The 72,089-nt window shown below is 36.8% G+C and overlaps 2 protein-coding genes across 4 annotated transcripts in view; one reads left to right on the top strand and one right to left on the bottom strand.

Annotated features, from left to right (window-relative positions):
• The first annotated feature begins 6,570 nt into the window (after positions 1-6,570).
• On the top strand, positions 6,571-30,458 carry rspo1 (R-spondin 1). The gene is made up of 6 exons (XM_008431094.3): positions 6,571-6,977; positions 11,640-12,325; positions 16,826-17,020; positions 20,915-21,058; positions 22,271-22,495; positions 28,902-30,458. The coding sequence occupies exons 2-6, from the start codon at positions 12,229-12,231 to the stop codon at positions 29,060-29,062; spliced, it is 822 nt and encodes a 273-aa protein (XP_008429316.1). The 5' UTR covers positions 6,571-6,977; positions 11,640-12,228; the 3' UTR covers positions 29,063-30,458.
• A 13,998-nt stretch (positions 30,459-44,456) lies between these two features.
• Positions 44,457-72,089, bottom strand: part of fhl3a (four and a half LIM domains 3a) — a 33,343-nt gene continuing 5,710 nt past the window's right edge. For 2 of the 3 annotated variants that reach the window (XM_008431091.2, XM_008431092.3), the window contains exons 2-6: positions 52,116-52,288; positions 50,634-50,814; positions 47,956-48,125; positions 47,651-47,837; positions 44,457-47,214 (exon numbers count right to left, since the gene is read on the bottom strand). In XM_008431091.2, coding sequence (XP_008429313.1) covers positions 47,063-47,214; positions 47,651-47,837; positions 47,956-48,125; positions 50,634-50,814; positions 52,116-52,271 — 846 coding nt within the window. In that variant the 5' untranslated portion in view covers positions 52,272-52,288 and the 3' untranslated portion in view covers positions 44,457-47,062. The remainder of the gene's footprint in view (positions 47,215-47,650; positions 47,838-47,955; positions 48,126-50,633; positions 50,815-52,115; positions 52,289-72,089) is intronic. The other variant, XM_008431093.3, reaches the window with a different exon arrangement.

Genomic DNA, 72,089 nt, shown 5'->3' on the forward strand with positions numbered 1-72,089 from the left:
CTTCATTGTGCTACTGGTTCACTAATAGCTTCTAACTAACCTGTAAGGTCATCACAGTACAGCTATGTGTGCTTAGAAATGACCCACAAGTAGATTATTAATTGCAAAACTTCCAATGGTGACTGGTTGCTTTGGATTTTAGGGGTAAAACATTGAATGGTTCTGAATTCATATACAAGTCACACTTTTCACAATTTTATTAGTATATAAAAACTAATCTAATTAGTTTTGGAAAGTACAAATGGTTACTCTATCTTGTTTATTTTTTTAACCTCCTATCAGTTATTAGTTTACATTTAAAGACTGAAGTAAATCAGTTTTAGCCATGTTAACATATTGTAACTGATTAAAAAAAAGAATACTACATTTGATTTCTTTCAATTTCTGGAAACTGTTGACATCCTTTCAGAGCAGCCACATGGCTTTCGTGCTCAAACGTAAGGTGATTCTCTCCTCGTCGTTTAGGGTTGCTCATTTGAGGACCAATATGGCAAACACATGTTGGCAGCGGATAACTCTCCTGGCACACTGTTTCAAGTATGATCAATCATTATTTTCAAGCAGTGGGAAGGCTTTCAAAGAAAAAGCTTCCCATAACATCTGAGGTATACATCTATCTTCTGTCCACTTGACAAGATGGCTTTTATTTAGATATTCTCAATCATAATGTTGATGTTAAAGAAAGGGTTAGAGTTATTGTCTTGACTTGATAAATAGCTGCGTGCACAATGTTTACATCTGCTCAGATGACTATAAATGTATTGCAGGTTCAAAAATGAAAACGACCCTTTATCCAGTAAACATACCTTTGTTACAGATGTAACATTACCGTTAGGACTGAGGTTAGAAATGCGAAACATTGTTAAAGCCATGGCTGTGAAGATACACAAAAAGTGAACTTCAGAAATGTTAAATGCAGATATTTATATGGTTTAGAAATATGACTGAGACAGTAATAATTTTAAAGATGTATTGTATAAACACTTTGTCTCTAAAGGAATGATGAAGGCTCCAATATTCCAAATCCAAAAATAGTCAAAGGACATTCATTAATTTCATCTATCACTTTCCCATAAACGCTAAAGCAATCTTGGATAAATACTAGATTGGATGGAAGGAATTGCTGGCATCTGCTGCAAAATGTTTCCGTCTCTGTTCTCTTAAAACCATCAACTAAAGAATCTGTTCCTGAGTATTTCTATTTTAAAATGGTGCATAATGAGTATCTACATCTTTAGATGTGCAATAAAAAAAATTTAACTACCGTACATGACTTTGCATGCATGTAATCCTCAAGATATATCATCACATGTTTCTACCACGCAAGGCATGATTAATTTACAGATGTGCCCTAAATGAGAATATATACTGAAACTGCTTTATAGAGGCACATTATTTAAACGTCTCTCAGCACAAATGGTTGGAATATTATGTCTGCAATTTGCTGGAATAAAATGTTCAAAAATAGAATTGCAAATAAGTAAGAGCCATCAGTTATTTACAACAAAGAAAATGCTCAAAGGACTTTAAAATAAATGTAGTTTTTCTTTGAATAGCATAATTTCTATCTTATCTCCACTGGATCTGAAGGTGAAACTGTTTGCTTTAGTGAGATGAGATTGAGAGTGAGGCTTTCTGCGTCAAACACTCAGGTTGATCAGGTGTTACGCAGGAAATGAAAATATGGAAAACGAACGAATGAATGTACTGTTAGTCTGCTTTTCTTCCAAAGACTCCGTACAATTTGTTAGGTAGCATGGCATCGTCACTGGGTCTTTCAGAGAAAAATAATCCAAAGCCAACATGAAACTTTCTCACTAGGCTGAAAATCAACTTTTGCCATCTTACTGTACTAAATCCAAATAAAACATTTGGGGTGAGTTGAAGAGATGAGAGCATAAGAGAGGACACAGGACTTTGGGCGATCTAGGGAGATTGTACGAAGAAGAGTGTTTAAAGATCAAGCTCTGTCTGTGCTGAAACTGAAAAGTTGTAGGAGACAAAAGGGGAATGCACAAAACCAGGGGTACCAGCAATTGCACAGCAACTTTTATTGCTAAAACCAAATATTTCTTCACATCAAAGGGACAAGCCAACAATGACAGTCACAGTTGCAGCAGAGAACTGACTCAGAGGGAACTTTAATCCAAGAAAGGCTGAGTAAAAAAAAAAAAAAAAGCACAAGCCGCAAAGATGACGTAAGCAACAAAAGCTGAGGCTACCACCTCAATGATGGCCAAGTATGAGAAGTGTGCAGGTCCTTTTCAGCTGTGACTTAATGAACTGATGAGGAGAAATAGGTGAAAAGAAGGCAGAAGGAGCAGCCCTGCCAATATACAGTTTAGCAGCACAGAGGGGGAGGCGAATATACACAATGAGGGAGACAGCAATCCCAGGATTATGACATCTTTCTGCTGTTTAACTTAAGTGGACCAAAGTGAATTACAGCTTAGCCAAACAAACAGGATCACAAAATAAATCAAATTAGAAAGAGATCACGATGCATAAACTGCAGTTAGTTCACTATGCTACTCTAATTTAAACCACAAAAAAAAGATGACTCTCAAGCAGACATTTTAAAATCTTGGGTAAAACTATTTCAAAGAATTAGAACAATTGCTGAAAAGGGTTCAGTTACTTTATGGTTTAATTCAGATTTTGGAAACCTTAAGACAATCTACATGGGTATACTTTGTGAAATTTGTGTTTGGATGTTTATAAAAGAATGTAATATTTTTTCAAAGAAAATGTATACAAGCTTGGAATGGATAAAAATTTTAACACCAAGAAAAAGACAAGCAGCAGCTTTATGAAAAGTTTGGAAATGATGCAATGAGATTAAAATGGTTCAGGCGGAAGGTTATAAAAACATGTTTTTCTAGGTCTCTTCCAAGGAAGTTATTACTTTACCTTGGTAGAACATTTAGTTGTAAAAATTTGGATTTCAAAACTGCAGTAATGTGGTCATCAACTTAGTTCACAATAAAGTTTTATTTTCTTGAAAGGAAATCAATACCGAGAGGAAATAAGAATATGTTCACATATTTCCTTTGTGCTAAAGAAATGACCAGACAGGGGATGTCTGTCTGATTTTAAGATTTAGAAAAACAAAAGCAGCCATTGCACATGAGCAATTTGATTAAAACAGCCTGTCTTCTGATTGTCACTTCAGTTTTATATTATTATCCTCTTTGCACATTTTATTTGTGTCTGAGTTTAAACTATTTGAAACTAATTGATAAAGAATTATTGAGTACTATAGAGGAATCAGTAGTGGCTGGGGCACCAGTTATTGTTCTGTGAAGAACGTTTTGCATGAAAATGTTGATAGTTGATAGGTCAACATCAACACAGTCAAGCAGAGCTGAAACTTTCAGTTGCCCACATGGACAAACCAATTCCTTTCTGCAGAAAATTTAACTTCAAATCAATAGCAAAAGACTTCAAACAAAATTTAATGTCCTAGCAGAAGAATGATCCAAAATACATTGTTAGCTTCAAACTTAATTTGAAGCTAACAATAATCGTCAAGTATAGCCCTGACCTCAATATGTATGGCCATGATGACCGCCACAAAAAGTTTTCTTCACCTTACTAAGGGACATTTATTTCAACTTTAGTTAGAATTTTTTTATGTGGTAGCCTGCAAGTATATTTTTGATCCTGTGTAGATTAGAGAAAGGTTATGCTAAATTAAAATTTGTGCAACCCAAGTTAAATAAGAGCTTATGATATCCTTGCCCATGATGTAAGATCATCAAAATCTGAGCGGCAATCTAAATGTTCCATTGCGATGTTGGAAAGCATCTGTCTCTAAGGGTTCCATGATTAATTTAGTCAGATCTATCCAAGTCACTGTCAAATCACTTCATTGTTTAGTCTTATGAGAAAAAAAAGTTAACTTGTTATGTCTGCAATGACATCAGTGTTCACTAAACACCACGTTGTACACTCACCACTACTTCTTGCACAAGTTAAATGTTTACCGGCTGCATAATGTGAAAATTATCTAGAGTGAAAAAGCTCTGTCCTCCTCTTCTTTCATTGCATGCACAACAGTTGATTTTCACTGTTTGTAAAAAGCCTGCACAAGAAAGACTCTTGATGATCAGTGCAAATAAATTTATCCTGCACACCTGCTTCCTCTTGTTTAGTTGGTGTTTAGCGCATTGAAGCAAACAATTACAAATCATGATTCCCTAACTGACCTAGCTGTGGACTGAAAACTCAAAGAGACAAAGCAGTCCTGACACGCTTTCGTTGCTTCCACTATTCGCTCAAGATTTTTTCTTTTATCCTTTACATCTGCAGTGTGGTGCATCTCAGTTTTTCATTTACAAAACAAAACACCCTGATGTATGATGGTCCAAACACAGCCTTTCAACACAACCAGTAGAAACAAATTAGACTCTTTTCGGATCATATCCACCCAAAAATTAAGACTTCCCGGACCTCCGAATGTTTTGGAGTTTGACTTAGAAACAATCCCGTGTGAGATTTGCATCCTGCAAGCAAATTAAATCCAAATCCTTTTTTCTATCTCTCTCTCTTTTCAAAACTGTCTGGTGTGTATTGTAAACCACTCTATTCAATAAATATAATTGGTTTTAAAATAATATTCCTCTGGTTCATAATTTTTGGGACAATAAAACTATGTTTGTTTATATTTGATTGATGTAACCACCATCTTTCTAATATTTTCCAAAGTTCTCCCTGTTCTGTGGAGTCATAGTGTAGTGGTCATAAACCTATCATTAGTCATCATTTAAACCCCTTGGGTCTCTTGAAACTGGCTGCTTTGCAGTCTACCCAGAAGGTACATGATCTGTAACTACCCTTGGCTTTTAGACCGTGAGAAGAATTATGACCTTAATAAAGTTGACCTTGCAATATTTGCATGCATAAGCATTTTACAGCTGATACAAAATGACTGTCTGGCTCTGTTTTAGGGCTCCCCTGGACCATCTCTTGGCAGTCAGTGGATGTACTCATGACATAATGAGCAGTCGGGATGATTTAAAAAGGACTGCAGAATAAATGATAGCAGGATGTTTAAGGAGTGTTTATTGTCATTCACACTCAAAAATAAAGACAGTTGGAATGCTTCTTTCACCCCTACTGATTCCACAGAGGATTTGGCTACAGCACATTCTACGAATATCTGACACCAGAGTCAGAATGTATTTACTAGAGAAGTGTTTAAAGAAATGAATGGGTTTGTTTAAATTTGACCATTCACCCGTCTTCTCCTTACGTCATAAGAATCCAAGTGCATCACTAGACGTCATAGAGACAGGATTATGCTTGCTTTCAAGATCATGGCTCTGATTACCATTGCGTTAGTAGAAAAAACATAGATGGGGCACTCTAAGCTCGTTCTCACACTAAGCCTTTCAGCAGAATAAATATGTGTGTTTATCCAGTAGCCTATCTTGTTGAAATTCAGTTGATAAATGTCTCCTTCCTAAAAACGCAACATTAATGTGGTGAATTTCCAAGAAACGTTGCTTATAGACTCCTGTAGGAGAAAAAGGCAATGAAGAAAGTTCTGCTGTCTTCCATCAGTTTTTTTGTGCAAACTGTCTAAAGCTGTTTTTCTGACTTTTTTCTCTCATTTACGAGAAAGCCGATATTTTTCTTTCAGTTTTTTTTTCTTTTCTTTCCACTACAGTTACTCCTGGCCCAGTGATTCTTTGTTTAGCAGTGTCTCTTTCTTGGAGACATCATTGGTGTTCTTAATTATGTTTACTGCGTATATTTACCAATGGCTCCAATGCTTTTGTGTACTTTTTTTTTCTAATTACAGTCATTGAAAGTTTAATTGATGTTGTCAATAATCTGTACTGAGTGTATTTTCCTAACAATGTTCAATTGTTCCCCTAGGAAGTCTCCTCGCTTAGTTATTCTGTGTTTAGTAGTGTTTCTTTCCTTAATGAAGTTATTGACAGAGTTATTAAGTGACCTGTCTGTCGATTTTTCTTTTTCAAACACAGATAAAGCCATTTGGCAGAGCAATATAAAACATGATGTCTAAATTCTTGTTTTTTCTTTCCCATGTGAAAGTACTCCATGAGGCTTTTTCTTTTCTGTGCCTCCATCTTGTAATTTTTATCATATCAGTGTCTTTTAATGGCATGTGTCAAGAATGTCTGTTTTCAATGCAGCTGGAAAAATATGGAACAATCAAAATAATCATAAAAATAGTTGGCTCATGCGGACATCACGTTTATTTTTCACGATTTGTATTTTCTTAGACTGATGCACCTAATATAATGAACAATCTGGCAATTAAAAATAAATGAATGAGCATAAACTCCCTTGCAAATTGCTAGAGGCTCATAGCTTCCAGCTGTGCCAACGTGCAATAGTATTTCATTCCGTCATATGGTTTTGTTTTATTGTAGGTTTATGTCAGAGTTCACACGCACACACACACACAAACAAACACACAAACATAGTCCGAGATGACACTAAACGTGGGAACAGATATTTATTTGCTATTTAACAGCATGTCTATAAGCGCAGGTTCTTTATCCTCTCATTGTGAGAATGTAAGGGGCGGACCCTGCAGTGCCCTCTGGCAGGGACTGCAGTTTATATGTTAATACTACAGCTTTGGAACCACTCGCAGGAGTTGGACGCAGTTGGAGCCCCAAAGCGCGTTTAAAAAGCGCACCTCGCAGGAGAGTCCGAACAAAGCGGCGCGTCGCGACTGAGAGAAAGGAACAAAAGTCAGACTGACCTGTTACAGCGGACTTTGCGCGCCTGCGTAGCTTTTGTGCCTTTTAAAAAATTAATAATAACGTAGATTTCATATTTTATTGTCGTGTGCATCGAGCATTAATATAATTGTTTAAAAGTCAAGAGGAGAAAAAAAACTGCGAGTGAGTTTCCGGTAAATAAGGATCTGTTTGTGACTAAAGAAGTGAAGGATTTTAACTTAAAAGAGGGATCAGCTTCAGACACAACATACTCAGGTGAGTCTATGGCTTTTATGTTATTGGATATATTTAGCTCTAAACTTGAAAAGCAAAGTAACATAATTAACCGAATTATTATTATTATTATTATTATTATTATTATTATTATTATTATTATTATTATTATTATTAGTTTTGCGTTGTCAATTAACGATTTAGTTGGAAATATTTTTAATTGCAGAAGTAATAGGTTTGAGTTCCAGTGCGTCAATTTTTTTTAAATATTAGTTTTCTTTCCTGCCATAATTTAAACATATCTATAAATTGGTGTAGATTTGTTTTTGTTCTTTCAAGGTAAACCAAATTAACATTTATGTAGAGGTTTATGGATAAGAAATTTCAGAATTTTTAGCAAAACTACCAGTGTCCAGCAGGAGAGATGAAATCTGTGTTGTTGTTGTTGTTTTTTCAATCTATATTCAAAGAGCTTTCTAATGCACTTTACTGTAATCTGGCATGTTGTGCAAGCGTCTAGAGGGGAAAGCTGACCTGTGATGATCTGAGCTGTGCAGGATCAACCCGAAGGCTGCTGGAGCTCTGCACGCCTCAGGAGTTATGTGGGGGTTTGACTCAGAGAACATGGCAGGGATTCTTTCACTTGGCTGCCTGGTCTGATAAGTTATGCTAGTTGCTCCAAATTTGACCTCTCATGACAAGCGCAATTACGGCTTCTGCAGATACTCCTGGAGTAACACAATATGTAGCTGTCAACACTGCAAATGGTCTGGACTGCTTATAGTGATTTGGATATAAAAATAAAAATAATTAAATGCAATAAAGAATTATACAAAGGTGGTAGATTTTACAGGTTGCTTCGTCAAAAACAACCAATGTTTTTTTTTGTTGTTCTTTTCATGAGGTTTGTGAAAATCTTGCTGTGAAAAAAGTACTACTTCTGAGATAATCACCTCTCAGAAAAAAATATTTATCTTTTAAGGTAATTTTGAAGCTTTTATTTGAAATCTTAAAAAATATAACATTTTTTCTGTTTTGTTTCCTGTGATTTTTCCTTTTATACTATCGTGTTTCAGAAGTAATCTGACACACGTAGTATGGCTAGAAGATTTGTTCAGCACTCCGATATGACAGTAGGTTCAATTACAGACACAAAGTTCATCCACAGACATTTGCAACTCTGCGCTCAGAGTTGTGGCACCTTCTCTGGGTTCAATAAATTCCCAGAGTGGCAGCTCCCTTTCGGCATCTGAATAATTGATACATCAAACTTAGGGCTAACAAACGAGGCAATTTAATCTCCTGATTTTTTAATGAGCTGACTGGGCTGTGGGAGAGGTAAGACAACGTTTAATGGATGAAGGAGTGAAGGTGGAGAGAACTTTTAACAGCTTACAGAATACCACATTTTCCTGGGTGAAACAAATGTTTGTGATGAAACCCTAAAAGAAATAGTATTTTATAGTAAAGGATAAATATACTTTGGATCACTGTGCTCAGAAATGATTTTGGCCATTTGAGTGATATCAGAAGTATCAAAGTTCAGGATTATAAAATCATTTCTGGCCCATAGTTTGAGTGAGTGAGTTCTGGAAAATTTCACTCTGACTCATCCAAATGCTGAGTTTCCGGTTACTTGAATCACAATTTGCACAAGAATCAAAGTGGCGGCAATGAAAATTGTACATTGGTAATATTCTTGCTGGGAAAAAAAAATGTGTAAAAACAAACTTTAAATGTGAATATTTTTATTTTTGATGATGAACAATTATATTAATTGCCTACCTTTGCCTTCCACTGAAGAATGCATATGTTTATAGATACTTAAATCACACACACACATATATATATATATATATATATATATATATATATATATATATATATATATATATATATATATATATATATATATATATATATATATATATAACAGTAATGTGTATTCCCATGACATTTTTGGCCCTAGGAATGCTTGGAATTCAAAAAATATTTTTGATTTATACATGAGCTAGAAATGCAATATTGCCTGCTGGAATGTTTAGACGCACCAAATGGTATTGTCCTCAGCGTGATTCAGAGCCACAAGCAGCTCAGCGGCCAAATATGGTGATATTTTTCTTTATTGAGCTGCGAGGGAGGACCGCCCATTGCTCAGATACGAACATGTTCTGTGTGTCCTCTTCACACGGGAGCTGTAAATACAGGCGGCACATGACACTATCTTAAAAAAAGATCTCAGCACCAAATATGACAAAAGCCTTTCGAGGTTCTGAGGTTCGTGTTGCGCCTCCAAGAGATGACAGTGAATTTCCTGAAGATAAACATGCCTGGGTTATTGATCCGGGGCCAAATGCAGCTTAAGGTGTTGTGAGCGCAAAGCATTTGTGGGATTCGGTTTCCCTGTTGCATGATGGATTGTTTCATTTAGCCAGTCATCTTAAAGTTTATGAGTAAGAACCACTCCACTCTGAACGCAGTCTGGAGCCAAATTGCACATCTTTGTTGCATCTGTTTAGGATTTAGTGTCACTAGTTAACTGAGTCAGAAGAAAATGATATAAACCTTTTTTTTTCCTTTGCAAAAATGAGTCAAAACTATTTATATATTTTTAGGACTGAACATAAATATTGCCTCATTTGTGGCCATTTGCTAACATTTACATCACAGGAGATTGAAATAACTCTCATGTATCGGTATCAGAAAATATAAAGATGTACGCACAATACTTTGCAAGAGTGTTGTGTGCACCTTCTTCCGTGTGACTCAGACATGGTGTCTGGCTTATTTGAGGAGACTTATTTTATGGGTTCCTTTCAACATCAGCTCTTTGCTAACTACTTTTCCCAAAAAGCCAGATTTGTGGGGTGCACAACTAAAAGCTGTTTTCGCCATAGGCTGTCACATCTGAGTTCAGGATCCCTGCAGCTCTTCTGGAGTTACTGCAGGCCTTTTGTCTGAGATTCAGTCTGTCATTGTGCAGCTATGACTTTAGATGGATATTCCTATTTTGGGACATTTGCAGTTGCTATAATCTCCCGTCTTTCAGATGATGGATTGAACAGCATCAGGTGATGTGTTCAAATCTTGGGAGGTTGTCCTGACTTAAACTTCCCTTTAAGTTTGTTTCTGGCATGTTTGTTGTGTTCCGTGATCTTCTCAATGCTGTTTCTTTCCAGATTTTCTCTGACAAAACCCATTATGCCTCTACAGAACAACTGAATTTATATATTCATACCTAATTTATACTGAGATGAAATTTCAGAGGGGTGAACTTTGTTTATCAATTAGGCAACTTCTAAACGCAACTGATAACACTGATTTTTTTAGTGTAAAGAAGACTGAGTACAAATGCACAACACACTCTAGATTTTTTAATAAAAGATTTGGTGTTTGGTAAAACAATACTTCTCTTTCACTTAACAGTTATGCACTACTTTGGTATATTATGTCCATATGGAATACTTTTAAGTTTGTTGTTTTGATTGACAAAGATGTGGAAAACTGTATTTGTTGCCTCGCTTAGCCTTGCAAAAACAGTAATGGGGTTCAAAGCACTTTCGTGTTTTATAAGGAGGAAAGCTAAGGGATATTTTCTGGCCTGCAGCATTAACTTCTTGAGAGTTTCTATTAAAGAATTTAGGTAAGATTTACATCATCCAATAAGAAGTCAATAAATCTCTGAAAATAATTCAGTTTGTCATTTACAAGACCCCTTTGTTGTGGATTAAAAAGAAAAACATGTGCTAATGGGTGCACTTTAGCTGTTCTTTGCTAGCAGCTTTGAGGGTTTTCATATATATTCTTGCCATTGGCAAAAGTAATCCAAACTTATGAACATTTTTCATATTTTGTCATGTCAAACCTTTAATGCATTTAACTGGGATTTTATGTAACAGACCTAAGCAAAAATATTACTTAATAATGAAGTGGAAGGAACGGTGTACATGCTTTTTAAAGATTTTATAAATAAAAGTGTGAAAATTGTGGCATTTGTATTTAGCACTAGTTGTTTTTGACTATTTTTTTCATAAGCGCTTAAGGCTCAGATTATTTAAATTTGAACTTTAACTGGGCCATTCTATGCTCTAAGCTGTAGATTTAGTTTTACATATTCAGAAAATAAATTTCTCTAAAGTCTTTTACAACATCAAAAAGTTTTCTTCTAGGCATTTAGTCTGAACACCTTTCCCGTTTCCTCCAGGTTCCACTATGATGTGTTAGACTTTGGTTTATGTGACACAGGTTATTTTGAATTTAGGCCAAAAGTTTATATTTTGGTCCCAACTAGTCGGAACATCTTCTTCCATTTGTTTGTTGAATTCTCTCTGTGACTCTTTGCAAAACTGAAACAGTTTTCTGGGGAAAAAGAAATCTAAAATCAAAACCATACATAACTTTTTTTTTGCCCTACAAATTTAATCACTTTGACTTGATTCACCAAAAAATCTTATAAACATTTAACGAGCAAAAACAATTATACTTGATAAAGTTTGCTGTTGTGTGACAAAATGTGGAAAAAGCTCAAGGGGTATGATAACTTTGCAAGACATTGTGAAAATTCAATACATTTAGCAATCCCAGAAGATACAAAAAAAGTTTTCAAAAACGTTAAAATATGTCAGTATTCTTTCTGTGATTTGCTGTGTCTGCATTTTCCACATAAAATCCATTCTAATTTTTTATTTATTTTTTCTTCTCTAGTCCTTTTTTGCTCATTAGGCACCGGATCAAACGAAAGCGCAACCAGACATCAGAAGAAAAACCTGTATCCGTCTTTTGTCAGCTTGCACACCATTATTTGCCTCCATCTCCAAAGCAGCACGCATACTTAAACGACAGCAAATCTGGCTCCAGCAGGAGGCTTTAAGCTTTTTTAAAGCTCCTCATAAACTTCATGGGTTGACCCACAAGCACTCCACCACGCCTCCTCCTCATCCCCTGCTCTAACCCTTCTCACTTCCCGCCGCCTCCGTCTGTTTACGCCACCTCTGACATGATGACTTGTTTTGCCTCGTACTTGCCCGGACGTGTAATTGCAGCGTCACACTTTACATCTCCGACTTGTGGATATATCAGGCAGTAGAGTGAAAGATTCAGAGAGAGACCGGGGGAGGGAGAGGCAAACAGAAGGAGAGGAAGGAGAGCAGCACTGCTTGTTGAGAAGAGGGTCCATCAGTACCTGCAGCAGAGGGATCCACCTGCCCCAAAGAGGAAGGGGGAACCCCCCCCTTACCTGATCCATCTGGTTGCAAGGGGGGGGCCTTGCACAGCCTGGAAGGCAGCAGGGACTATGCAGCTGGGACTGGTGGCGCTGGCAATGATCATTCTCAGCTCCATGGGTCACAGTGACGTTCTCAAGCTCTCCAAGGCGAGAAGGCAGAGACGGGGTAAGTTGTAACGCTTTGGTTTGTTTTATTGGTTTCCGTCTCCTTCCACTGCACCAATGCTCCTTTTCATTTCTGTGGTCTGACTTACTGCGGTGGACATCTTATAAACATTTAACGAGCAAAGTAACGATAACATTTTGTTTATTTTCCCTCGACTCTTATTTGTTTTTCCAAGGCGGGTTATGTTGGGTTCAGAGTTTCCCCCGGAATGGATCATCTTTCTGGCTCTTTTAAGATTATGCCTCTCCCAGTTTATGTAAAACTTTTATGGGTATTAAAGTTGTTTATAGAAGGTTTTTTTGATGGATTCCCTCTCAAAGCCATTGCTCATTTTGTGTGTGGCTGTGTGGGCACATAACAGAGTGAGTACCTGACAGCTCTAAGCTCTCTCTTGGACCAGGCAGCCAGTATTATTGTAAGCATTTTTCTGACCTCACGCAACTACAAAGACGGGGCGCCCGGATCGACTTGCAGCATATCTCTCTGCGCTGGTGTTTCTGTCAGCTTTGAAATAATTCTTCCTTTACACACAAGGGGCTTTCAGTGGATGCCAAGCTCGCCCGACTCCTCAAAGCCAGAATACATATAATACCAAGACCGGCCCCAGCAACAGATGTGGTGCTAATATAAGCACACAAACTGGGAGGGAGAGTCAGAATTAATCTTGTGGCAATGTGATGAAAACAGAAGATATGGAGCAACTAATAATACTCAGGAGGTTCCCTCCAGAGTGGCGCAGCCAGCTCAAGGTTTCCCTCTCAAAATATTGGGAAATGTTTTCAATTTACACATCTTAAGATATCTTATCTTCAAAGTGACCAGATTCGGCTTCTGTCAATCTTGCCCTCTGGTATAAAAACAGCAGAAGAGAAATCTTCGTTTTAAAATTGTTTAGCCTTAGTTGAATTCAAGGATCAAACTAAAACAAACAGAATTTTATCACGAAAATCTCTTGAAAAAATGCTTAAAACATTCCATCTCACAGGTGAACTATGGTTGAAACCAGGTTTTTTCTTGGGGCATTGCATTTATTTTCCCTCACCGTCTAACATTTAATTGGGAAGAGAATGCTTTATAATCTTTAAATTCAAATTTTACCTTTTAAACTGTATGACTGAGTTTCATTCTTCAACAATCTTCTTGTAATAGTTTGCTGCAAGTTTGACTGAATCCTGTGGACATAACTGGCGTAACCAAGTTAGATTTGTAGGCCCCCTTGATCTAACATACAAACTTTCTTTATGAACTCTCTAAAAAATTCTTTGTTGTCTTTGAGTAAATTTGTAACTAAATTGATGGCATGATTTGTGTCACTTTTCATTTGACAGAGACAAATGCCTCAGGAATTGAGATGTTTCTTCAGTATTTCCTCATATTCCCCCTAGGGATGTGTGATATGGAATAAAATTTATGTACTGATTGTGATGGGTGGTGCTAATCATAAATGTCACAATATGTGTTTGGTGTAAAACTTATAAAATGGAAAAAAAAAAGCATATATTCCACTCAATTAGTGTATTTTCTTTTTCAATTGCAAGTTTTAAAATGTTAAAAGAAAATCTTTTATAGTCTCAAACCAAGCAATTCAGTTTTCCATGTTTTTATATTCAGGATGGCTGAGGAAGCCATTTTCTTTCAAATGTAATTTGGAAATGTTGACTGTGAACTGGTTGTGCTTCGGTGGAAGGATAATTCATCATTGCAATAAGTAGGCTACACAATTTCTTGGTTTTATCCAAACGCTGAGCACACCAGACTGATGCTCCTCGCTCTTCTTTTGCACTCATGTTTGTGACTCTGTATTGCAAGCACAAGACCATGCTGCTACAAACTAGAAAGCCCTCCACAGGAGAGAGGCTTTTAAGTTAAAATAGGTAATGTGATTAATGTGCATTACGTATTGTTAGCATGCTAGACCCATCCATCCATCCATCTATCCATTTTTTTTACACCCTTGTCCCTTAGTGGGGTCGGGAGGGTTGCTGGTGCCTATCTCCAGCTAACGATCTGGGCGAGAGGCAGGGTCACCCTGGACAGGTCGCCAGAGCATGCTGGACCTTTTAGATTAAATCAAGTTTAATTTAAACTCGAACCAGGTCCAGAAAAGTGATGTTTATGCACTTGCCTTTTAGCTAGCTCCTCCCTTGCTGCTTCTAACTTGCTCTGTTTTAAAACCAGCTGATTACATCATCAACAATTATTACTGCGGTTAGCTGGTAGAATACAAATCTCCATTATAGGCCAAACTTCTGTCATTTCTACCTTGTCCGGTATGCAATGCGCATTACTAATTCTCACAATGCAATCTATTTTGTGAGGCGAAAAGATGATGCTGCCATCCTCAGAGAGCCTCCCCATTATTCTCAAAAAGTCAAAAAATGTTGCTTTCAGGGTAGTGACTTCTTCCATGCTGAGTGGCCTTTCATAACATATGAGTACAGGACTACACACAAGGAGTGTCCTGTGTGTAGTCCTGTATCAGTTTTGTGGTGAATAATGACTCTTACTAATTCACCTCTATTGCATTTATTGTGGTGTCCGTAGACAAATTTTACAAAAAAACCATGATCGTCTCTCAGACGCAGACGCCTCCTCTTTCCTCAACTATCATGGTTGGACGTCCCCTTGATGTCTTTACTTGCATATAATTGTTTAGTCGAATTAATTTCACTCCTTCAGGCATCTGAAAGTTGTACCCTAAGAATGAACCAGACTTGAGGACGTATACAATTGTCTTCCTTGATATCTAGAACGGCTTATTTTCCATGAAGCCCCACCAGAAAGACAGTTGTTACCGATAACACAATTTGTAACAGAGACTAACTAGAACTTTTACTGCTCACTGATGCTTACCATTCTTCAGCCATGGAGAAATCTGTTCCTGGAAGTAACCTTTTAGCTGGTTTGGACTTCCCTCTTTATCTCTAGGGGGCAGCGCGGCAGATTGATTGCTGTACGAATGAACGTTGAGCTGATAGAGAACAGCACAGTAAATCAACTCAGATGACTGTTTTTTTTGTTTTTTTTTTACCCAAGACCACTGCTAGTAAAGGATATGCACTATAGCCACACATCCTAGAAATGATTTAGGTTACTGCTTCTGTGTACGTTGTCTTCTGTTTTTTGTTTTTTGTTGTTTTAGATTGAGGGATATGATTCATGATGAAGCATGGGATGAAGAAATTGTGTGTTTTGTCTTTAAATAGGGTTTGTTTTCTTGCAAGTTTGGGCGTATGTCAAATTAGTATGTTTACACTTGCTGTTTTTTTTTCTTCTCTAAACCATTTACCCATCAATCAGAAATGTTTGTTGACAAACTCTAGATTTTACTTAGTTGACTGGTAGTCACAATTTTGGTTCGCTTTCCACAGTAAACTCTTTTTGCGCTTGCCATCAATCCAGTCTTGAAATAAACAAATAGCAACTTAAACAAATACGCTTAGATATTTAGTCAATGTTTATTTAGATTCTGGACCCCTCTTCAAAGCTACAATCCTGACTTATCTGAGAAATCAGTCAAATTTACTTTAGATATAGTGTGTAGTGTCAGCCTGAGGCTACTAATCAGCATTTTTTTGAATATTCCCATTTGCATAGCTTTTATATTTTGTTTGCTTTGTTTTAAATTTTACATTTGTCTTAACATATTCCTTTAAAGGAGTTTACTTAAGTAATCCCCTTTAAAGCTGCAGCAAAACAACTGAGCTGCATGTGGGAACCTTGCAAGGAATCAAGGAAAATTTGGCAACAATATAAACTACCATGACCTTCCTATGCAACAATACTCAATTCTTCAGTTCTCTGTCTGGAATTTGTCCCATTGTGCTGGATTTCTCAAGATGCATTTCATCCTAGTCAATTAGTGAATAGAAGGAGGAGATGTGGATGATGATGTTGATTTTCTGTTCTGCTTTAGAACTGTAGTCTACTAATGGTTGTAGTTTGGCAATGACAGCGGAGGAAGTGAAAGAAGTCATTCGTTCACTCCAAATGTGTTGGCCACGCTTTCAAATGTTGAGCAATAAAAGCCGGAGCAAGAGGAATGTTTAAGGCATTTTATTGCCGACAAAAATGCCGTTCGGCTCGGCAATTTTCTCTTTGTAGCTGGGGATCTTTGTTTACAGCACAGAAAATTTCCGTCAAGCCTTCATAGCTTCCAGGTGCTGGTGCATCACAGTCATCATGTGCATCATGGCCAAATGTTAGTGATTGGATAAATTCAGATCCCGTTGTTTAAAATTTCAACAGAGTCCTCACCTCTTTTTTTTATTTTCCATCTTTTGATGTTTTTTGACCTACATAAACAGTGAAAAATATCCAACTTTAATCCTGTGGACCGTAATAATGCGGGCATTGTGATAACAATCGGGGAAGTCAAAAACAGAAACACAGAAGCTCCCTGGTTTCATCAACCCAATGTGGACAAATGCCATATTTTTTACTGTCTGTAAGCTCTTCATGCCCGTTCCTTCCTGTTTGTTTATTCTCATGTTTCCACAGTTAGCACTGAGGGACCACCATCCTGCCCCAAAGGCTGTGACCGATGCTCTGAGTACAATGGCTGCATTAAATGCAATCCAAAGCTCTTCATCTTCCTGGAGCGCAATGACATCCGTCAGATAGGAGTGTGCCTCCCCTCATGTCCTGTGGGATACTTTGGCATGCGGAATCCAGAAGGCAACAACCGATGCACACGTGAGTAATACTTTCAACACTAGAAAACATGGAAAAAAAAAACTCTCCCGAAAAGAGCCAGATGAACCTAAACAGGATATGAGTGGGCTTAGTAAATTTGTTGACATTCCTATACGGTCCTGCACAGTCATGAAGGTTTCAGCATGCTCATTTCTCGATAATTCTCAAATTAGACCTGTGGAAGACATGTGCTTACTATTGACTCATCATATCCTGCTTATGTGGGCATTTTAGTGGTTTATACAAGAATTCTGCCCAAGTTTTGGCTAAGTTGTGTCTCTTGTTGCATCTGCAGATGTCTTAATAAAAACTATGTTCATTTATTTTGAATAGCTTAGGCAGACATAGAAGGTAAATGCTTATTTCGATTTTCTATTTCTTTAATTTTATGTTGCCATTTTCGTTTATATTACGCAAACCACAAATAAGCACCACATAGACAAAGATATGTTCAACAAAAATAAAATACATTTTGTTCTTACTATAAAATGCAAGATGTAGCAGGCGTCTTTTCTCCATGATTACCATCTTTACTGTACATTGCAGCAAGATAAACCTGAACCCTCATCCAGTTTTAATTTTGGAAAGAAGCCCACGGCATAAAGTGCTTTTTTTCCACATTTTGATATTTTTTCCTTACTCTAAGTCCATCTGAAGTGTTTGTTGCTGAAAACATTAGTGATATGATTTAATAGAAAGTTTAGCAGACTCCACATGAGTGTGACAGACAGAAAGGGCTTTCCTCTGGCATGCCTCCCAAACAACCATTTGGGACGTAGATAGCTTATAAAGGCTGTTATATAGACGTACCGCCCCACTTTGCAGCACTTTGCTAACATTAAACTGTAAAGATGTTTTTTTTTTTTTTTATTTATTTTCAAACTCCTTAGCCCTCTCTGGGTGGGGTGACCTCATCCAACCTTGTTTGTCATAGTTCCAGTTTAACTATTGTTCTGACTGTAGTAATGTGCAATTTATTTTATTTTTTCTTCATTTTGAAAATTCAAAGATAAATATATTCTGTTCGTTAGGTTAGATCAACCTGAAGAAAAAAAATTTATAACGTTTCACGTATACTGTAATCACATAAACTTTATAGGAATCATAAAAAGACCAACACTTCTGGAAACACTTGCTGGTCATTTTCCCTTTGAGTAATAGTAGTTAAATTTAAAGTTGGATTTTCCTAACCTTTTTAGTGAGTTGTTATGTTGCTGCAATAAAGTAGTAATTTATATTAAGGCTGTTGTCCCTTTACGAGGAATGGAAAAAAAGTAATGTGCTTAAACTTACCAATTACTAATTGAAGTTAAAAGATTTAATCCAATAAAATAAGTGTAAGCACCTAGACTTTTCAAACATACTTTAAAATAGCCTAGAGGGTGCTGCAATTTTTCAGTATTAGTCACATTTGCAATGACAAATATTTGTGACTGAGGAAGATGTTCTGGTTTAACTGTGCTTACACAGTAAGCACAGTTAAACAATTGATTGTGAAATTGCTTTTATATTGCTGCTTTTCCAGTTGAAAATACTGGCATAAATACATATTACAGCTATAAATGTACAAAGCTGCAGGAATGTAAGGATTTAAATACTCCTCTGCTCATTTACAGGGTGGTTAAAAGGGCAGCTGCACTCTCACTATTTGATAACTTAATTATTTTTTTCTTCTCATGGCATTGGCTCCAGTGCTTTTAGGTGAAGAGTGCCAGGAGCTTTGTCTGATGTTTGTTTTCACAAATGTGTGGGTAGAAATAAGGATTGGACTAAAAATCCCAATGAAAAGACTTTTAAGAGTTTGTTTTGCAGTATTTGTCTGTTTTTCAGTTGGCTCTGATCTGCAGGGGTTTTGTCAGGCCAGGATGTTTGTTGTGTTCTCACTATAGCAATACTTTAAATAATATGCAGTCATATACAGTGGCTGGTTTGGATTATGAGTAAAACCAAAAGTGAAGCTGGTTTCCTAATTATGCATGTTAAATCATAAAAGAATGAGATAAATGCTACTTTGAGTTGCTTTTATGTCGGCAGATTTTGCCTCCATATGAATAATAGACTATACTTTACACATCAAGTTAGATTATATTTGATAAATAAGTTAATGTAATGTCATAATGGTTTGCAGACAAAACAAAACTCCATAAAACACATTTTTTGTTGTTGTTTTGTTTCAATTTTGTTGCTCATATGGTTAAATTTATCCTTTACATTCTTTTCAGAGGCACTTAGTGGTAAACTGGGGTTATTATCCAATCATCTGGCTTTTTACATGTCATCCTTAAATGTAACATTAGCAACATTAATCTTAAATTATCATGCTAAAAAGATTGTTTATGCCAAATTTAGCTGTCAAGGTTTGACAATAGTAATTGGAAGAAAAAAGGAAGAGCATTAAGATCTCACTGATGGATCATTTCTGGTTTTGGCATCACAGCAGCTGCAGAAAATGTAGCCTGTATTAAAAATACATTTTTATCACAGTTTTAGAAAGATTTTACCTAATGGAACTTTGTAAAGTACTTCATAATATCTTATTTTATTTTATTTTCATTTAATGTATCTGCTCACATTTATTTTAAGAGTAGCATTGATAAGTTAATAAATGATACAAAAGAGGATTTTTTTTCTATATTGGGATCTATCCTTCCCAATATGTTAAAGCTACAATGACCACCACAATGACCACCACACTGCCACCACCGTGTTTGGTTGTTGATATGATCTTCCTTGTCTGAAATACCATTAGTTGTAGCCAGATGTAGAGGGACACACACCCACGGAATATTTTATTAAATCATAAACACTGTATTACTTTTTGAAATCTTTTAACCAACTTCAACAAGTCAGACGGTAAGGCCTGAGTGTATGGAGGTGTACGGAAGAGGATTAGGGCCACTGGAAAAAAAAAAAATTAAACAGTTCTGACTTTAATCTCAGAATTCTGAGATTGAAGTCAGAATTTTAATCTCAGAATTCTGACTTCAATCTCAGAATTCTGACTTTAACCTCAGAATTCTGAGATTAAAGTCAGAATTCTGACTTTTTTTCTCAGAATTCTGAGACTAAAGTCAGAACTGTTTTATTTATTTTTTCCAGTGGCCCTAATCCTCTTCCGTAGAGGTGTCAAGTGAAATTGAATTTAAAAAAAAAAATTATTAAACCACAGTTCATTCATCATTTAAAAAATGACACAATTACAATTTACCATTAGATCTGACTGTGTTGGGTAAAGTACATGAAATTCACATAACATAATCACTCTTGTATTTACGTATGTGTGCTTGACAAAACATACATACACGCGTATGATGACCCAAAATGGATAAAAACAGAAGAAATCTGTAGATGATAAATACTTTGACACATATTTTCTGGAGTCTGGACAATGCTTCTTTTAACATACCGCTTTGGGATCATAAAGATATTTCCATTTTTAAAGACTAACTGAGAGGCCAGCAAGAGTGTTTTTAATAAAGCTACACAAGAGAGTGAAGTGTGTTAAGGGTCAGATTTGAGGTACTTGTGGTCACCCCTATGTTGGAACGGTTTTCAAGTCTGAGATATTGAGAAATCACCTGTTGTGAAATCTGCTATAACAGATTCTGGCAGCGTTTATTTAAACTAGTTAAAAAAAATAAAATTAAAAGAAATCAGCCCTCTGTTGGATGTGTTTTGAAAAGGCAACTCTAGCTACTCTGAAACAATAAAATCCTGTGCATTTTACGAGTACTAATAAAACTCTTTGAGAAACTAAAAATCAAGGTTTTTTTTTTTTTGTATTTTGTCTCAAAGTTTGAAATGTTTAGACGGAATATTTCATTTTCTGTGTTTGGAACTGAAAACATCCTGAAACTGATTGCTTTGAAATTCTCTTTCTTTGTATGTTTTCAGAGTGTAAAATTGACAATTGTGAAGCATGCTTCAGTCGCAACTTTTGCACAAAATGTAAGGAGGGCTTGTATTCACACAGTGGCCGATGTTATGTCAGCTGCCCTCCAGGCAAGCACACCGCCAATAACACCATGGATTGTGACGGTGAGTGAACATTTACATTTTTTGCGTAAAACTTACAAAACAACGTTGCCACTTCATCTTACTTATTTCTTCTTTAGCCATTGTTTGAGACAATATCGACACTCTAATTTCCTTTTTCCTGAAGCACTTACAGTTGAAAGACGTCAAATGCCAAACTTTTTTGGCATTGTAAAAGTATGTGTCAAATGTGAACCTTTTCACATTTGACACATTAAAACTACAAACATCAAAGTATTTTAATGAGATTTTTATGTAATTGTTAAATCATTTATATATATTTTTTTATTTTACAAAGAATTCTCTGAAAATTGTGTAATGCATTTCTATTCAGCCTACCTAAAATAAACACTCTGTAGAGCCACGTTCACTGCAGTTACACCTGCAGGCCTTCTGGGTACCTCTCTTCCAGCTTTGTACAACCAGAAACTGTAGTTTTGATTTTTCTTCTTTTCAAGTTTAGTCAGATTAGACGATAAGAGTCTGTGAATTGGAACTTTTAATACGTGCCACAGATTCTCAGGTACATTCTGGTTCTGAATAAATGTGTTGTAGTTCTTGCTGTATCTTCAACAAGAAGGCAAACCTCTGCCTCAACTGTTGTACAGCCTCTAACAGCTCTTCATTCAGGATTTCAGTAGAAACAGTTAAATTGTGATCTTTATGGCGAGAGTTGTGAACACTTATTGTGATTTTCTGGTTTTCAATATTCAGTAAGCCCTCAAAAACTTTTTCCACACACTCATAGTGGGGTATTTGTGTGTAGAATTTTGAGGAAAGAAAAAATGTCAAACACTGTGAATACTTTCTAGATGTCCTTAAAATACTTTGAAGTCTGTTCTTATAACTTGGCAAAATGTTAAAATGCCATGACATGAATACTTTTGCAAGGCACTGTATTGCTAAGTTAAACTGGCTCTGCTCCTATCCATAATTGTCACATGCAGAGTCTGCTTAAAGACAACACATTTTCAGTTTCTTAGCAACTACTCAAACCTGTTGCTCCCCTGCTATAAATCCATCCACAAATCACAAATTGTTTTCAGATGTGCAGACTCCCTAAGCTCATTATCCTAAGTCAAACCTACTGAGGTGTGAAAAGCACAGAAAACATGAAGCGAATGTGAGATGCTGAAGATTTGAACCCTTCACTCAGCTCCTAAGATTTTTGAACATATAAAAATATATATGTATATATACATATTTTTGTCCCAGGTCATCATGCTTCAGAGTGTGAACTAGGAGAGTGGAGCCAATGGAGTTCCTGCATGAAGAAGAACAAGACATGTGGATTTAAGAAGGGCTCACAAACCCGGGTTCGTTCACCCCTTCCCCAGATTCACAGTGTGGACACCTCCCCTGCTTATGTGCCCTCACAGACCTGTGCTCCAGAGACAGAAAGGAGGAAGTGTGTTGTGACCAAGACGCCTTGTCCTCGAGGTAAAAGACACAATTAAAAAAGCTGATTCACAAATGAGAGCTTTTTTTTCCCTCGAACATATGAGCAAATGAAAGTCAAAACGTTCCTTAATAAAGGCATCCAATGACTCATTACTCACTTTTTTAAAAGGTTAGCACATTCACAAGTGTGTTTTTGACTCGCAGCATGTTGGTTGGGCTTGGTTTGGCAGAAGACAAAGAAGGTTACAGAATCTCCTGAGCTTAGCACGTATAAACAATAAACTCAATCCACCAGTTGAGCAGATGAAGGGTGGACATTACGCACTGCTGAGCTGGACGGGGATCTGAAAAACTAGAGAAAGGGCTGTTTGTTTCTGAAGAACACTGAAGCGAGAGGCTTTCATGGCTGCACACAACCGCTTGCTCTCCAGCAGGTTAACAGTCATTCTCACAGTTTAGTGACCATTAATGTTTTATTAGTAACTCTACTCTTTGTTAACTGCTGAGGCCATCAAATAGCAACTTTGCATGTAAAGTTCAAGAAAAATGCAGTGTTTGTTTATATGAGAAACAGCTATCACACCTGGATTTAGGTTCAGACTTGACTAGGCTATTAATAAATTCCCGCTGAAAGACTTTGATGACACATAGTGTCTTATAAGTCTACTGAATATTTTCCTAAAGGTGGTCAAGATGTTTTTCTTTTTATTTCTTGAGAAAATGTGAGAAGATCTTTGTGTTCTTTTTGATCAGTAGTGGGTTTTGCCAAGGTTTTCAAATGTGTCCAGTGTTGTTCTTTCTGTTGGACTACAAACATTTAATGTGATTTTACGAGAAATAGTAGGCCAGTCATTCCTAGGATTCTCTACTACTCATGTCTCTCACATTAGTCTCAGAGCCAGAAAAAAGGCCCTGCAATTCTTATGGATTACTGATAAATGTCCTTGTTTCTCATTTGTTCTTACATTTCTTTAGATTAGGACATGAAGAGTTGCTTTTTGAGTGTTTAAGTCACTTCATGGTCTCACTGAGGTGATATTTAAGTTACATATTGATCGTATCAGTAGTCGGTCCACTGAATTTGAAAGCAGCTTTCGGAAAAATGTTATTCATAATTGATACATCATTTAACAAAGGGGAGAACCACTCTGTCACACAGGGCCCAGTTGGTTTTGAAAGCATTTTCCCCTCTAAAAAAAACAAAAACTTGAGCTCATTTGTGGAACAGTTTTTGCATTCCTCGGGCTTTCTCCTGTCAAAATGTTTTTTTAAAAATCTTTTTTGAAGATAAAAAAAAAAAAAAAGTGTGACACTTAAAGCAAAAACAGAAAAAGTCAAATACTTGTTTGCTGCACTTCAGTAGCTGCTGCACCTACTTATTTAATTTCATTGGATTAGATCTCTTCAATTGCAATAGGATTAACGTTAATTTGAAGTTATTAGCAAATCACCTTCTCTCTAAATGCCCCCATATGTCAGTTTCTTTTACATAATGCACCAATTTCACAAATGCTAGAACAGTAAAGTTAGTTACAAGGGCAAGCGGAACTTTAAATAGGGAGTATTTAAAGTCTTTATTGGACGGTGGCACGCTTAGGGGATTTCGGCCACAGCAGCAACGTTGGCTAACAACATTTGCACAGTGCTGGCAGCAGTACAGATGTTTCAACATGTAACAGATGGCCTGCCCCGATACACTGTATGTGAGTAAACATGGGGAGGGCTTGCATATTATGTTACCATTCTCTAAACTTGGAAAGTTCCTCTCGGGTTCTGGATCTAAACAACAGAACATGATCTGACAGTGTCCCGTACAGATCTGCTCGGATGAAGGATTGTAGTTGTTCATCGAAGAGCTGGCTATTCACTGACTTTTGACTACAAGGTATCAAGCACAAGAAGCAAATTCACTCTTGCCACATCTTCTAGGAAAAACTTTCGGCTTTGAGTTCAAAAGAATACTTAGTGGTGAAAAACTGCAAACTCTTCCTAAGCTTTATGCAAAGGTATTTTATAATTAAAAACATAAGAATGATAGAAGAGGTTTCACATGACGCATATAGAATCCTAGAAGCCTTACGGATTACGTAACAACCAACTGTTAAAGTTTAGAAGACTTTTTTTCCTCAGCCTCATCTTGCTAAACTTCTGCTAAAATGCACTGGAATGATTTTTATCGGCTGGATAATTCATGGGTGATGGCACTGTGACTCCAATGAACAAGTTCATGTGGGTAAAAGAGCGCAGCTGTGGATTCATCTGTGGGAGCTGGCTGGCAGGCGGGCTATATAAAACACAGGGGGCAGATCTTGTATAACATCAGTGATTTAGTGGCCTGCAGATCTCACGCTTTGTGTTGATTTGGCTGTGATTTCCGTCCCCCCCCACTGTTTCCTGAAGCTCAACGAAAAAAAAAAGTCTCACGCGAAAGGATTTGCTGCATGTGTTATTGCATTTGTCAAGCAAAACTGTTTAGCTTGGATGGAGAGTAGGTGCAATCAGAGCTGTCATAAACTGATGGAGTCCCCGTCTCTCGGCTCCATCAGCGATTTGTTAGAGACCTAATTAAGTCCTTACACAGTGAGTACGTCTGCTAGTGTTTTTGAAATATTTTCGAGGACTCTTCAGACATGCTCCGCTCTTGCTCATCATGTTTAATTTCAGCTGTTCACGCTTAGTTTTAAGGGCTTGTTAAAATAGCGAGCACAAAAACTCAGTTTATGGATGCAACATTAATGAAATTAAAGACACTAATAATTCACATTCTTTATGGAATCTTGCTACATGTCAGTCAGTTCACCAAATGAGTGTTTAGCTGTGTTTATTTTTAACAAATCAATTGTAGCTGGAAAATTAGCGTGGCTCAGATTGTTCTAGGTTTTAGTTGTAAGTATCCCAACAACGATGTTTTTCTGGGTCAGTGGCAGAAATACAGATGTCTTAGGTTTTGTGACCAATATTTGAATCCAAACTTTGCCATTAAAGACTCTAGCTGATTCTGTTTTCTGTGTGAGAGATATAAATAAACAATTACTTATTGTTTTTTACTGTTGTAAATAAATTAAAATTTTATAATATTTTATTCAATTATTTTTTTCACATATAAGCACTTGTTTCCTTTACAAAATCATTCATATTAAAAAAAAAACATGTACCTTACCTTTATTATTATATTTACATATTTTACATATTTTATGTAGATTTTCTCTGATTCAGAGAATGAGATTTTCTCTGGTTCATTGAAAATCTACAAAAATATGGGACATAAACATCTGTAAATAAAACACAGCCAAATAGAATGATGACATATCTCCTTTACAAGACAGAGCATATACCAATAATCATTTTTATACACCTGGAAATATAAGCATGTGCATCATTTCACAAGATTATTTTTATTATCATTAAAGGTTCAAAGTAAATAACTGAAGTCTTCAATTTAGTATTTTAGAAAAAAAAAACATTGATTTGCTGTTAAATGTTAAAAAAGTTTATATTTTTTGTCCCTCATTTCAGAAAGTCAATGTCACAATATGTGCATTCATTGATATTTTTCACAAAAACCCATAGGAGTTTCATTTTGTGAAAATGAGTGACAAAAAAATAATGAACTTGTGTATATATATATATATATATATATATATATATATATATATATATATATATATATATATATATATATATATATATATATTTCCTATGTGTTTTTTTTTTTTATATATATATATATATATATATATATATATATATATATATATATATATATATATATATATATATGACACCTTTTTAGATGTGCTTGTAGATTTTGTGGTGTTTGTTAGCACTCAGGACTCAGGAACAATCAAATTTGATTCAGTGACTTTTAGACATTAATGTCCGTTTTCCACTTTGTGGCTACTATTGAAGTTGTCACTGGCCTTTGCTAGGCCCTTGACATTTGTCTCATTAAGTGAATTTAAGTGATTTGTAAAACAGAAAATTGCTACTTTGCTATCCATAGTGCTCTTATAAACCTTTATAATGGTCAGCTCATCCTACTTCTGAACTGATGGTGTCTGAAAATTAACTACAGTGTGGGAAGCCTGTTATTTAGGCTGTGATTATGCCCTTAAAATCTGTGACAGGTGTGTACAAGAGCTAAAGCAGAGAGTAGGGCGTGCACAGTTTGAGAGTGTGTCAAGTGGGACAGAGGAGTGAGTAGCTGTTGAAATTTAAATTAAACAGACCAAGAGACCACTGCCAGATCGGTCCCATGTGCCACAGGACAGCTGGGCTTTGAGTTCACTGCTAATGTTGATCCGTTGCTATAAAAGTTCTGGCTTGTTGATGTTAAAGAGATGATAGTTTTAATTTTCTGTGACTGTCGGCAAATATACAGCATTCAGAGTTGGCTTTCTTCCTGCAGGAGTGAGATTGTACAGTAGTGGAGCTCAGTTGTGGAGACGGTCGCTGCTGCAAATAAGCTGTTAATCTAAGAAATAGGTTCTTATTTTAATTAAAAATAAACAGGTCCCTGGTTAGAAATGATACAATATTTGGAGCCAACTAATATATATATATATTTTACAAGATTCAGTTGCACTAATCTAAAAACGTAGGAGAGACCGCTTCTCAGGGAGGACTTAAACATTTACAGTAATTTAACAATCCAACAAAGCATATCATATTTTTTCTTAGATTTAGACAGATAATTATTGCAGTAAGTGTTGCTTTAGCAACTGACACTACAGCAGCTCCCATTCCAAACATTATTCCAGCAATGTTGCTGGTGTTTATTTCCTGAGAATGTGAGTAATTCGTCCAGACCATTAAAACATAGAAGCAAACGTAGTTGTTGTGGTATTGAGTTGGATCATAATCTTTAGTATTTCCTGCGCATATTCATTTAGAGCCATTTCATTTCTGGCTTAAAAAAACTACTTTCCTCCACGTCCTTTCAAACTATTCTTGACAGTTCATATGACACAATAAGTCACAATAAGTTGTCATGTCATGCAGCTGGAGTCCCAAAATTCCCCCAAAACTTATACTTTTTTGACCTCTGCAGGTGTTATGCTCTAGGAAACCCAAACTGAGCTAAAACTGCCACTGCCAATATGTACTATATTAACTGATTGAGGAAAATGTCCCTAAATATACAAGTGCAGATTACAAGTATCAGTCTATGGATGTTGCAATAGAGTGACCTATATTGGCCTTGCACATCTATTGCATACCAGAGCAACTTTTTAGTGGCGCTGCATTCTGTCATTTGGATATTTTTCTTAATTGTTAATGAAAATTCATCTCCAAATTGACCAGGCCTGGGACAAATAATTACAGAATTTTTCCGTCTTTAAAATGCAACACATTCTGTTACCCAACTGAACAAAAAGGTCTGTCAGACTGAGAAATAAAAAAAACAAAACAAAAAAACAATCTGCAATAACCTGGTGGCTTAAATGTGAATGCTAACTTTGTTAACTTTGTTAACTTTGTTAACATTCACATTTAACTTTGAAAGTGATAAAGAATTTAAATGATCTAATTATACAAAAGGGTAAATCAAGAGGCACATACAGATATCGGTCAGGGAGTCTCCAACCCCTAAAGAGCTGCAATTTCTGAGTAGTCCTGTGTTCTTTGTGTGATATGTCTCACGTTTTATCTAAATGTCTAAACTGAAGAGGGCTGAAAGACATAAGTGCTTTTTAAAGCTTTTTGTCATGTCTAAAATATACCAAGGTCTTGTGGAAGAATCTATCATGGGTTTATGAAACCAAACTTGAAGACTACTCCCCTGCATATCAGCAAAAAAGCCCTATTTCCCATAGTGACAGGATTATGCTATGGGTGTATCTTTTTCTCTTAAAAGTGGGGGAACTCAGAACAGTTCTAAATACTTGTCAGTTTTGAACTCTCAGGTGTGTGCTTATGATCGAAGAAGCTGTGGACAAGATATATTCTCAAAATGTAGCTTTACTAAAGGATCCTGCAACCTTTGATGAGACGTATTAACCAATTGTAGAAAAGTCAAGATGTAGGATGTTGACCAAATAAAAATTCTTCAAAGCTGAAACTGAATCAAAATGTGCCTCGACAAAGCATTGGTTAAAGGGTTTGTACACTTCTGCATCCATTTTGTTGTTGTCTTTTTTTCTTTTTTATTTAAATTGTGCAGGATGTCATATCAAGGTTTAAAATAGATTTTAAATGATGTTGGTCTTGCTTTTTTTTTTTTTTTTTTTACAAAATCCTGACATTTTAATATCTTTATCTAGAATTTTGAGATCAAGCGGCCATATTGATGGATCCGTTATTAGTTATTAGATTCATTCAGCAATTCATGTTGTTCTTTTGACAGCAATTTCTCCACAAAACACAAGGTGATGATAATTACCTTTTAAGATTCCTTTTGGAAAGCAGAGCGATCAATCATTTTGTCTGTATATTGTCATTTCAGACAAAAAGAATAAGAGCAACAGACAGGATGACACAAACAGGAGAGAAAATGCACGGGGGAGAGGACGAGAAGGCAAAGGAGGAGGTGGAGGGGGGAAGCGGAGAAAAGGCCAGAGCAGGACCACCACCGCTTCCACCGTCACAACCAGCGCCGTCACCTAAACTCTGAAGCCTGCTGGGTGAGGACAGGAGAAAAACTGAGACGGTGCCTTGCCCAGCAGCACCAGAAAACACACAGACATGAGTGCAGAGGGAAAAAGTTACTGCTGCTATGCTGCATTGTAGAAGATGCGATGAGAACTGGAGGACTGCTTCAACAAAAAGGTTTTCTGAAGCTTTTGGAAAAAAAAAAAAAAAAAATCCTGCAGATCTTGTGTTATTCGGACAGCCTTGCTGGTTTCCATTTGAAATCACAGTTGGATAGCGAAGCCACATTGCAAATTGTGGTTTGGTTTGGTCTGTGTCATAAACTGATTGTACTAAAACTCTTGGACAGGTCTTTCTTTTCAAAGTGCAGCATTAAGCAGGAAGGTTGATTCTTCATGAAGATTTTCTAAAGTCTGTTTAGGCAGACAAAGTGTATAATTTCCAGCCTGATTGTAATCACAATCTGTATTTCGTTTGTTTTTGTATTTTTGGAGAGGTGTCTGATGGAGTTCCTCAAACGTCACAGCGCATGATGTGGAGACAATGAACAGCAATAGGTTGCAGCACCGTTATTTTCTGTAGGAAGTTGAAACAAAACAAAGTCACTGGAAATGAATCATGGCTGCTGAGGATCAAAAGTCATTGGTGAACACATTTGAAGGCATCTGGTACAAAACCAAGAATAACCAATCATATCCTACATATCCATAACCTTCTGTGGCTTCTAAGCAAAAATACAATATCATTGCTTTCTGATTGTTTTAAGTGAAATATTTTATCTGAAAAAACAGAATATCTGCACAAGAATTAATATTTGCATGATACTAAGTAGCATTTGTGTACAAGTGCATTTGTGTGCATTTAAATCTACCTGAAGTATTCGTGTTTGCGTAGTTTATATGCATATCTGCACGGATTTAAGTGTTCGACGGATCTTTGCTGTGTGAACATGAGTAGTCAACGTTTGCACATACAGTTTGTCTTATTACTCGTCTCATAGACTGAAGCAACTAAGTCTGGAAAATAAATGGAAGGACATATAGACGCACATTAATATATAAGAACCACACTTACCATTACACTAGCCGTCAAATAAGCCCTGTCAATAACCAGAATGTAACATGGTCTGATGATTTTGCACAACTGTAATGTTTTTCTACTGCTCATATTTCAGAACAATCACAGCATTTTACGTTTTCAAAAACTGATCGCATACACGGAATGCTTTTGGTCTTTCAATAAATATCTGAAGATGATACATGCTACTTTATTCATTCTTTGATACTATGGATTGAGATATGTAATATGTCAAGATGTGTTTACCAGTATTAGTATCATCATGTATAGCTTTTTTTCTGTGAAAGCCTGAATAAAATACAGATGACGCTGGTGATACATCAGTCGTACACTAGATGTGCTTGTAATTTGTGCATTTGCCTTGTAATTATTCTTTTCAGAAATAGCAAGTTCCTTGAATACAAGCCATAGCTGATAGAGGATTTTTGCTTAATACGTTCATTTTTTTAAAAACATTTGAACATTCAGAGGAATTAACTGCCAATCAATTCAATTTGAACATCTTGCAAAGAAGCTTTGAGTCTGTCAGTCAGTCGTCTCTCATGGCAGATCAAAAGTAGAAAGTAGCTGATTTTGAGACCCTTCAGGAGGTTAAAAGATTGGAGGAAAAGATCAGTTTCACATGTAAGTATCGGTTGACATGCCAAAATTAATTGGGGCCGATTAATGTGTGCACCTCTGAGTGGATTTCCATTTTGATTTTGCTTTTATATTTTAATGACGGATCATCTGACAAAACTGCGGCTGGTTTAACTCTTTGTCTTGCTGTTTTTTGTTCTTATTCTTTTTTAAATTACCTTAAGACACAAGACTTTGTTTTTAAGTTCCCCGATAACTAATGCACAAGATTGTCAAAACCTAATTTAAAAGTGGATTAGTTCCATAGTATCAAACAATACATTTCTTTTAATTTCACAGACTGAAAAGAAATGACAAAGACGTAAAGATTTTATAATTCAGATATTTTTAAGCTGAAGTGTGAATCAGAATTTTATCAAATCAACAAAGAATGCAACTAAAATCCTCCTGAACCTTCTGTCTCATCAGCAAAATACAAAAAAAAAAGCCTTGTCTTGGTAAAGTCTGGGTACAAACATTCATCTTGGGAGGTGGAAGAGCTCAGATGGTGTGATAGGATGCTCGGGATCACCGGCCAAATGCTGGCGCCTGGGCAGGGGGTCGTAAAAGCAGAGACAGAAATAAAAACTAATGGTGTGTCATGGCCAGATGGGAGGGGGTGTACCACGTATTGGGCCCGCAACACAACAGCCGTTTCTCATTACCCAAAGGGAAGGCAGGGAAAATGGCAAAGCATACACCGTAAATTACACATTCATCGCTCTTCCTGACCATAAATTTTTGCCTTGGCTGCACTGGACGGAGCTCTCTCTCACCTCCCACTCTCACTCTCTGTAGTTTCTGGTCTCTTGTTCACCACTCCACAGTTTTCCAAGCAAAACGTTTTGGTAAATCCTTGGAATATCTGGGTGCCATTGATTCACCAAGGCCGCAAATGCAGAAGGATTTTGTCAAATTCTCTCCAAGTCCTGGTTTGTCCATAGAAAAAGTTTTATGACCATCTTAAGTCAACAAGTTCTTGTCCTTATTTACCTCTAACAACTGTGTTGAAAGATTGACTTTTTTAGGGATCTCCATGTTCTGTCCAAATCTAAAATCTTAGAAAGTGAATATGGAAGTAACTCTTCTATATTTTGACCCATTTCAACCAAAAAGCTTAACACACAAGGTAGTGTTTAAACAGCAACATTTGATCTAAACCAGGGATTCAAAACTTGGGGGCAGGCCAAGAGAGGTGATCTGCGTTTTTATAAGTGAGACAATCATAATGTTTTCCAGTTATAGAAAAATAATTGTAGACTAAACCCAGAGTAATGTTTACTTCAAATATTTGTTACTTCAAAGCTGGACTATTGTTTAATATGAAGAATCCTAAAATGTTACTAAAATCTTGAACTTATCCTAAATGCTGCTGCAAGAGTTTTGATAAAAAAATATTTCGCTAATTTTAGATTCATTTCATTGGCTCCCTGACAAATCCACAGTATAATTTTACATTTTCCTTCCTGCATGTTAATAATCAAGCTTTGCCACACATCATTAGTCTGAACGATCAATATGTTCCCAACGGAGCACTTCTCACTTACTGGTGGTTCCTAAAATAAGAATAGAGGTAAAATGCTTTCATCTATCTGCTTTGTGTCCTTTAAACAGCTCATAGTTTTAGTCCTGGAGGAAGACAAACTGTCTACTTTAAAATCGCAGCTTTACACCTTCCTTTGTGATAAAGCTTATAGATAAAGTGGCTTAAGTTATCATAAGCTATCTTTAAAGTTATGATGCTAAAGGTTCAGGCTGTGAAAGGGAACATGCTGACCACTTTTCCATACTCTGATACTTTGTCCTACTTTCAGATTATACAGTTTTTGAAGCCATTGCTGACAATAACTGTGTTCCGTTTCTTCCTTCCATAAAACTAAAAATTATAATTATATTTTCTTACACACAGAAATTGATCAAGTCTGTTTATCAGTGACACAATTTTGGAGGGGGGCATTTTGGAGCAAGGTGTATGGAGGGGACTATGCCGCCCTCCATACACATGGAGGGCATCATACACATGATGCCACCTGTCAGCTATTCTAAGGGTTTCTTTCAGTAACTGACCAATCGGCAGTCGCAATTTGTCCCAAAGTACATGCGCCTTATCTAGAGATACTGAACCTCCATCAACATTGCTGGGGGTTTGTCATTGCTAACGCGGTGCGGTCATAGAGATTTCGAGGAAAATGACAGAAAATCATGGTCCAACATTGTCACTAGGGACAATGTTGCCACTAGGGAACATGCAATCCTGACATTAGTTACCCAGAGTGTGTAGAGGGTGGAACACAATTTATTACATTTCCAAAACCCAAAATGGAGTCTGGAATAATACAAGAAATGGATCAAGGCATGTGTGATAGCTCAATTGGTGGTGAGGTTAACTGGTTGAAACCTGTGCGCACCATAGATATTTCCAAACCGTAGGTGGCTGGCTGTGTCAATGAGTGTTGAAAAATGCTGCCTGTGTAACAAAAACATTGACGTTAGAGTGTTCTTTATGAATTTCTTGTTACATTTTTGTTCTTTAAAGCCACAGCCATATTTCAGGTCCGTTAGTCTTTTTCACAATGTATCATCAGGCCTTTTGTTCTGTTTTATGTGTGTCAGCATATTAGCTCCACCTTATATCTAATTAAGTTTTAGCCGTATAAACAAGATGTTGTTATGAGTAACAGCTGAATAACTAACAATGTCTTTAATTAGCCGAATCCTTTGAGGAATTGGCTTAAAGACTGTGAATATTAGACAAGGATGTAGTTCTAAGTTTTTGCAAAGAGTTGTATCTCTATAAAATTCCACAAACCTCTTCTTCCCAAACATAAGGTAAACTCCTTATTTTATAATTAACCAAAAAGTGCATTAAATTGAAATAAAAGCTGTGACATTACAGCTGTTTGATGAAAAGAAAATCCCCCTTTTATTAGTCACGTATTTCTGGTCTTCTAAATTAATCTGGAAATGGAGTCAAAACCCTTTTGTGACTTAAATCTAACGTTTTTAGAAAGCCACAAAGCTTGATTTACACTTCCCCCTGTTGGATATAATCAGCATCACAAGAGAAACGTCTCCAACAGATGAAGAATATCCAAATGTTTGTGTATATTGGATAGAAAACACGACTTTATGGCGTAAACATAGTAATCTCTGCTATAGTGAAGCATAAATGTTACTGATGAAATATTTGGCTACCTTGAGTGAAACAAATATCTGCCTCTAATGCATCCAAATGGATCTTGTTTTGGATGATTGTAAAACTTTTGTCAAAAAACATGGGTGATAACAGATGTTCAGTACAATGTTGGGTCACCTTTTATTGAACTGTAGGAAAAAAAAAAACATGTTTTAGTTGAATGATAGCCGAGAACAGAAAAAAAAATGCAACAATCAAGTCAGGGATTTGTAAAAGGTCCAGTTGCAGTGAGGACTGAAGGCAGCACCGGCTGGTGTAAGGACCCACTAAGAGCTGAAAAGAACAGTGAATAAAGGGAGGAATGATTGCAGTATAGGAATCAGGTGTGTTATTAAATCAATGAATCAATCAATCAAATTTTATTTATACAGCACATTTCAGCAGCAAGGCATTTCAAAGTGCTTTACATAATTAAAATAAAAACAGCATGTGACATTGAATAAACAGTGAGTAAGAGAAAGAGATTTAAAAAAAAAGATAAAAACATTAAAACCCGCACCCCTTTTAGGACTTCAGTTAAACGTTGTTTAACTGGGACTCTAACCCTCTGGGACTTTAGTCAAAAACACCATTTGACAAGGACTCCAACCTCTAGGTTTTAAGTTGAAACGTCGTCAACTGGGACTCTAAACCCCCTTGGGACTTTAGTTAAACGTCGTTTAACTGGGATGTTTTCAGGGGGGGCTTTACATCATTAAAACGTAAACAGTGTGAAAGATAAATAAAAAGAAATTAATAAATAGATAAAAAGTAAAGATAAAAACATTAAAAACATATAAGACATCAAAAACCGCACTCTAACCCTAATTTAGCCATAAGCAACTCTAAACAGGTGGGTTGTTCCAAATCTGTGGTGCATAGAAGCTGAATGCTGCTTCTCCTCGTTTGGTTCTGGTTCTGGGGATGCAGAGCAGACCAGAAAGGAGTAAATATTTAATTCTGAGAAATTATTTTTGAAACTTCATCCAACCAACAGTCTCATTTTTCATAATTAGGTTGCGTAAGGTTGTTGCTCATTTCAAGCAGTCAAAAGAAAAGTAGTTGGGATTCTTCCTAGACAGCAGTGGCGGCTGGCCAGTAGGGGGCGCTTGGGCGCCGCCCCCTTTAAATTGTTTAGATAATAAATAATTTAATTCTTAACTGCAAAATACTTAGAAATGTATTTATTCATTCTGTATGTCCAATAGACATGTTAGAATGTATTAAAATAGTAAATACATAATTCTATTTAATTGCTCACATTGTGCACACTTCCTATGTGCAGGGCGCCGTTCTAATGAGAGTGTATGTAGGCGCATCAACTTTTGGCAAGCAGGTGATCTGAGGCTGACTTTTAATTGGTTATTTAAGGTTTTCCACAGGGCGCAGCGCTCTGCGTCCCGGACACACCCATTCTGTTGTGTCATTACTGGTAGAGTGTCAGTACTGGCTAATTTTTTTAAAACATTGTGTGATTGGACAATCCCCGATTCGACTCATTAGCGCAGCTGCAGTTCGTTAGGTCGATTCACGTTTACGTTTGCAAAGTGGAGTAGTTTCAAAATGAGAGAAAACTCTGTTTTGTCTTTACAAAAAAATGCTTTTACAAAGCGTTCACTTGAAGAAAAAAACAGAATAAAGGAGCTTGGACCGGATCGTCCCAATTTACAAATTCAGCAGCAGGCAAGTGATCGTGGACGATCCTACACGCGGGCTTTTTCCAGCTTTTCTTATGACAAGCGGAGTTGGCTAGCTGGATGTGATGTCGGACACTGAGTGTAGAAGACCATGAAAGGATTGCTGCAGAGGTGAGTTGTTGTGGAAAATCACTGTTACACTGGTTTATAGTAGTGTTATTCAATATATTAGGAAGATGTGCGCTGTAGTTAGAAATACCTTTAGTTGTGTCTATGCTGTGTAGGTATGTTGATGTAATGTTTGTCAGCAAGATATTTTATTATTTAAGTTGTACTGAAGTTTATGGGTAATGGGGAATAAAACATTTGGTTACTGAATTTTGTATAATCTTGTCCCACAAAAATGCTGTAACACATTTCATAACACAGCCTTAAAAAATGGCAGCAAATGTTATTAAAATCAGTAAGTTTATAAATAAAATGTGTTCCTTCTTTCTATGACTTAATAGAAAGGACAAAGTAACATTTCATATTTAGAATGAAAAATGTGATTATAAAATCATAATCTTCATGTTTGTCCTTCTCTCTTCAGGTCTGTGATATCATACTGGGACACACCAGGGAGCGCTTTTCTTTCACAAACCACCTTGTTAGTGCCACACTAACAAGATTTGAACAATACAACACAGCATTTCCTGAAGATGCACTGAGCAACACCTTAAAAGCCTATCCAGTGCTCAATCGAGGTAAACTGAAGACAGAGCTTACTCTCATCTACAGCAAGGAAGAGTTCAAAGCCTGTTGTGGTGCTGTGGGCCTACTCCAGCTGTTTATGGAAAACAATCTAGAAGAAGTCTTTTCAGAAACTGTCACGCTCTTGAAGATCCTCATCACCACACCCATGACCACAGCAGAAGCTGAAAGGTGCTTTTCAACTCTGAAAAGAATCAAGACTTTTCTGAGAAACTCAATGACTCAGGACAGGCTGAATGCATTGGCCATGTTGTCAATGGAGAAAAGACTAGTCACAGAGATGACTGACTTTAACAAGAATGTAATTGAGAAATTTGCAAGGCAGAAGGAAAGGAGGGCAAAATTCATGTTCAAATAGTGCTATTTTTTAAGATTTGTTTTGTTTGTTTGTTTGTGTGCGCCCCCCTCAGTTTTTTTAGCACCAGCCGCCACTGCTAGACAGGTAGCCACTCGTTCCGGCATGCATATAATAAATGAGACACACAACCAGTCACATAATATACACTCTTAAGGGCAAGTAGAGGAGTGACTGACCTGACATGACATCCATTTTTTGGGACCCTGGTGAAGAGCCTCCCTCACCCTCCAAAAAAAAAAAAAAAAACAAACCCACGGACAGAATTGAATTGACTGGAATTTTGATCAGTTTTGAAAATTACTGCAATAAAATAAATGTCCACCAGAGGGCGGTATTGGGACACAAATGATCTTATCACCTTGCAACATCCCAAATCAGGTATTCCAAAATCTTAAGAAAATCATGTATTTCTAAAACTAATTAAAAATGTTTTATTTTTTATTTATTTAGTATTATTACTATTTACATTTGAAGGAAGACTGGGCAAAAAAAAATTGGTTTAACAGGAAATATCAGTCTGTATTTAAGTAGAATCATGGTGAAAAAAAAACTATTAACAAATTAATATTTTTCTTCCTATAATATTTTAAGTGATCAAAATGTAAAAGTTTTTTGTTTTTTTCATCCAGACGGCTTCCCACTCCCCCCCTGCAATGGCACAGCGCCCCCCGCCCCCTAGGGGGAACCTCTGCCTTACACTAACCTGCAAAATTCTCACAACTTTAAGAAACAACTCATTTAAAATCTTATGTGTTGCCTTAACCTTTATTTTTTCCAAAATAGTATTTGTAATTATGTATAGCTAAAAATACATTTAACATCTCATATCTATCTGCAGTTCTGTTAGCACATACAGAGAAAAGGTTTTCGTTTTGTCATGTGAACCACATTACCACTTCACAATAATTTTGAGGCTCTCTCTCTCTGACTTTCAGCTAAACCCATCAGACACTGAAATACAGCTGATCATCAGCAACCATTCTTCAAACTTTTTGCATACCAAACATTTTCTCTCCAAAGCAACTGCTCTAACCAAGCAGCCCAACTGCCAGGAGTGAGCAACTCCATGTGAATATAAATGGAAAGCCATCTTGAAATAAAAAAAGATGGCATCATCAAATTTCTATTTAATTTTTTACCCTCAGCTCACCCCTATGTTGTAAACCCTGCAAATGCTGAGATATTCATCTGATTGTGGACTAATGTTAATTCTACTGAAACAGAAGCTTTTCTGTCAACAGTTTTGGTTGATTTGATTAATCTTTCACCATTTTGTCATCTGGCTTTAAACCAAAAAGCATTAAACCATTAAACCATGAAACAGTTAGTTTTACATTCTTTATATTGCTGTGCAGATTTGAGTTTGTTCCACTCTGCTGCAAGCATGCATTTATATGGTCGTGTTGAAAAGCAAGCTCATTAAAAATATAGTTCACCTTATAGCCCAAGCTCAAGTCAAATTTGTTGGAGAGTATATATATATATATATATATATGTACTCTCTTCTACTATAGCTCTGGCTTAAAGCTTAGGACAGAAAAATCTGTCTCTCTGCCAGTCAAGCCTTTATATCCATAATCCCCCATATATAAATAAATCATCCAGCAGGTTGGATTGAATTTTAATTGGGGTTATTGTAATAAAGACATCAAAATAAAGCTGGCTGTGCATCACACTTTTCAATAGAAATCCCTATGACATACATTAAAAAATGTAGTTGTGATGTGATAAAATGTAAAAAAAAAAATGTGTGAATAATTTTGCAAGGCATTGAATTTCACTTCAGCTGCTCCTGTGTGATGAGGCCTCTAGCTCTCATGCTTTGGAGATGAAGGAGTTTCTTTACAGATGCTATTAGAAATGTTACAATTAAACAGATATGTATTTCCGCAGTCTCAACCAAAATGAAAAAGGTAACCCAAACATTAAATCTACCAATACAGAGTCCTGTCTTCACTTGAACCAGGGTAAATATCCGACAACTCAAAACACATTTAGGTATTACATTTCTTCTGGTTTTCAACAAACCAAACACAGACCAGGACCAGTCTTAAAACCAAAGTCAGACAATAGACTTATTTTGCCCCAAAGATGCTCATGTCTGAAGATCCCTAAAAGAATTTATCACATTCTTTTGACTCCACATCAATATAGCGTTTTGGTTCCAAAACCTCACACAGCTCCACAAACGTGCAAAATGTGCATGGAGAGAGTTAATGGCACCAACACAAACAGACTGTGTGTACTGACACATTTTGCAGCTAATGTGTTATTTGAAGTGTGGGTGTAAAATGCAAGTGAACAGAAGTGGAGTGTAAATGTGACATTTACTGCATAATCAGTGACCATGAGGTAACAGATTCCAAAACCTCTATTTTTCTATTTGCATTTATACATAACTTGATTAGCTATGAAAAGAGTCACAGATATAACACTCTTCAAAGGTTTGTTTCAAAGGAGGTCATTTTATCGTCTTCATTAGTAGTTCTACAGACTTTCTCTTGCTTAGTCTTTCAGGAGTTTATTTTGGCCTTTCGGCTGTGCTACCATTCGCTGTACAGTGACAGCATATTGTGTAAAATGTGCTTTTAAAAAAAAGGAAGAAAGTAGAAAAGTGAGGGATAAATAAAAAATGTGTCTAGATTATAACACTTTTTTTTAATTAAGGAGAAGAAGTGAAGGGACTTAACTCACATAATCACATTCATCTGAAAATATTCCTGGGTTGGACTAAAGATGAGAGGAACAGAACATAACAACTGAGGGATATGAAAAGCTGAAGAAATATTTCTCAGTCACACTTCCATCTTGCAAGTAAAGTTTAAAATTAAATCAAGAATTATGTACTACTTTTGTACATAATTTTCACATTTCTATACAATTTATGACAGTAAAAATATGCAGAGACCTCATAGCCACCAATGACAGGAACTTGGGTCTGATCTGAGCAACACGCACATCCAGCCCTGAGCTCTGGAAAAACAAGGATTTGTTTTCTTGCTGTGAGCACTCATTACAACAGTTTAAGACCTTTCCACAAGCGCAACTCCTTGACCTGTGCTGGGAGTGAATGAAAAGGACAAAAGCCAGGCCTAAACCACAGAGGCCAACTTCAAACCCTGCCAAAATCACCAGAACCACGTCAGCCCTGCATATAGATGGAGTTTTTGAAATTGCTGATGAACTCCTAAGACTGTCAAAAACTCTGATGGCGTGTTCTAATACACATTCTTTATATATATCCATATATATATCTATATATCTATCTATATATATATATATATATATAGATATAGATATATATATATCATTATCTAAGCTGCCCATGACTTAAACATTGTGTTCTCACCATCATGCAACGCCTCAGGCTGCAAACATACAGTTAGCAAGACAATGAAAATGCTAAATTACCATCAAGAGTATAATATCGCTGACATTTTGGGTAAGCCAATGTCTACTGAGGTTTTAAGCAACAGACGAGGCTGCGGTGGACCGGAGCACTTTGTTAAGTGGACGCCGAACACAAAGTTGAAAAATACACAGGCCAGAAAAGAAAAGAAAGAGGAAATAAGGATTGTTTGACACGTGGCAGTCTCTTTTCAAACATCCTTATTTTTTTATGTAAAATTCCTAAAACAATAGCTATATGTCAAACTTGTGTTTTAGTGTGTTAATTCTAAATTGCTTTGACCCTCCCTGTCAACCACATTATTTGATCAAATTAGTGACTAAAGGAGAGATTGATGCAGTTTAGTCTGACCTAATAAAGTTACATTTCAATCGAGTGAAACCCTCAATCTATTTTTTAAACCTAAAAGTAGGAATGCACCAATATGAACATTTTACTTTTGGGAGAATAGAATCAACTAGAAACAGACAACAACAAGATAAAAAATAAATATTGGTTGTTCATATTGGCCCAGTTTATCGAACCGATACTGATATGTTAAAAAAAAAAGACTAATATTATCCAATACCAATGAAGGTGCCAATATATCGTGTATCCCTACCTGAAATAGCATTAAGATCTCCTTAGAATTGAACAAACAGAAATACAACACTCTGAACCAATCAAGTATGGACCGATATAATCTATACTAGGGTTCTTAAAATCCAGGCTTCCAGAGCCGGTGTCATGCAACTTTTAGACGTTTCTCTCCTTCGACACACCTGAGTCAAATAATGAGGTCAACAGCAGGAGTCTGGGGAACATGACTGCATGCTGAGGAGGTCATTGCCATTTGATTCAGGTGTGCTTGATCAGGAGCACATCTCAAATTTTCAGGACACCGACCCTCAAAGCCTGGATTTGAAGACTCCTGAGATATGCAAATTACAGACTTGATAAACATTCTTCATGAAGTAAAAAAAATGGGAGTATTCCTCACTTGCCTAAAACTATTAGAAATATTTTGTTCGCAAAATCTTCTAATGAGCTGCATGTATCATCGTAGCTAACGATTAGTTTATCTTTCATTTCAAAAGGTCAGAGATAAAAGTAATTTCCACAACAGATGCGATTTTAAGTCACAGAGTTTCAATATTTTCTCTTCACATGCTAAAAAGAGGTTTGAGTGTTTGGGAATGTTGTCCACCTGGGAAAATAACCAGCAAAGTTTGTGAATGAAACCAAACACCTTATAATAGGCTCCATCTACTAATGGAAACAATTACTTTTATTCAATAACTTAATGAAGAAAGTATGTCATGCGACTGTAGAATCAGATATCAGCTCCACTGGGCTCCCTGCCATTCAGGACAGATAACATTAATCTTATTCGATTTAGACACGTCTATGTGTGATAGATAAGCTTATTAAACTTTAGTCTGTTGAACATGATGTCGTAACACTAACTCCAGTTTAATCCAAACATTAAAAGTCATTAAAACATCCAAACATTAAGTGTTTGAGGTTTAGGTTATTCTAATTATGTAAAACATTAGTGCTCTTAAGGGACTGAAAAGACAATTACAATGAGCCCTAAAGTCGGTCTCCTACTTTTAGAGACGCAAACTTAGTCAAGATTATTGCTTTATTTTTTATTTTTTTTATAATTTAAAATATCTATATATAGTTTTATGATTTGAAATTGTCAAATATTAGAAACCTTTACATGTTCACAAAAATCTGAAACAAAACAAGGAAACTGAAAAAAAAAAACAATTTGTGGCGAAAATAAGCCTGAACAATAAAGCTGAACGATGAGGAACGGCAGCAGAGCAGAGCAACAATGTTCTGGCATTTTACCAAACCAGCTGGGCCCAGTAAATACTGTGGCAACCATCGACCAATAAACAGCAGGTGAGTGCAAATTATTGGAGGGTGAGACGATAGGAGTAAAACGGCCTGAAGTAAAAAGGGAAAAACAGAAAACATGAATAACACACTATTTTGGGCTTTTATCATACGCATGTTATTGCAGGGAGAAGAAGTAGACAAGCATTGAACTAAACTGGTATGAGAGCAGAAATCTTTTCATGGAGGGTTTTATAAAGGTCTGATGCAATCTGATAACCATTGAAGTCTCAGCTAATGAAACTTCTAAATGTTCCCTTATTACTTTAGATACTCTGCTATTTACTCGTCATTACAAGTGCAGTAAGTAATTTTGATTCATTAGTTACTTCTAATAGGAAATCCCTTTTAACATACTGTCTACAAATTTCATTAACAGTTGATTTACAGATTGGTTGTGTTAGTAGCTTATGGTCAGTTTCGTAAATATTGTTATGATGTTTGAGTATCTCTAACTAGGAATAAATTATTGTTAGAGTTTCGCAATATATTGAGTTACTGACACGGTTCAGGCACTGATGGACGCAGGGACTGAGCAGTGAATTCAGAACTGGTGTTTATTGAGGGCTCTGCTTTTTCACAGTCAGACAGGCCAGGATCAGAGCCAGGGAATCCAAATCCAGGTCAGGCAGTTCCAGATCTCAGGGTCAGACAGACAGAGGGCCAAAAAACCAGGAGGTCGAAATCTGGTTGAGTAGGTCAGGACTGGGGACCTGAAGGGCAACTGGACAGAAGGAAGGAGACAGACAGGTTAGTAACCAGGCATATCGCGCTAGTATCTACTCCAGGCCTGAAGGTGTTACCGCAAAGGGTTTCCACAACAATCTGATGCTGAGTAGGAGGAAGATGTGTTTTTATATGACAGCAGCTGGAGATCAGGGTGGTGATGATCAGGTGCGAGTGGTCACAAGTTCAGCAGCAGCTGTGACAATTACAATCATCAGTGAAAGTTTAACGTGAGGAAGATCACAGTCACACTAGACAGACAGGACAAACCACAATGAATGCACACACTCATACCTGACAGGTAATGTACAGAGGCCTATAGACCCAAGAGTCACGTTTTGCGACTGTGTGAGGAATACTCAAATCTACAGATGCATGGCGAGAAAATTCCAAGATTCATTAAGACCACGGACAGGGATTTGAACCCAAAATGTGAGTTAACTGAAAATAATATTATCACAATATTTGGCAGTAAAATGAGGCCGCATTTTCCCATTGCTAACCCCTAATCATAGCACTGGTAAAGAAATGAAACTCCTTTTTAAAATATAGACACACTGACATCACTTCCTGTTGGATTTGACTGAAATTGTTAGAAAGTCCTGGAAAATACAAAATAATTCACTTCTTTTGATTGATTAATATACTGATGAATGTATAACATTGATTGGTTATTAATTCACTAATACAATTTTACTCAGTGATAACATCTTTAACATATTTAAGATTATTAGCTTTTTCATTGGTAGCTTTAATAGATAAACCTGATTACGTTTATGAGGTTTTTTATGTTCGCATCCTAAATAAGATCCATATAGATTCATTTTAGATTAACAGTGTGGGAGCTGGTGAAGCTGAATAAAACAGAATATTTGAATCAGTTGACCAACTTACAGAAAGTCTAGCAATAGAAAGATCTGATGTTTTTTGTTGTTGTCTTGGACATATTTGACATGGAAAAACGAGAAAATGGAAAAGGAGATCTTCATTTAAGACCGATCATATGATCTTTATAACCACCGCCATGATTTTGTTGCTTTTAGAGTGTGTGTCCTGTCTGACACAGTTCATTTTCAGCCTCTGACCCTTCATGTTAGCCCATCATTTCCCCTCTTGTCCCTTCTTCTAATAAATCCAGAGGGGGCCGCGTGTTAGCTGACCCCCTCCAGATGAAAGTGCCATGGAGTAACTCCAGATGTGAACATCCTCCCTCTCCGTCTCTCTCCTCTCTTTCTCCCACACTCATTTCTCTCTCTGTGCTCCACCATTGCCCTCCCCCACGCAGCTATGACTTTTCCATCTCCTTTTTTGGTGAAAAAATCTGAAACAGAGGCAGGGAGGAGGACATTTCACCAACAGCCGACAGGAGAGTGGATCTGGTGTATGTGCACTCCATCAAGGCAGGAAAACAGTCGACTCAGCATAAACAGGAGTGCATTCACGTCCAATCAGGGGCAAAACGACACACATGCGCTTCTTTGTGTTATGTATTTTGTACTTGCACATATTATTATCTTTAGTGTATGAATACACTCACTTTTTACTTCCTTCTAAACATGCATGCTTTCTCTCACACACACATTTTCAAACCCCCTCTCTGGACTCACACACACTTTCTTTCCTAGAAAGACATTTTGATCACTCCAAAGGGGTTTTCTTTGGCTTAGGCCTTAAACACAAGTCACCAGAAAGCCATGCTGGCTTAGTCTAGCAATAGATCTTCAGCATAACCACAAAAGCTAAAAATATAAAAAAGCTGTAAACACAAATCAGTCAGTGTCACTTTATTTAATTGATCTTTAAAAATAGAAGCAACAATTTATCCACAACAATCACAAACTGATTTAAAGTAAATTAAAAAGATTATCATTTTGATGGCATATTTTCCATCTTAAAACATGTATTGGCCAACTCTGACTCACCAGCATCAAAGCTGAAATAATCAAAAACAAATATTATAACTATGCTGCTGTGAAAGAAAAAAAGTATTTGCCTCATTACTGATTTCTTGTTTTTTTGTTGTTGTCACACTTGAAAGTTTGAAATCATCAAACAAATTTTAATGAGAAAGATTACCAGAATAATGATTAAAAAAAATTCCAAATGATTTCATTTAGAAGGGATAAAAGCTATACATGTCAACCCACAACTATGTTAAAATTATTAACAGCCCCCCTTCAGTAATTATAAATCTACTATGATTAACAAAACATTTGGAAAGGCCAATATTAACTAGCCACACCCAGCCTTAATTACTGCCTGACCTGTACAAAGAATGAAAACACACAAATAAAACCTCTCTGACAACATAAAGTAGGATTAAAAAAGCTCAAAAAGGCAAAATGTAAACAAAGGCATTGATGTCCATCTTCTCACCATCCACAAATATATAAAACATGGAAAGGTGGAAATAGTTCTGAAAAGTGGCTGGATGGCCAGAATTACTCTAAACGTCCATTGGTGACTCATCCAGAAGGTCACAGAAGAGCCCAGCCAACATATGAAATGAGTGGCTTCAAATACCCAGGTTAAGGTCCTTGTTCATTATTTAACATTAAGAAAATGGTATCAATAGGAAAGTTTCAAGGTGAAAATCACTGGTGATCTTTCAGCTCTCATCTGCAAAAACAACATCTTCTTTCCCAAAACATTTAGGAAAATATTCTGTGGATTGGCGAGGTAAAATTAGAATTCTTTGGAGGATGTGCATCCTGTTACATGTGGCATAACAATAACAGCCCCTAAGAAAAAGAACAGTATGCAAACAGTCATACATGGTGGTAAAGTGATGGTGAGGCTGCTTTGCTGCTTCATGACCTGGATGACCAGCAATAAGTGATGCAACCATGAATTATCTGGCTATCAATTTGTCAAGTTGTGACTTTAAAAGTACACTTTGGTTATGCAGCAGAATGGTAATCTATACCATCCCAATATTCCCACCACTGAACGACTCAAAAAACAAACAAAGCAATAAGAAACGTTTGGAGTGGCCAAGTCAAAACCCTCAGTTGAATTGAGATGTTGTGGAATTAATTTAAAAAACATAAGTTTACGCTGGAAAACCATCAAATGTTACTGAAATAAAACAATTCTGCATAGAACCGTTGGACAAAATTCCACTTAATGCAAATGCATGATGACAGTTGCTGCCACCAGGAGTTAAAAAGCCAGTTGTTAAGTGTCCACTTTTCACAGAGGATCAGGTATATGGAGTTTCTACCTTAATACATAAAATTATGATGTAAAAACTGCCTTTTCTATCTTTTTCAAATATAAGTATTTTGCTTGATGACTTAAAATGTGTGACAAAAAACAAAAAAAAACTAACAGAAGAAATCGCTAAGACTGCAAATAGTTTGATGCAACACAGTAATTTTTGACATACATGACTGGAGCTAGCTATAAAAAAACAACAAATTAAGTAATGAAACAGTGGCAAATGAAGGCATGTATACTTTTGCAATGCAAGACAGTTTTGCATTTTCTTTCAAAGTTAAACATACTGACTCTTTGTGAACAGATAATAAAAATGCACATTAAAATATAAAAAAAAGAAGGCAGAACTGAACATTTATGTAAAATAAGATAGGCAGACACGTGGCAAAAGAGATCTGTTGCTTTTGCCATGTGTTTCAACTGTGTAATTATGTGCACATAACAGTAAATAATGAAAGCACAAAAGCACATCTTTTCCAAAGTGCAAATGAAACGTCCTGAAAACCAAAAGCTACCTACACCAAGAAATCTTCTACATGTTTTCACTTTAAATTTAAGGAAAAGTATGTCCAATGTTTGACCACTTTTTACAAAAAGTGTCACACCTCCTTCTGTGTCACTGTGTACAGTAACCTATTCAAAATGCATAAGGTAAGGCATAAGATAATAATGCAATAAGAGAAAGGTGATAAAAAGCAACATTCAAAATGCATGGACCTGCAGTTATAAGAGCATTAGAATAGTAACTCCACCATACAACTGAAATATAGACCGCAGCCATTTTTATACTTTATCAGTGTTCTGTGTATTTTCTTTAGAGCCCTGAAGTAATATTAATTAAGACATTTTTGGCAAAGTGGCAAGCATTTGCAGATTTTTACCTAAACACTAAATAACATAGAAATAATGTTGTAATAAGGCACTCAATCTTTAACTTTCGCTGATGTGTGCAAACAACATTGCAACATCACGATTTTGCACACTAACATGCGCAGCTCCTCTTACGCGACAAGGTTTTTGAGAAACTAATGTCTTTATGTTAAAACGACCTGAGGCAGAATATTTTTTAGCCTGTTACCCTCCATGGTACATCTGGGTTGTTTAAAAAAGCTGCTGAAGAACAAAAGGAATGGTGAGATCAGGTCAAGTAAGTGCTTTATAGGTTGCTGTTGCAGTCACGGCACAGGATCTTGTCGCCATCAGGGAAAAAGCCAGCGCCCACGAGAGAGATGGAGCACTGGGAGCAGGTGAAGCACGGCTGATGCCACTGACGATCTTCAAATGAGATGTACTTCCCTCCTCCAAATCCTAGAACAAGAAGTCTGGGTTTTAAAAGATTGCTGATTGATCTTTTAAATGAGTTTAGTTGCACAAAGGCAGACTTGGTCGTAGTGAAGTCTGAGCCAAATAAGCATTTTTCTGTTTGAAAAGATCTAGAATGGGTTTTAATTTTTAGGCTATTCGAACAACTGCTTCACGGTATATGTTAAGCCCTAATGAAAGATGAGGAATAATATTCCTATTTTTATTCCTATTTGTGCAACTTTATTTTCAGTTTGTGCCTACGTTTTCCCCTTAAAGCTCAATCAAGTTTTTATCTCTTTGAGTCTTTCCCAGTTCATACAAAAAAATGTTCTTCTAACCTACAGCACACCAACTGATAAAGCTTTCTTAAATATTAAGGGACTGTTTGTGACTTTCACAAATGTACATAATTGGATGAAGAAAAGTAATTTCATCTTGCCTGTAATTGGTTTGCTGCAGGCCTCACACTTCTTGGCGTACAAGCTGCCAAAGCACTTCAGACAATAGGGGCTGTCATCTCTGGAGGTGAAGTGTTGACCCGCCAACTGCGTCTTACAGTTTGTGCACACAAAGCACTCCTTATGCCACGGCTCATCCCGATAGGTCACACCACCTTTAGCCAGGGCCTTAACAGAACAAATGTGGGATCATTTCTCACATGGGTTTCTGCAGCTTAAAAGTTTTTCCTCTGCCTTATATAATGGAAACCATGTTATACTGTAGATATTTGACAGATTTACAGACCTTTTTACAACGCGTGCAGCGGGGAGCGAACTTTTCCTCGTAGCAGGGCACACAGTAGTGGTCGTCCTTGTCTGGAATGAAGGACTTGGAGCCAATCGGCTGTTCGCAGCTGTGACAAATGAAGCAGCCCTCGTGCCATGTGGAGCCTGCATACTCCAATTTTCTTGTACCTGCAGAAAACGGAGACCGACAGGAATAAAATATGACTGGGTGCTCACTTAAAATGGGAAATAAGATACTTGATTGCACAGCAGCATATAAAAATCCTTGTATTTCATATTCTGATTGAATACAAATACCACAGACCCATGGTTCTTTTCTATGGCAAGAAAGTGGCAGCAAGCTTTAAACAAAACAAAAGTAATACAGTTTTTCCCTCTGTGACGCAAGCCAATTGATCTTCCTGTAAATCCCCTGGATGTTGAGTTTATTATGCTGTGATCCAGTGGTTTATGTGGGGCTGACATTTCCACAGATTGCTTACGTTTCAGTGCTTCAGACTTTCTGTGCCGCACTGCTCCCTAATCAAAAACATGAAAATAACCTGCAAAAGTCTTTCCAGATTACAAACTCATGCAGGACTCACTGTGGCTCAAGGTGGATAATAGAGCTTTTGTTGTGCACAGCTAAAAACAAGGACCAATGTGAAAGTCTAAAATCTAGTTTTATAACAACCAAAGAGTGTTCCTCAGAGGTGCAAAAGAAGAAAATTAGATATACTCCTAGATCGTTATGTATTTAAACGTATTTATTCATTTGAAAAATAAGACACGAAAACCTGTGCTGTAAATAGTTTTAGATTCCAAAATAAACTTGAGATACGTTTTTAGATGGTAGGGACCAGGGATGGAAACACAGCCTCTGTATTTGTCAGAGGATTTGACTCCAGGATGAATAGAATATCACTGACAATGGGAGCATTTAAGCAGCTCAGTCAAATAATCTTGTTAAAAGCTTCTGCTAAAGATGATTTCACAACTTCCCTGTGAGTTCATTTATGCTTTCGTGTCAGCTGGGGGTGTGAATCTGCTTGTTGTACATTTGGATCCTGGCTGGATATCAACTTGAGAACATTAACAGTGGGGAGCAAATTATGAAGTGATTTGGAGAAGTTAAATCACTTTAAATACGACAGTAAAAAAAATAAAATGTTAATGTTGTAAACATGTAGTTGTGATAGTTAAGGGGTTCCAACATTACCTGCTGCGACAGGTAATGCTGTATGAGTTTGCGACCAACAATTCTTCACACAACATCTGAATGCTGCAAGAATTCATTTTGTTTTGCTGAAGTAAAACAGAACAAGTCATAAATCATATTCTGTGTTCATGTTTTCAGCAGGTTTGTACCCCATTTTGAAAGAAAATATCGAATTAATCTAAAAGTTGACACCTTATAAAACAATGATACGACAGCAGAAACTTGGGTTGTTCACACTACAACACCTTGATAGTTTTAAACAAGAAGTAAGTCACTTCTTTTTTTTTTTTTAACCAAAGAGTATTTTTTTTACCTTTATGTTTACTAAATAAGATGTATCTAATACCATGAAACAAATAAGATAAAAAAAGGTAACTGGTGAACCTCCATAAACAGCTGCTATATAAAATATGTCTAACGGTCAGCAGCTTTACTTCTATCTTTGGGTTTAAGCCAGAAGAAAGCATCACATTTTAACAATGTGTTTCCTCTTTGAGTGAATCAGGAAAAGGAATGCGCTGATCCACTGTCATCAAATTCATCAACATCACTTATTAAATTGGGAATGCAAACCTGAACATGTTTACCCTCTGATACAGACACATGATCTTGATCTGGTCAGGCCCTGGAGCGCTTTATTAGGAAATAATTTTCTTGATGTGATTTTTTTCATTGTGGTTGCATGACTTAATGGGTGTGTTTTTGTTTTCATGTATTCAGTGAAATCTATGCCACAAATCTGGTGAAGACATAAAGAACAGAGCATGCACAAAATAATGGCCAAACAGCAGTGCAAACATCACAGTTTTCTGAAATTACATCAGTAGGAGCACGACTAAGAGTTTGACTGTTTTCTGTGGTAACTGTCTTTTCCTATAAACTTTTCCTAAGATTGCTGGAAGAGTCTACATTTGACATAAAATTTCAACAACATTTTATCAGCAGTTTCTCTGAATTTGAGCCTCTTGAGCTTTTCTAAATAAACAGCAGTGGAATTGTTCTGGGATCTGTAAGGTGCTGAATAGGTGCTGGCTAACTGACTTCTTTATCTCCGGTTGTCATTAGTTCTGCTTGTAGGCTTCCATTCCCAAGGATTCAGTTTATAGACAACAAGTGATCCAGAGAGACAAACGGTTACATTCATCCTTGGCACCTGCTTGTTTATTTTTTTTCTGTTTCTTTTTTCTGAATTTTCTTCCTCTCACCTGTCTGATCTAATATGTAACTACTTTCATTCATCACTGAACCCAGCTGTATTTTCCGAAATCATTTGCCTATTATCATTCGAGTTTGCATACTACATGGTATTTAAGAGGAGGAACAATGAGGCTTTGTACATGAGGGAAAATAAAATTATGCATTGTAAAACAAATATTTTCATAAGTTCCCAAATCTTTTTATGGTTTTTTCATCTTTCAAATAAAATGATCAAACAATTTCAACGGATTTGTAAAAAAAAAAAAACAATCTATTTTCACCTTCACCTGGCATGACGATCTTGTCACAGGCGACACATTTGGAGGAGAACTCATTACAGTAGCAGTCGTTGCAGAGCAGCGCGTCATCTTGGCTGGTGAAGGGCTCATCTGCCAGCGAGCGGTCACAGCGGAAACAACGGAAACAATGCTCGTGATAATGTCTGTCCTCGTAGAAGAGCTCCTAGAAGCGGAAAGGGGAAGAGACAATGAAGAGAGTGGGAGTCATTTTTTACAGCTGTAAAAACTCCACAGATATGAAGTCTCTCTGTCAGTGACTTGGGAATCAAACAGGCCAAATAAGGGAATGACAGGAAGACATAAAGTAAACATGGACCCATATTTACAACAGGAGCAGAGAGGAGTTTTAAAGTGACAACCAGATTTCTGCGCAGAGTGCCAAGCGAAACAAGGCGAACCTACAGTGCCTTACAAATGAATTTAAATCCTTGGAGCTTTTTTCATATTTTGTTAGGTTACAACCACAGAATTTAATGGGGTTTTTTTATTGGGATTTTATGCAACAGACCAGCACTAATTGCCACAAAGCTGGGAAGAGGGTTTACAAAAACAAATAGAAATGTAAAAGTTGTGGTAAGAAAATTTGTCTTCAGAAACTCTTTGCTCCTAAATGACATCCAGTCAAGCAAATGTCTTCAGAAGTCTCCTATTTAGTACCTTTATGCAACTGGAACTCGGTTCAAGTGCAGCTATTCTGTGAGAGTCTCAGAGATTCATTAGAGAACATTAGTGCACAAACAATACCATGAAAACCAACAAACACAACAAGCAGGTCACGGGAGAAAGTTGTTAAGTAGGTTAAAGCAGCTAAGTTAAAAAAACAATTTCCCAAACACTCTGGACAGCTTAGAGCACTGTTCAGACCATAATCTGAAAATGAATGGATGAAGCTACAGCTGGATCTGAACCCAAACTGACAGGCTGGGTAAGGAAAGCACTTATCAGAATAGTATTCAAGAGGACCATGTTAACTCTGGAGAAGCTGTAGCAATCAATAGCTCAGGTAGGAGTCGAGTCAACCACTCAACAAACCTGATCTTTATCAAAGAGTGGCAAGAAGAAAGCAATTGTTAGTAGAAGTACATAAGAACTCCTGTTTGCAGTTTTTTGAAGCCACGTAAAGGACACAGCAAAGAAATTTACATATGAGGTTTTTCATACCACTTTTAAAGGTCGTCTTAAAACCCATCTAATTTACTTGGCTTTTAACTCTAGCAGGATTTAGTTTTAAATTGTATGTTTGTTTGTTTTTAAACTGTAAGAGTTTTTTTAATTTTTATTATTGTTATGTTGTGTTTTAATGTACAGCACTTTGCTGTGTACAGCTGTGGTTGTTTTAAAGTGCTTTATAGATAAAGTTGGATTGGATTGGATTGGAAACATCCTTTTTTATGTGCAATTTTTTTCATGTACGATGTAGCACTGCTATATACACATCTTGTCATGTCAGCATGAAGGCCTTACCCTTGCATCATGGCCAATTAGCTCTTTGCATTCATCACAGGTGTTTGAAAACAGACTGTCGTAACAGGGGATGCAGTACGGGTTGTCATCAGATTGGATGTACTTGCGGCCGTACAGGGATTCTTTGCAGTTATCGCAGTCGAATCGGTCAGCCATTGTAGTTTTCTGAAAACCTGAAACCCAGAAAGAGGAAGGTCAGGACAACAGTGTTTTAAAAATAAAAAAAAAAACAAATGAAAGAAAAAAGTAAATAAATCAGAAAGATGCAGAGATGAGGATGAGAAAATGTGGAAAGGAATGGAGGGAGAGTCACAGCATCAGCAATAGCAGATGCTATAGCAAAAATATTTGGCTGTTCTCAGCTTAGACGAAACCATGACCAAAAATGGAACTTAATGAAAATGATGAATAAATATCTGCTGCTAAAACTACAGTAAGGACAAAAAGCTTATCTTACACAATACACACCTATAAATATGTATAAAGTATTAATGTGTTCGACTGTCTGCGTGTCTTTGTAAATTAGGTGTTGAATGATACTGTTAGTTCAGAATCTCTTGCTCGATACATCATGTGGTTTTATGTATCTAATGCTTGCAGGGAAGCACACATAAACCTGACTACTTGATTCAGTAGAGTACTTGATTAGTTATAGCCCTAATATAAATACCAAGATCCCTGAACAAATAGCTCCTTTTCAGAATAAAGGTAAAACTACATAATTCCCATAGATTTAGGGGGTGCATGATCCACCATCCTTGTTGGCCCCCTGACCATGACGGAGCACACAACAAAGTCACAGAATAACATTATGAGAGTATTACGGCAACAATATCAGGTTGCCTAAGCGTTACGACATGGCTGGAGGGCAGCCCGGTGATAAGTGATCCGGTCCTCTGGCAGAGCACACGGCTGGATATCCATTCCCACCACCCAGGAATAATAATCAACACTGATATAACAATCAATCAAACTTCAAACCAGACCCGTGCTGCCCATCTTACACATTCAAGCGTAATACACACACAAAAGCACACAAGGGGGCATGTAAACACACTCCCACACAAAAACACACAGTGACATAGGAGAAAAGGAAAAAGAACAAAACGAGACAAATTACACACAATCCATCATCAAACAGAGAATCAAGTTTCTGTATGAGCCTTCTGCAAGACAAAGGCTCCTAATGAGTCGGGGTGAGAAAGTCACGATCCAACAGAGTTTACCTGCTCTCAGCCGTTACATGAAGCCCTCTGACAGGCTTTTTGCTGTAGAATGACACATCTTTCCCCAAGGCACTTTCACCCCTTTCTGTGACCTTAAAACATTAATTATGAAGTCTAAACTCACGACAGCCCTGCAGCCCAGTGTTTATAGCACTGTAGCTCACATTACTACAGCAACATCTCTAAGTGTACTCAGAGTCTTGGCTAAATACATCACAAATATCTAATCACTCATGTTACAATATCCATCTGGAGGTTATGGCTAAATATCTGAGAGAGCAGCTGTGGTTGGTCTGTGAAATGTAACATTAAGGCAATGAACTTGTCTGCATGTGTTCAACATCCGCTGAATTTCACAAGTCCATCCATCCCTAAATTCCAGCAATGTTGCAACCATAAGTCCACATCAAGATTACGAAGAGATTAGATCAACAAGGTATATACCTAAAAAGGAGAACTCGGATCATGTTGTAATCAGCAGTGCCAGGTAAAAAAGGTACAGAATGTGCTGTCTGCGCCTGCCGGGTGAGCGAACGAGATGAGGCATGACTCACAATGACAGAAAAGCAACACTAATTTTCAAAGCAAATTGTACTGCTAAGATATTTATTGCCCTCTAAATGCGCATGTATAATTTACGTATCAGCACGCCAGAAATGCTGCCAGAGTGAGTTCAGAAACTACTAAGTAGAGACAATTTTACATCCTAGCACATGCTACTTGATATACGGTACGGTGAAGAATAATTGTTCATCTTACAGATGTATTCTGTGTTTGCTTTTTGGCCACACCAATCAGATCATAAAACTGATTTTAGTATTAGACAGAATTGGATGGATAGGCTGTACTGAAATTGTTTAGTTGTGCTTCCGTACAATAACAATAAAAGCATTCTGATTCTGACAAAAATTAGTAAAAAAGTTTTCAAAAGATAATTGAATTTATACCTATTCAAAATAACGTGTTCTATATGAAAATATAATGCTGCCCTGCTCCTTCTTAAATCCTGAATTAACTGTGATTAACCACATTTTTGTTGTTTAATTGGACAAGCAGTACCCATGTCTGACTACTGTCTGACTACCACCTGTAGAACCACAAAACCAGTTAAAAGGAAGATGTTTCATAACATAAATTAAGTCATAAGCAACAAATCATGTTCCGACTTCTGTCTGTTACATCATATCCAAACTAAGACAGCATTTCAGTAAAAGAAAACACAGTACTGACAGTTAAACAGTTTGGTGGTATGTCATCCTGTGGGAATGTTTCAGAACTGAAAGATTTGTTAATGAAAAAAAAAAACTTTGCTTGTAAAAAATCCTGATGAATAATGTCTATTCTGCTGTATTTTGGTAATGAAGGGTTATTATGTATTGGCACATAGCCGCATTTTATAGCACAATCAAATAACATTGTCACTTTCAGTTGTTATGAAAATGTTGCACATATCAAACTTGACTTGACTTTGCATCATAGCCATATCTGATTTCTTGAAATTGGCCTGTGACTCTTTAAGAACCTCCAACCTTGTGCAACTCTCCCTTCATCTTATCACAACAATGCTTCTTCCTGACATCCATTGATGCCAAATGTTCTTCAGAGCTCAACAGACATGCATTTCCATCACATTTGCTTGTTGCTGCTGCTGCTAGTCTGGTGGAGCCGTGTGGGGGACGGGTGCTCTGTAGGGTCAAAACTTGTCTGGGGATTTCAAGAGTAACGTAAACAACTTCTTTTCACCATTGCAATTGGTGGTACAACTACTTTCTAGGGTTAGGGAGACTTTCATTGCATAAGGCCAGACTAATGTGAAAGACTTTGATCCCCCCCCCCAAAAAAAAAATCTAATAATCACTCCAAAATTGTTTGTATTGTATTGTATTTGTCTGATTAAAAAAATTGCTTGAGGATCAAAAACATTTAAAGGTCACAAAAAATATGTAAAAACAGTTGAAATCAGCAAGGGGCAGATACTTATAGGACAAAATATTACAGTTTCCCCTCATACTTTGTGTTCTCAGAAAAAAAAAAAAAATCTGAGGGAGATCTAGTGATTTGGTACATCAGTTAAGGCTGAAAAACTGTGAAAAAAAGACTAGAAAGCCTAAAAAACACATACTACCCCATAAAGAAGAGTTTGTTTTTCCTGGCAGATCTTCTCATCTTTCGTCTGCAGATTTGCTTCCAGTATCAGTGTTTGACAAGCCAAAGTAAGGCCTGTAATGAACTTCTGATGACACAGTCTCACAGAGAGGGGGCATGACGTCAACCCACTGACCCCAGGGGTGACGGACAAAGACGTGAGTGCATGCACATGTTGCTGACCCGACAGAGAAGAGAGAAGAGGTTCCAGACGTGAGGCTGTGTTTCTCACAGCGCTGTTTACAGTCTCTACTCTGGTTGCTTCCCAGCAGAGGTCCATCTCCTTTATTTCCAGTGCTCACAGACTAAGAACCTTACTAATAATCCTAAAAAATACCAGAGCTATGACTGATTTTAGGCCCCTGGGAAAGTTGTGGGCTTTTTCAAGGAAATCATTATTGTACCAACACAGAACAAAGAGTCGCGTTTATTGTCCTGAGCTATTTTTGGTATTTTTCAACCTTCCTAAGATTATACAATGGTATGCATTATTACAGATAGTCTGTGTTAGTATTGCACATAATCTTAGTACCTTTAAAGGGCCTCAAATATATTTTTTACCTTTTTAGGAAAAATTCCTACTTTTTCCTGAAATGGCATCACAAAGCAAATTATGTATTGCAAATATATAACTATTCAGACATAAAGATTCAAGAAGACGTTAAAGAATCAACGTAACATGCAATTTGGTTACTACCAGTCCCAGATGACTACTAATGTAACTTTTTCATATTCTCATAGAGAACTGCAGTTATTGTCTTTAAATGGCGGTAGGACAAAAATTTATAAGCATGAAAAATAAACATGAATGTATCTGGTAAGGTGTTTCTGTTCAGGGTTAAATTACTCTTAACCCTTGTGTCTAGAAATGGGGTCCAACCAACCCCACACACGTAAAACTTGTATCATTTGCCACAGTCCTCTACGTTTGCCTCAGTCCTCTCATGCACAAGGGTTAAACTATTTCACATCTTGCCTTTATGTTGGCATCGTTAAAAAGGTGTTTTACGTAGTGCTGAGCAATACAACAATGAAAATATATATATCAGAAAATTATAAAACAAAAAAAACAATGAAAGACAACAATTTTTTAGCCTATCATGCAGAGGGGAGCCACCATTAAAAGATGGAGAAGAGATTGCAGCCAGTAATGTAAACTTCAGTTGCATTATTTTATGCTTTACTGAAACATATCACACTCATAACAATGGGTTTTGTACATCAAAATATTGGTAATTGAAAAAGTGTAACATGTTCCAAAAATACTTTAGTGTTAAATTTCAAATTATATATTTTATAATTGCATTCATATCTGCAGGCATTATGCCAGATTTAAATCAAATGTAACACAACATACTTATGCTTCCAAGTTTCTTGTTTGTTTTTTTTTATTAAAGAAAAACATAATTTCCTAATAATGCAACATTTGACAAGCAACTAAATTATTTGAAATAAATTTGTATAAATGCAAACATTTTGGTCTAAGCACAAAGGCAAAAAAAAATTTGTTGCCTATTTAGGCACATGTGAACTTGCACAAATATCACTTACAAGCAGCTTGCTGGATTCTTAACTTGTTGTTGCACATGTGGATATGAGATAAGGCAAGAATGTGAAGGTTGCATTTGCTAGGCATCACAATACTCCCTGATTGGCAGAAGAAGGTCATATTCAGGGACAACTGTGAGACACAGCAGAACAGACTGATGCATCCAAACCAACATCAAAGCTGTCCCTGAGAAACAGTCATGGACGGCTACTGGAGAGTTAGCATGCACCAAGTTCACTTCTTTCCCACAGGCCAGAAATCCCCAGCTCAAACTTTGCTTACTAGCTGCCTAATTCTAAATGAAAAGCCTTAGGAACCTAATAGAAGATCGTCTCCCACATTCCCACTTTTCTTCCATCCACTAGTGGAAAATAAGGCTAGATAAAGCTTGACATCCATCCATATGAGCATAGTCACAGAGAGAGCTCATCCTACCTCAGCCAGCTTATGTCTCAGTGTGGTAGTAGACGATCTGATTTGTCACGTGTGCACAACGTTTCTGCCCAACCATCCTGATGAAAACAGAAATATTCCTGCGGTGATGAGTTACTTCTCGTCCCATGATGACGTCATTCACAATTAACTCAATTATACAAACATCCTGCTAGGAGGTCGCCATAAATATCCCTTTCAAACTTTTTCTACATTTCAATTCAGCCTGTCATGAAGATTAATATATTCAATGACAGGAATTCACATTCATTATTTATATATGACATTTGGGAAACTAAGTGGTTTATTATAAATGACCTTTTTATTATGAAACATCCTGATGATGGATGTTTTTTTTTCAAGCATCTGGATTTATTTTAAGGTTTGTCTAATATGTAGTTACAGTACTGAAAAGTAGAATTTTCCGTTCTATATTAAGCTGACTGGTAATGATTTTACTCTGAGTTGGGAGTGATCTCTCTCTTGAAATATAGGTATCGAACCTGTAGACATTGGCATCGAGCCATACATCTGCCCACTGATCCAGACGTCTCTGTCTGATATGCGATTTCAAATAGCCAAGTTCAGCACAAAAGTTTGTAATAAAGTAGTTTGGTGTTTTATAAAGCCAGAGTGGATAAGCGCAAGGTTAACTGCTGAAATTGTTAGGTTTGCGTTTTATAGGCCTATTATGACTGAGGGGCTATTTAGTTAAAGTGGATACTTCAGCATGTGTGGATTTTACTGTGCTCAGTAACATTTAATGTACTTCCAAAGTAGCAGCTTAAAAGGGCACTTGATCGCTTTTGTCTGGACGGATCTTCTGGCAACAAATCGACTGAGACACCAGTGGAAGAAGTGTGTTGAGTATTTGAACTCATTTGAACTTAAACACTTCAAATACTCAAGTGTTTTTTTTTGTTTTGTTTTGTTTTTTTAAAAAGGTCCAAATTAATCCAGAAAATGTGACGGTCAAGGAGAAAATTCAACCTTTGGGCAGGATCAATATCTTATGAAAACATATCTCAATGGGGCAGTATTATGTATTTTCCAGGCACATAGCACCATTTCGTAGAACAATCAAGTAATTGTAACCTTCAGTTGTTATAGAAATACTACATATATCAAACATAAGAAAAAATTGATTCACAATTTGACACAATGAATTTGGACTCTCTTTAAGAAATTCCTATTCTTTCCAATACTCCCCCTTCAGCATGTCATCACAATAATAGCATTCCATCTTGCTGTTTACAACCAGTTTTGGAAGTATTGGACTGAGAAGTAATGTGTACAATAAGCTCAGCAGGCACCCATTTCCAACAGGTATTTGTTAATTGCTGCTGCTGCTAGTCTGAAGGAGCTGAGTGGGGAAATTCATGGATTCTGCATGAAAGAATAGAAGCAAAACTGTAGGTATGTTTTCATGAGGGAATAACTTTTATTTATTTATTTTATTTATATTTTTAAAGCTCAAAAAATAGATTTTACATAACACCCCTTAGAGGAAAAACATCTTTGAACAGATAAAACATCATTCCTTGCTTCAAAATGAGGTAAACTAAAGCCTGAGACACATGAAAGCCCCTTGATAGAGATGTGGTCAAATGCATTTTCCACCTCATGACCTTGAAAGAATTTTATTTTTGCTGACTAAACACAATGGCTGAAATACTCCCAAATGGTTCAGAAAAAGACAATTACCACACAGCATCAGAGGGATTCATTTTATGTTTTTCAGCACATTACATACTTAAGAGTCACAACAAAACTAACCACAACAACTAATTGCTGTCTAATTGGTTTATAAAAAAAATAACATAAAAACATTTGGATTTTCCAGGTCACAGTAATGCAAAACAGAGCTGGACTCAGAGAATGTGTGTGTGTGAATGTGTGTGTGTGTGTGGGGGGGTTACAAATTACTTAATACTGCAAAGCTTTGTGTTTTGGCTTTCACTAGATCAGATAAATGTAGAGAAATAATCAAAAGGACACATTGAGGCAATGAATCTTATCACAGGAAGAGAGGAAATTGTTCATGAAGAGGATCTATATACAGACTCATTTTATAAACATGCAGTCTTGTTTAAACAGACTTCTGATGGCTGGTTCTGGTAACACAAAGGATTAAAAAACTGAATCAACCTGAATGCCGCTTGTTTACTTGGAAGCAAAATACATCTTGGTCTGATCTGACCAAAGCACACAATTTCAGGTTCAGTAGACTACAATAGAATGTTCATTCTTTCTGTGTTACGTCAGCATTATATCTTAGTAAAACAAGAAAATATGAAAAACTAATTAGAATTTCTTAGGCACTCACAAATCAAGTGATTTTTTTTTTCCCCTCCCCAGAATAAATTAATGTACTGACATTAAAAGCTAATTTTTTTAGAACCCTAATAGATTTGAGAGATCTTTCTGCATTAAGAGAGTTATTTATGTTAATACACATTTTTAACAGGAGTGCTAACTTATAAGCAATCTACAGTCCTCTGAGTTTATACTACGAGTTTGGAACTGAGCCACTGTTAAAATAGGGCTGGTAAATATTGGGATTAACTATGAATGTTGTCATAATTGTTCTTTCTCCTTCTTGGATAAATGATAACCAGGTCTGCCAACGGCACATTACCCAGATGATAAAGGTTTGTAAGAACATTAGTGACTGAGAATAAGCAGACTAAGGTTAATCCAGGCACACCTGAGGCTGCTCCACAGTGTGAGCTGGGTCAGACTTGACGACAAGGTACGTGCTGCAGGACCAGACACTGGAACACAAACCTGTTATTGTGCCTGAGCTCTTAAACACCGCCTGGCGTTGAGTGGGAGGTGACAAAAGGTTCAAGTCAAAGCCAGCATCATAAACAAAAGGGAAGAAAATGACTACCTGTCGCAGAAAATGTCACTTTGCTCTTTGTAATTTATTCTCTTTGGCAACATTTAATAACTATGCTACTGTGGAGATATGGCTTGATATTAGCCTGTACTGTATACAGTGCCCACGACAGGGTTAAAGAAGAGCTATTTGTGGTGTAAAATCTTATAACCTCATTTATCAAATGGACTAGATCTGCAAAAGATAAACAAAGGTCTGGTAGATAAAGTGCTGACATTTATTTAGCTAAAGTTAAAACACAAATTTGTTATACTGCGACAGCTGTTTGGCAAGTTTAGACTCAAGGATCTGCTAAAGAAAATAACAGCATATGCTATGCTCACTCCAGCATACACTGCTGTGAAAACATATGTATCCCCTTGCAAATTTCTTGCTTAGCTTTTGTGACACTATTAAATGTTTCAGATCATCAAACCAAATTCAATATTGGACAAAATAAGCAGAGTATATATAATCCTTTAATAAGAGAAGAAATTGACCTAAACAAGCCTAGTTCTGCATGAAAATATATTCAATCCCCTTGTTAAGTCATAAATTAACAACAACCTGACCAATAGCATTAGGAAACAACTTGAAAAGAACTTGTCTGACAACATGAATAAAGACCTTAAAAATTAACACAATGTATATAAGAAAAAGTCAAGAACATTGGAGAATCAGTCTCCAAGGCTTGGAACAGGGGTGAACCACCCCAGGAGAGGTCCAATCAAATTTGTTCCAATAGTGTGCCAAAGACTTCTCCATCTAAGGCCCTGTTGTCCTCGACGACTTGCAACAATCAATGGAACCATGAACTCTGCTCTCTGTTATAAAATCTTGATGTAAAATGTCCAGCCTCAGTTTGTGGCCTTTAGTTCAAGTGCAGTTCGCTTATGTAGCAGGGAAAGCTAACTTGAAGCATACCAGTAAATTCATGTCTTAATGGCTCAAAAGACTTCAAACAGAAGTTTTGAAGTGGCCAAATTAAAACCCTGACTTAAATGCAATTGCGATGCTGTGGGACAACTTTAAAATTCATGCTCCATAAAACGTTGCCTTTACTAAATTAAAACAATATGGTCAGACAGACTGGACCAGAATTTCTCCAGTGATGTAAAAGACTCATTGCTAGGAAGGGATAACCAGTTATTAGGTTAAAGGAGCAATTGCTTTTTACATACAGCCATGGTGGTTTGGGTAGCTTTTTCTTCCCTTAAATGAAGTAATCATGTGAAAACTGCTTTTTGCAATTACTCAACATATGTTGGTGTAGCATTAAGTTATTTTGATGTGGAGAAAAAAAACCAGAGGAAAGTTGTAATGGGGGTAAATACTTTTTCAGAGCACCGTAGTTCAACTACAAAAAGTGACTGACGGCTCATGTCACCTTTTCTTTCCAAAAGCTTGTTCCACAATACTCTGCCAAACAATAACATTGCAATTACTGCAAACCATGCAGTACTGACCCAACCACCCTGAGAGGAAGTTTGAAACTGAAATGACTGTATTTATTTCTATATCATCATGACTGGAGGACATTTTTAGCCTACGTTTGTCTTCCTTTTGGAAAAAAAAAACAGCACTGCCATACATTAGTGCTTGACATCTGGTTTGCATTGACGAAACTATGCAGTTAACTCCTGTGTGCCAGTGGAGTGTCACTGCTTTCAAAATCCACGGAAGAGTGTCCTTTTTTTTCTCCTTTTTCTGTGCTGGAATTTCCCAAAAAATGTTCAAATGACAGGAAGAAACTGTCAAAAAGATAATCTTCACAGTACAAATGTCAGAAAACAATAAGGTCAAAAACTATTTGTCATTCTGAGATTACTTGTCAGTTCTCTTTGACTAATCCAAATCAGTCATTCAAATTAACCCATTACATCTAAGTGACTTGTCACTTTCATTTCATCTTCACATCCTCCTTGCCATCCTAACCTTTTCTTCCAAAGGTGAGGGAATCCTTTTGAAATTTGAAGCCATCCCTTTTAACTAGAGCACCATTTCCCTTTTTACACCATGCTGTATTTTACTCAAGAGTATTCTTTTAAAACAAAACAGTAAACCTGAATGCGCCTTTTAAGGAAGGCCCACACAAGAGACAGTCTCAGATGAGAGTCGAGAGGAAAGTATGCTAAGTGAGGTCAGAATACTTCTACTGGCATGCTGGCTGATTTAGTAACTAGTTTGTAACCCCCCAGAGAGGATGTTGTGCTCATAAGACCACCCCTAATTCTGATGCAATACCTTCAGTGACAAAACAGGAAAATATATTTTTCTTCTTTCTAACTGCTTTTGCTTTACTGCCAGGCAAACTCAGCGAATATATCATTAGGTCAATTGTTCCAACTTATAAAGCCGAGTTCTCTAAACTGTCTGATCCCACAAAAAAATAAATTAGGGGCCAATTTGGAAAACTCCCTCTATTTACACATTCTTGGATTTGAGGCACGTGCCTTTGACGAACTGATGTGGGTTTTTAAGACCACAAGAATCTGAAGACATAAGAGTTGGAGAATGCTTTGACCTTGCTGTTAATGGCTAATGAGAGGATGATAATATTTGCCATAAAAGCTACTTTTATTTTCGCATTATGGTGTTTATACCATTCTTAAAGTAATGATCCGTTCAATTTGACAGAGATGGGAATCAGCCATTAAGCAATTCTGATGACTAATCAGCAGGTCAAGTACTTTTTAAACACATCAGCCAACAGCATGCTGTTTTGTGTACTTTTTAAAGGAAAAAATAAAACAGTATATTTTTCAAATTACCTAAAAAATAATTTTTAGGTAAGAAAAATTAATATTTTTTGTGTGTTTAGCTTTTTGGAAATATAATATACATTATCCACCTGAAAATACAACCATTTAGAATTGACATTCATGTAATAGTTGGTAGAATACTACTTGATGTCATAGTCTGATCCTTCTTTAGAGTCCAGTGAGAGATCATCGTCACTTATTTTATATACTTATGGATAGAAAATTGTTCCTTATGCTTCCTAGATATTTTCTCAATGTTGCTGAATCAGCACAACCTCGCAGGGCATCAAGAAAGCAGTGAAAAGTTTCACAGACTGCAAAGTCAGCAATGAAAGAGATGCAAAAGCTGCAAGCAATCATTTATAGCACAATCAGACTTATAACTCATGGCGGCAGACATGGCACCAGACCATAAGGGTCAAGCCTAAACCAAAAATCTTATTTTTTCAGTGTAAACAAACATCCCATCATCCTCTGACATGAATATTAAGAGTGTTATGAAACAATCTATTTTTAAGGTAGATGTACTATATAACTGTATAACTTCTGTAATATTGTTATTAATATTGTTACACTGCAAGAAAAATCCAAATTTTTAGCAATACTTAAAGACAGATATTTAGATACAATGATTAAAAAGACATACATATTTTTTCTGTCTGTCTAAATCAAACTAAACTTATTTTTTTAGATTAGTTAGAATTGCCAAAACTTTTTCTATTTGCTAAATGCCAGAGAACCCAGCAATAATATTTTTTGGACAATTTTTGTAACTTTCTAAAAATTCATAAGTTTACATACATTTGGTCAGTATCAATTATTTTTGAGTTAATTGGAGGTACACCGGCGCCTGATTTTAAGGGCACAGCTGGGACACACTGCTTTCTTGTTTAACACAATTGGAAAGTCAAAAGAAATCAGCCAAGATATCAGGACGATAATTGTGCAACTGCACAAGTCTGGCTCATCCTTGGGAACAATTTCCTGATACTTGAAAGTGCTGCATTCATCTGTTCAAACAATCACATGCAAGTACAGACATGATAAGAATGTCCAACAATCATACCGCTCAGGCAGGATACAGGTTCTGTAAGTCAGAGATGAACAGGTTTTGGTCCAAAATGTTCATGTTGACCCCAGAACAAAAGCCAAAGATCTTGTGAAGATGCTGGCTGAAGCTGATAAGATAGTGTCATCATTCACAATCTAACTCTCTTTACTTCAAAAGAAACATAAAAAGCCAGATTGCCGTTTGAAAATGCACACAGGTACAAACAACTTCATTTTTGTAGGTATGTCCTGGTCTGATGATTGGTCTTCCAAATGGACGTTGACACTAAGCATGCAGACAATGTGGTTCCAAAGTGGCTTAAGGACAACAAAGTCAATGTTTTGGTGCAACTATCACAAAGTCCTCATCTCATTCCCATGGAGAAGTTGTGGGTAGATCTGAAAAGGCAGCCTATCTAACGAATCGGACTCTGTTACACAAGCTCTGTCAGAAGGAATGGACCAGAACTCCATAAAACTACTACAAAGACACTTATGGAAGGAAACACAAAAGGTTTGACCCCATACATATAGTCTTGGAAACAATTATCCCTGATACTGACTGATAAATGAGCTTCTAAAAAAAAAAATCTCAAAAAAATGTCTTCACCAAGTTTTCTGGCATTTAGCAAATATAAATAATCTGGTTAATTCTAATAAGAGAACTTTGGCCTGATTTAACTTCAGATAGTGGCATTAAATCATGTGATGTGTATGGTTCAATTCTATCTATCAATATCTTTCTAAGTCACAGGATTCAGCTTTGTCCACCACAGACTATAAATCTAGAGGAACTGGCTGAATAAACATAACACTGTTTAAATTTGGGGAGACCAGGGATGACCAATTCATAAGTCATTTCCAGTTTAGTAGTCAAACTTTCCTTTCTCTGACTTGTCGCTATGGATACAAGTAAACAGTGGCTACATTGCTGAGGATCATAAAGCTTTGGCAGCGACATTCAGTCACACTTTATGCTGTATGGTCTTAACTTAGGTCATAACCCTGAGGTTTTATTGAGAGCATGGTAGAAATGAGAAATACAACCATTTGTGTTGTAGGAATACATATCAGAAAAAAAGGACTTTAATACATTGGAAACTGATTGTTTTTAATAAGTTAAACATACATTTCAGAGACAATACTGCAAAACATAGAATTTTTAAAAACTAATTAAAATAAAAATTGAAGACCTCACGTGTAATTGAGGGTTGACCTAAAACATATCATTCAGAGCTATTTCCTGTCATAAAAACATCGTGTCTTCTATCTTCTTCCTTTACACTGGTATTTTGCTAAAAAAAAAAAAAAAAAAAAAGCAACTTTATTTTTCTTTGGGCAATGACCCGGTCCACCCGTGCAGGGCTGATAGCAATGTCCAAGACATTATGAATTCACACTGTGCTTCTTCCTGTTACCCCAAACAGAGCTGTCTCTGGAACTTCTCAAAAAGACGGCCGCACATATACATACTAGCACACAGTTACAATGAAAAACAGCCTTATTATGTATAAACACACAGACACTGTCCTGCACAAGGACTAAGACAGGGAGACACGGACACACCTGCAGGCTCTGCGAGTTGCCAAACACCTCCAAGGGGATGCATGAATTCACACTCATGAAAACAAAGATGAAGGTTGCTGTAGAGGGATCAAAGAAAAAACTCACAGCAATCAAACTGAGTGGCGCAGTGACACGGACATGGAAAGCACATACACTGAGCAGCTGCAAACACACATGCAGACTTTGAGTCTTTTTGTGGGGACTTCCTGTGGAGTGTAATTACTTTTCCTAGCCATGATCCCTGGTCTTACTGGTTGCATAAAATATACTGATAAGTATAAACAAGCTGATGGATATGGGAAATGAGTTTTTTAAAACAAAGTGCTAAGATCAGAACATGGCAGGTGGATAATGAATTTAGTCTCAAGAGCTGGTATTTACTACTGGTGTATGTATCAAACATCTTTGTCTTCAACACCTCATGAAGAGAAAGACATGCTTACGTTAAGTGGTATTGTGATGCACTCACCCCTTTTAATTCCGTCACAATGTGATTATGGGTTAGAGATCCAGAAAAAAAGAAGCAGATGGTGGCTGGAATCCGCCTTTCTTAGACTGAAAATTCTTGACCAATGATTTTTGACTAGTCATTAGTGACTAGGACCTCTAATGCTTTAGAGGCATTCGGTGGGTCAGTAAAAAAACTCAAAAAGTTTGTATTTCACAATATAAACACAATCGGCTTGTATTGTATTCCCAATCGGTTTGTATTTCCCAATCAGTGTTTACATGTGACAGTGTACACACTGTCAATATGTGAAGAGGACTCGCATACAGCTACGTTCATGATAATTGATGGGTTTAACGTGAAATCAACAGGAGGCACAGAGACGCGAGAAGTTATCTAATTGTGTCAATGTCTGCAAGAGAGCAAGACTTTAGCAGATAACAGGAGAGCTGAGTGGAGTACAGCAAATATGTCAGTCTCTCTCACGTAACATGGTGGATTTGAAAATGACGACCCAGTTTTAAGGTTGGGGTCTGGATGAGTTTTTTTTTTTTTTTTTACCAGCCAAGTATATCTCTGTGTTTGAGGCGTGCTGCTGGAATATGTCCTATTGAAGGGATAGATAGTACAAACCCTGTAACCTCTGAATACGTCACAAAAAGTTTGGTATGCCCCAAATTTGTAGCACAAATATAAGTCTGGGTAAGAGGCAGACAGAAATGGGGAACAGTATTTTATCTTACTAAAAAACAAATATGATTCCCTGTTTGCACTGACCTTCAAATATGTTATTGATAAATGAGTGACACCCACACTGGATGTTGCAGCAACACAATTTTTGTGTGATGGAAAGCAAATGCACACTAATGACTACCAAAACCTCCAGCTGATTAATACAATGGTAAAGATTAATGAGCAAAAAAGGTTTATTCACTGTCACTTAGCTTTCAGCTAAGTGACAGTGAAAGCTAAGTCTTCATCTACACACAGACGTGTGTAGATGAAGACTTTGAGGTTGCACTGAGCTCACTTTAGAGTTATCCATAAATCATGCTGCCATGAGTGCAGACTGCCGGCAACATTTGATCACATCTGCCTCAGTCTTTTCTGTTGTTCTGCTGTTCTATAAAACCTTCAGCAAAACAAAATCTGTTGTGTTTTGAGTTTTTGTATCAATCAACTGGGCCATGAATGAACGCTTGTGAAGGGAGGTTTTATTGTTCATGAACCTTAAAAAGAATTTCATGTTAAATCCAACATAGCCCTACAATGAAGAGTGAGTGACATTGTTATATGTCGCTTTAAAAATGATCATTGCTATAAAAGAAACAAAACATTTTTATTAACATTAACAGCAAATCTTAGCAGCTGAGTCTTAAGAAGGCCTTCAAGTTCAGAATTGCTGCAGTTACTTTCTTGACTTTGCACAAAGAGAGCTGTAATCCTTCAGACCCTTATCTTAGTGTCACACACCAGGATCTCTTTATCATGCACTCATGCAAAACACCATTCATCTTCCCCCACCTAATTCATTACAAGTGATAAAATGCACAGTCCCGTCTGCTTATGTTAAATGGAGAGACAAAGAAAGAACAGGTGCTTTGGTAAATACTGATAGCATGGCTGAATTACCCTGCTTCGCAGTGCAGACCGGTCAACATCTTCCAATCTATCAACAACAAATCTTTACCGACCTTATTTCACTTTTATCCTGCTCCTTTTCCTATCCAGGGGGAATTCTGGCTTCCATGGTTATAAGGGAAGCAAAGAACCCAAAACAGACGTAAACAGCATGCAGACTCTTTGTCATTTAGGTCAAGTTTAAATATAATCCACATTTGAGTAAATTAATAAGATATTTAAGTATTTCTACAATTTCTGGACTGGAAGAATCCAATGGTGGAAATCTTGCGGAAACAAATCACATATGTGGTCTATTACCAATAAATTCAAGGCATGATGTGCCCAGCAGTCATGAATCAGATCTTATACTGCAACACATTCACTTCATTCTTTTTCAGCAGTCATTAAACCTTAAACAGTTTCCTCTCACCAGGGTTGAGAAAGCAAGCAATGGGATGAGGAACGGGGTTAAGGGGGGCCAAATACTTCAAGAGTGAAGTCATGGTGCTTGTGTCATTGGCCCTCTGCAGTGCTTTGCTCACCGTCTGGCCTGCATTTTACCCATTGATCTAATTTCCATTGCCAACAGTGAATGTTGCTCTTTTTGAAGCAGAGTGTTTAGGCCCATTAAAGTAGCAGACAGAATTGCAAACGTATGGTGGACCTAAGGACAAGTAGAGAAGAAACAACTAGGAGATGTCTGTCAGATGTATGAGAAGACCGACGTAAACGGAATCTGCCATTTCTGGAGGCATTCATTGGAGAGGAAAATGCACAACTCTATGTGTACTTGAAAAATACATCAAGATATGTGCAGTCAAAAAAAAAGGAGTGTATAGCTTTTCTTACAAATACACTGATGCAATAACAATGAGCACATCCATTGTGATCTACATTATTGGCTAAAGGCATGAACGCTGAAAAGGTATCTGATGATGCACATCAACTGTTGTTTCCTTAAGGATGGAATGACATAACTTTTTGAAATATTTGAAAATTTTCTCAATTCTCCACAGTCAATATTACATATACAGGCTCCAAAAATGTGAATATGCATACATCGTGCTAACAATTGATGAAATGCTCTTTAGCAAGCTTCAGCACTTAGACCAAACAGATTCTTCTGCCATCAGCAAGTTTCTGTCACAATCCTGGTTAGGTATTCTTTCCATATCTTCAGTATAAGTAGGACTGCTTTCAAATTGTTTGGAGACATAACTAAAGTCATTTTAAAAAGAAACAGATTTTTAAATTGTTCTGTTTTTTCAGGTGCATAATTGTTGGCTCCTGAACCATTTCAAGTTTCCAAGTTCTCTTTAAGAAAACAACTAACAGACCCTGGTCCATCTGTGTATCTTTGCCTCCCATCTGATAATCTCCACATAAGGTTGAGCAAACCAAAATAAGTTCACGCTTTGCAGAAAAACATGGTGTGACAGTTCTCACTTTTTAATACTCTAAAGAAATTGTTACATTTTAGCTTGGAGAACTGATAGTGCTTGTCCTGCTTTGTTTTCTATTCAGGCATTCCCATCCGGATTTCTTTTTTCTATGCTTTTCTTATTAGCCACCAGGTTTGTTAGCCTTTTGCTCTCCTTGCAGTTTTTTTCCACTGCCATGTCTGTTTAGTTGTGCAGCAAACTATCTAATTGATGCAAATGTCTAAATGGAGTCTACATCTGTTCCTGACTAAGAAATGAATGAAAACCAGGTCTGGCTCATATGCATACAGCTTCATAAGGAATAAGGTCATAAAAAAATGACACAAAAGCTGGTGAACAAAGCAGGTGTCCACAGTTTTAAACATAATACTATCGTATGTGTTGCAGTGTGACTACTGGTGTTATTGTTCTTCTTACTTAGTAAAACAGTTATTATTATAACAGCTATTATTATATCAAGTCAGTCCATTTTTTATGACAGAAATCTGTTATAATGTGAAGTTGCTGATGAAACTGAGCCTCCTTTTCTGTAGGTGGTTTTGCTAACTGCCCAAAACCATAAACACATTATTACTGGAAATACAGAACACTTAATGCTCAAACAATATAACCTATGCAGTATGGTTAAGTGAATGAGGTGCAATCCACACCTGATTAACATTTAGAACATGTTATGGTCTGTCTACTAATGAAGGAAATCAGGAAGATACTGCTGATTGCTTTTTCCTATTCAGCCTCTATGCACCTCAAATCTGGAACAAACTTTCATCACCCTCCAAACAGCTGAAACGCTGAGTTCATTTAAATCAAGACTAAAAATCCACCTCTCTAGAGTTGCTTTAGAACCCTAATAAATGGAACATTGACCAACATTTTTGATGTATATTGATGATTTTGACGATGGCACTTGACAAAGTGTAATCTCTATTGTTGGTTTTTACAACTGTTGACTATATGATGTGTTTTATGTTTTCACATTGTAAAGCACTTTGAGCTGCCATGTTGTGGAAATGTGCTAGCTTGGCATGATTAGACAAAAATACAAAAACTGCTATACTTTTGTGGACTCTTTCGTAACAGGAATATAGCACAGGTGCTGATAAATTAAGAGAGTTACAAGATGCTTCAAGATGTAGATGTTGGAAAGTTGGATTTCAGCAGATAAATCAAATATGTAGAGAAAATGTAATTTATGTGAATTTATCAGATGTCTCTGTATTCACCTCCCAAACAGCCATTATTTACATATTTGAGAAGTCATTAGATGCTCTCTCAGTCTCTCGCCACAACAACAGAATAAGCTCTTTGTAACTATCCCCTCGTACCTCGATGTGATGTGTCCCTGCCGGAGCTGATGTCCTTTTATAGACACAGGACAGACACTTTCTGCCATTTATGGCTCCTCTAAAGCACAATATGAGGGTGGGTCAGCATCCAAGGTGAGAGAAGGCAGAGGCAAAAGAAGGACAAGACAGATCCTGTCAACTTCATACTTCTTCACACTGAACCTTTGGCAGCTTTAAAAATGAGTGCCAAAGTGTTTGTAAGCAGTGCCAAGTGCAGTCTCCTCTGTGTGTTTTGAAAAGCACCCAACTGTCATATACAGTTCAATTAAGTAAGAGGCATAAATCCTCACCTCAGTGTATCTAGCAACCATGACTTGTCTAAACCTGCCTCGGCTGTGGAGACTATTGTTTCTCTCTCAGAGCCGAAGAGACAAAAGTGAGAGGCCACAGCTTGCAAAATGTGTATGCTTGTAAATACTAGTGAGTGAAAAGACATAAAAAGGCAGATGATGGAGAGAGATAGCGTAATGCATTCTGGGTAAGAAGTTACATTCTTGATAACTTGCTAGTTTCATCATGCACAGCAGGCATTTTCACAGTGTTTACTTTGAATGAGGGAATACTCTTTCCAGCAGCTGCACTGCAAATAAACACCACTGCACTTATCACAGAAAGGCTAATGCACTTCTAATCTGAACAAATAACACATTCTCACATCCTTGTGTTTCCTTCCTGGAAGATACTTGTGCAACAGGCAACACATTCATGTGCATTGAGATAATAGTGTAAACATGCTAAACACCAAAATCCTTAACAATACTTCTTCTGCTGTGGTCTGAGTTCATTTTTTTTTTTGCAAGTGTAAGATCCGTCTCTATTAAATGCTTTGGAAGCATGTCAACGCCTGTGCAGTTGTGGAAAACTGACGTTACAAGGCATATAAAACCGAGCAATCACAAAGACGTGAGATCCAGGTGGGGATATATGAGGGAACAAACAGTACATGGACATGAATGCCAATCTTTAATTATCTAATGCAGAAAAGAGCAAAGTTCTGCCAGGTTGAGGATAAAGATAAAAAAAAGCTAATTATCGGCCTATTCAGAAGAGCTACAGTGTACTGAAAGATGGCATTTTGAGCTTTGGGCACTGTTGAATCACTTCATGCCGGGTGTGCAACTGCTTGCTTGACAACAGCATGACCGATGCTTTGAATGTATTGCTTAATTTAGTCAACCTAGAAGGACACTCAGTGGGAAAGATGACGAAAGTGTTGCTTCTACAGAAACAAATACACTTTGTCAGATTTATGTTGCCTAGAGCTTTGCATGCATAAAATGTTATTTGAAGCTAAGAATGTCATGGTGTGATGAGCTTGTGTGGTGAACAGAAAAACCTCAAATATAACCTCTCACACACAGGGCTATTTCAAGCACTCTGAAATATATTTGCCTGGACTTTTAGATTCTCCAAGAAACCTCTTACTACATCTTGATAATTTGCTGAGCAAATTAATGTTAATCTTAAAGTGTTATTCTAAAAACTCTAAATACCAAATCACGTG

Source organism: Poecilia reticulata, chromosome 16 (assembly GCF_904066995.2).
Source record: "Poecilia reticulata chromosome 16, P_reticulata-male-v2, whole genome shotgun sequence".
Taxonomy (NCBI): domain Eukaryota; kingdom Metazoa; phylum Chordata; class Actinopteri; order Cyprinodontiformes; family Poeciliidae; genus Poecilia; species Poecilia reticulata.

Bases quoted from the DNA above. Each gene is read 5' to 3' on its own strand.
- rspo1 (XM_008431094.3), top strand. From the start codon at position 12,229: ATGCAGCTGGGACTGGTGGCGCTGGCAATGATCATTCTCAGCTCCATG. The intron at 17,021-20,914 runs GTGAGTAATACT...GTATGTTTTCAG, and splicing joins AGGCAACAACCGATGCACAC to AGTGTAAAATTGACAATTGT. The intron at 22,496-28,901 runs GTAAAAGACACA...TTGTCATTTCAG, and splicing joins CAAGACGCCTTGTCCTCGAG to ACAAAAAGAATAAGAGCAAC.